At 40.6% G+C, this 72,089-nt stretch overlaps 1 protein-coding gene across 1 annotated transcript; it reads left to right on the plus strand.

Annotated features, from left to right (window-relative positions):
* Positions 36,706–45,436, plus strand: LOC102164431 (nuclear RNA export factor 3-like). Its single transcript, XM_021079855.1, has 19 exons — positions 36,706–36,882; positions 39,132–39,288; positions 39,509–39,662; positions 40,281–40,364; positions 40,472–40,576; positions 40,701–40,781; positions 40,888–40,957; positions 41,113–41,201; positions 41,321–41,449; positions 41,576–41,685; positions 42,583–42,619; positions 42,981–43,049; positions 43,133–43,188; positions 43,328–43,435; positions 43,565–43,623; positions 43,736–43,851; positions 43,941–43,983; positions 44,523–44,595; positions 45,130–45,436. Exons 1-19 carry the CDS (start codon positions 36,879–36,881, stop codon positions 45,305–45,307), a joined length of 1,722 nt encoding a protein of 573 aa, XP_020935514.1. The 5' UTR covers positions 36,706–36,878; the 3' UTR covers positions 45,308–45,436.

The raw sequence follows: 72,089 nt of genomic DNA on the forward strand, positions 1-72,089 counted from the left end.
CCTTCACCCCAATATCACACTGTCTTGATTGTTATAGAGTTACAATGAGTCTTGAAATCAGGTAGTGTTTATCTTCCAATGCTGTTATTGTCAAAATTGTTTTTTCATAGTTTAAGTCCTTTCTATTTCCATATGAAATTAGGGATCATCCTGTCAAGTTCTTTTTAAAAGTCTCTGCTGGGATTTTTACTGTGATTTCATTGAATCTATAGGTTAGTTTGGGAATAGACATCTTAACAATACTGAGTATTTCAAACTGTGAAGGTGGCATGTCTCTCTGTTTATTTAGGTCTTCTTTAGTTTCTCTGAGCAATGTATTGCAGTGTTCAATGTATAGGCATTGCACATCCATGGACAGGTATTCCTAAGTATCTCATACTTATTGTTGCTCTTACATATGGCTGTATTTTTAATTAAAGTAGTTAAATTTTCATGTATTTTATTTTCACTGAACTGTCAGCAGCCAAATATTCAACAGAAGCTGTTGAGGAAACTTTTTGGTTAAAAGCACAGACTACTCTAGGATAAAAAGGGTATTTGATGCACAACATGCATTTCCTGTGTTTCCACATCAACTTTTATCTGTTATTAGCCATATACTGAAATCATGGAGAAAAATGTCTGAGGGATAATTCTACAAGTCATCGCCAGAAAAATCCATCACTAAAATAGTCCAGTAGTTTTGAAATCTATGTGTGTGATCATAAATGAATCTGTTGATGTAATAGTTTACATCTACCAACCCCCAATTCCCTGTCCATCCCTCTTTCTCCTCCTCCCCCTTGGCAACCACAAGTCTATTTTCCATGTCCGTGAGTCTTTTTGTTTTGTAGATAGGATCATTTGTGCCATATTTTAGATTCCACATATAAGTGATATCATATGATATTTGTCTTTCTCTTTCTGACTACATTTAGAATGGATAAGCAATGAGGTCCTATCATATAGCACCGGAAACTACATCCAATCTCCTGGGGTAGAACATGATGGAAGATAGTATGAAAAAAAGAATATATATGTATGAGTGATTGGGTCACTATGGTATACAGCAGAATTGACACAACACTGTAAATCTATGAAGTCTAATAAAAATTTTTAAAAAGAGAAGAATCTGTTGAATTGCGGGGATTTTATTATTTATACTCCAGTAAATCCACCTTAATGAATTCCTGGGACACTGGGTAGTGAGGGAGAGTGGAGGTGGGAGGTGGGGGAGGAGAGGGAAGGAGAGAGCATGTGTGGATGTGTGTATGTATGTCGTATACACATATGTGTATATTGCTGAAGCTTCCAAGAACATTTATTGTGCAGAATATTTGAGGTTAATTACTGTGTGTTTATGTCAGTCCTGTTTAATTCCTATCACATATTGGAATATAATCAGGATGGATAGTGTTTATTTTTTTCCAGTTTTACTTGGCCAGTGTGGTTACCATGGTGACTCTGACTGCAGTGAGATTTGACGCAGTCTGAGCATCTATTTATGATTTTTACCTGAATCACTTGTTACTATGGTTTCTGTCAAGTATTGCTTTTCCAATTTTGTTATTCCTTCTAGAATTATTAGCATTTGAGTGTAGAGTTGAACTTTTCCCTTTCCTCATCATCAATTAATTATATTATTAAATAAGTGTTTTCATTTGTATAAGTATGACCCCTAAAGTCCTATTTTTTTGCTCAAAGTGTTCATTATCGTTGAGCATTTTGATGCTCAAATTGTCCCTGAATTGGCCAGCATTAGTCTTTCAAGTTGACCTCTGTGTCCATTTGAATTCATTGTGCATGTATGTTTTTCCCTGTGCCTATGTCCCATCTCCTGAAAGGAAATATTGATGCCCACAGAGCATCATTAAAAAATAACCTGTAGCATGTGACATCTAGTAGGTTAGTTCCCTTTCTAAATTTGCAACCTTCAATCTGTCAGTGTGATGCCTCTGATTTTAACAAATAGCACGACCTCTAGGGAGAAGACCTGGGCGTGTAACACAAGCAGGGATAAGCACATGTCCATGATGCTTGATCTTCAGTGTCACAGCTGCATGTGGAGAGAGCTGTGCGATGGAGCTGGGGAAAAGGCAAAGCGTCATTGCACAGCTTCCAGTGAACTGAGAGGGGACAGGCAGAGCCTCCTCACCCCTTCCCCTGTGTGTCATGTGCTTTCCCTTCCTCTCACGTTACTCTCTATTCCATGTGCTGTCTTATCCCCTTCCCTTCTAGTGGAGCATCAGAGGAGGGTGTTGACTCTGAGCCCCAGGGGCAGGAGCCGATAGAGAAGAACCAAGTGTGATGTTGAGTCTACTAGACAGGTTCCTAGAGCAGGAGTGAGGAAATCGGGCCCCAACACTGGGACATTTTAGGTAAGTCACCACCCTTCCCTCCATTGCCTTCTATACAACAGGATAACAGTACTCAGTGCTCCCGACCACCCAGGAATATTGTGGAGTTTGTGTGGTCCCATGTGGGAAAGCCATCTGTGCACATAGGTGAGAGGGGAGGGCCAGTGCCCTTTCCAGTAATTACATTGACAGACACACCCCCAGAGAGCAGAGAACTCTTCATGATAGGCATTAATGCTACATGAATGTCATCTGTTTGGGTCAGGATCTTTCCAAGTGTGGTCCATGGACCACCTCATCAAAATTGTCAGGTGGTACTTGTTAAAATTGCAGGCACCTGAGCCAATACTAGGTTTGCTGAATCAAAACCAGGGAAGTGGGGTGGGATGTATCTACTTTTGATTAATGTCTTCAGTTCATTATGGTACTCATAATACTGCTATAGATTTAGAACAATATCTTTTTAAAATATTGAATCCTGTTATGTCTAATTTTGTTGTCATTTGTTCCTGACACTCAGCTTTAAATATGTTTCTGCCCCTGTGTGTCAAATAGGTTAACAATTTCTTGATTTAAGTAATATTTATTCAGTGCTCACTTCGGCAGCACATATACTAAAATTGGAAGGATACAGAGAAGATTAGCATGGCCCCCGCACAAGGATGACATGCATATTCGTGAAGTAATATTTATTAAGTGATTTATATGTGAGACACTGAATGAAGCACTGGGGACACAGCACAGAGAACAAGACAGGCAAGATCCCTGGAACTGGCAATAGGGAGGTAAATCAATAAATAGAGGATTTGCACTTTGAAGAAAATAAACACATGAATAGTGTAGGAATGACTGGTACTGAGATTACTATAGATGGGGCTGTCAGTGAAGTTCCTTCTCAGAAGGTGACATTTGAACTGAGTCCTGAGCAACAAGAATCCAGGCCTGGGCAGGCCTTTGGCTCAGTCGCCCTGTGATGTGCATGGCACTGGTGGTTCCAGGAGCAGAGCACACGCTCCAGTGGGTAGAGCCTGGCAAACGAAGTGTAGATGGTAGGAGATGAGGTCAAGGGCAGATGGGAGTTCATGGTCTAGGCCATGTCAGGAGTTTGACATTCATCCTGAGGGTGGAGGGTCAAAGGATGGGAGTAACATGCTTTGATTCATGTGTGCACAGGCGACTCTGGACGCTGTGTGGGAAATGGACTGGACAGGGACAGCATAGCTGTGGGGACAACCATCAGGAGAGTCTTGCAGAGTTCAGGGGAGGGATGAGGGTGGACTGGCTCTGAGCTGTAGCACTCCACAGAGGACTGGGTATGTAGGAGGCAGGACTGGAGGGACCTGCAGTGGCTGTGCATGGGGGGTATGTGAGGATAAGCTAGGATCCAGGATGAGCCCTTGACTTTTTGTTTGGCCATGTGCAGAAATGGTGTGCTATTTCCTGACATCCATTTTTCTTAGTGCTTTGAGATGTTTTCATGGTAATAGTTACAGTGAAAGTGATTTAAAACTTGCATCAGCTGATAAATAAGATTTGGTTGTAAGCTTGTTAAGATTTATGAAAGATGCATGCAAATTGTAAAACTTTCCAACCTATAAAAATTTCAACATTCAACAACTTGCTTTTATTGAACTGTGACTATGTGCAAAGCACTGTTCAAAGTGTGTTCATGTATTGCTCAGTTAATTCTCAAAGTAACAATCCATGAGGCAGGGATGATTGTTTCCAGTTTTACAGAAGAGGAAACTGAGACAATGACACATTATTTATTTTCTCCCAAGGTTCCAGAGGGCCAATTATCTCAACATTTTTTGCAGCTGGATTTTTAAACCAATATGATTCTTGCTCATTTATCTTTTTAGGAACCAAAATGTGTAGCAACAGTTTTTTTTTTCATTTTTAAAAGTTTTATGGAAGTATAGTTGATTTACAATGTTGTGATAATTTCTGCTGTACAACAGAGTGATTCAGTTATACATGTACACACACCCATACTTTTTCAGATTTTTTTCCCATATAGATTATCACAGAATATTGGGTAGAGCTTCCCTGTGCTATACAGCAGGTCCTCGTGAGTTCCTTAGTCTTTACCTCCCTTCATGTCCTCGATACTTTTTATTTTTATATTTATTTTTTAATTTACTTATTTGCTTTTTAGGGCTGCACGCATGGCATATGGAGGTTCCCAGGCTAGGGGTCAAATTGGAGCCGCAGCTGCCAGCCTATGTCACAGCCACAGCAATGCGGGACCTGAGCCACATCTGAGACCTACACCACAGCTCATGGCAATGCCGGAACTTTAACCCACTGATCAAGGCCAGGAAATGAACCCGAGACCTCATGATGCCTCATTGGATTCATTTCTGCTGCGCCACGACAGTAACTCCTCCTTGATATTTTTGAGAAATGCTGGCCAGTCATTTTGCAACATTATCCTCAGTTTGGATGTGTTTTGAAGTTTTCTCATAATTCATCTGAGGCTGTGAGTTTTGAGCAAGTTCCCCGCATAAGTGATGGGATGCCCTCCCCAGTATGTTATATCAGGCGGGACATGACGTCTACTTACTGGTGACACACACTTTGATTGCTTGATTAAGATGATGTCTGCCTGGAGTTCCCATTGTGGCTCAGTGGTTAACGAACCTGACTAGGAACCATGAGGACGCAGGTTTGATCCCTGGCCTTGCTCAGTGGGTTAAGCATCTGGCATTGCCATGAGCTGTGGTGTAGGTCGCAGATGCGGCTCGGATCCCACGTTGCTGTGGCTGTAATGTAGGCTGGCAGCTGTAGCTCCCATTCGACACCTAGCCTGGGAACCTCAATGTGCTGTGGGTACAGCCCTAAAAAGACAAAATCCAAAAACAAATGATGTCTGCCAAGTTTCTCTCTGTAAATTTACTCTTTTTTCCCATAATAATGAATAAAGATGTTGTGGGGGAGGTACTTTGAAGGTATGTAAATATTCTGTTCCTCATGAGGCTTTTGATTAATTCATTTTTATTTTTACATCTATGTAGATTTGTGGGTCCCTATTTTATCCAGTGGGTTATAACCTACTACTATGATTATTGTTGTTAATGCAAAACAGTAATTTTTAAAAGTTTTTTTTTCATCTTTTTTTGCCTTTTCTAGGGCTGCTCCTGTGGCATATGGAGGTTCCTAGGCTAGGAGTCTAATTGGAGCTGTAGCTGCTGGCCTATACACAGCAATGTGAGATCCGAGCCGTGTCTGTAACCTACACCACATCTCATAGCAATGCTGGAACCTAAACCCACTGAGCAAGGCCAGGGATCGAACCCTCAACCTCATGGTTCCTAGTCAGATTCGTTAACCACTGAGCCACGACGGGAACTCCAAATGTTTTGTTTTTTTATGGTAAGTCCTGCATAATTCAAGTTTGACAGATAAGGCAATTGTGTGATGATAAGGTGAAGTAAGAGTATCTGAACTCAGTTTGTAAGTGGCAGAACTGGAGTTTGGACCTATCTGACAAAGAGCCCACACTCCTAACCAGTACACTTAAGAAGAAGATAGACATTTGCTGAGCCATATCAGCCTGTGGATGGTGATATTAGGCCACGACCATATACCTTTGGGTTGACACTATGCCTCAGTAGGCATTGCACCTTATACAGAGGGTCTTTATCTCAGAAAACCAAAAGGTAATAATTGTAAAAACAAACGACATCGTGTGGATATTTTCCAGTGTATTTATCTGTTAGAGAGTTTAGAGCACTTTCCAGTTTTTGACCTTTCATGAGTCATGGGTCTGTGACTACTTGTACATATCTTTTGGATGGACATTTATTTTCATTTCTGTTGGACATGTACATAAGAGTGGCATTTCTGTGTCATAGGGAATGTGTATGTTCAGCTCTGTAGATACTGCCATGTAGTTTGTCAGTGACTTTTTCCAGTCTGTATTCCACCAGCAGTGGGTTGGGGGCTCCTCGTGCTCCACACCCTTGCCAATATTTAGTAATTTCCATTTTCCCCCCAACTTTTGATTTGCAGTATCTCATTACGGTTTTAATTTTAATTTCTGTGAAATGTTAGGTCTCTTGTAATCTAAAGAAGTTTCATTCCTTTAAAAAATCTTCTAGTATTTGCTTGATAAACTAGATCTTTTGACTGATAGGGTTGCATTCTTGATTTTACCAATTATAATCTTCCTGTGTTGTTTAATATGTTCCCCTGGCCTATATGTTTCATTAAAAATTTTAATTAGACTTGGAGACTTGTTGAGCTGCAGGGTTTTTTGGCCAGAGTACCACATATGCGATATTGTCTGTTCCTATAACATTACACCGGGAGGAACACTGTGTCTGATTGTCTGTTCTGTGACTTTAAAGATTGATTCAGACGTTATCAGCCTGATCCTCCGAATTATAACATTTCCCATCTCTTTGCCCCTTAGGTTTTTTGCAGCCTCTGAAGATCTTTGTCTAGATCTTTCATTTCATTAAAGGGTACAGAAGGGTGATATTTTAATTTTATAATTCTTTCTGCAGACATTCATTATCTGGAATTCTTTTCTAAAAGAAATTTCTCATAAACTCCAAAGTTTGCTGAGATATCGTACAAAAGGAAGAGAAGGATGAACTTTCAATTCTTGTGACTATTTTTACTTTTAAAATGAGTTGTGGTCTTAATATTTTGCAAAGCTGAGCAGTGAGTTGGTTTGGGGTTTTTTGTTTGTTTGTTTGTTTATTTGTTTTGTTTCATTTTGATGTGGTTTAGAGTGCCCCCTATGAGTGTCTCCATGTGCTCATAGATGTTTCTATATTTGATGTGTTTTCATCCTTTGTAGTCATTTATATTTTCAACATTCAATTGTTTTTTGTGCAGTGGAAGCCCCTTCAGAGTATTTTTGATGTGCTTTCTAGTATGAGAGTTCGGTCTAGATTTATCTGGTACAATCCCTACTCAGACCTGGAATCAGCCATTTCTATAAGGAAGCCTGATTCCTTTTAGTGGGAAATGTTTTCAGAGGACTCAATCTGGGTAGTCGAGTTGTGCGTTGCTACTGGGTTGGTCATTGTTTCTTGCCATTTTCAGTGTATGGAGCTTGTAAATCTGTATTATATTCTAAGAGGAAAGAGATCATCAGCTTTCATCCTGGGCTCTTCCTCTGTGCCCTTATCGGTAGATTTTTTTCATCTTTTGTTTTAGCCTTCCAGTTCTAACCCGTCCCCCACAAATACGTATGTTAGTTTTCTCCTCCATTCACAGTTAGCAGGTGGCATATTCTACACCATCACTGTCAAATGGAAATTTCTGCCAAAAACGAAATGTGCACTGACCAACATGGTAGCCACTAGCTACCCATGCGTGTTGAGCGCCTGAAAAGTGGGGCATGCTACTGAGGAACTGAATCTTAGTAGGCGTATGTGGCTAGTGGCTACTGTTTTCAAAGATGCAGCTATACACATTTTCTGCACCTTACCTTTTTCACTGAACAGTATAGCCTGGTATTGATCCATAGCAGTACAGAGAGGGAGAAGTCACTACTTTTATAGCTGTGTAGTCCTCTAGGATGCAGGTGTACCATAGGTTATGTTAGGGGACATCTGTTTCTTATCTTCTGCTGTTATGAATTGGTCTGCCAGAAATGGCCTTGTATTTTTGACTATTTTTTTCTTTTTGAATTGCTTCTTTGGAATAGATTTTTAGAAGTGAGCTTACTAGTTCCAAGAATAGACCTATAACGTTCTACTAAATATTATCAAGTCTCGTCTACAGAGTTCTATCATTTTATATTACCCCTACCAGTGTATGAAAATGCCTGTTGATCTAAGAGGAACACCAGGGTGGGTGAACATAGGTTGCAAATCCACGAGAACCATTCCACTAAATTAGGAGGATTAGATGTTTGAACTGGGGTTCTAGTCATGTGCTTGTCTTTGTGAACTTGATCTCTTCTCCTTTCTGTCTCCTGTGGACTTGGGTTCAGGCCCCCCAGTGTGGGAGTGAAGAGGTCTTACATGAAGCAGAAACGCCATGTCACCTCAGATGGAAGCTCAGATGCCTCAATGGGAGAGGCCACCCTCCTAGGGATTAGACAGACACAAAATCAGTACCAAAATCTAGCATTTTGACCTTGCAAAGAGCTAAAGGAAAATCCAGACCAGTTCCTGCCCATGAGAACGCTGACACTGCACAAATGTTGCCCAGTCTTTTCCTATTTTTTTTTTTTTTGGTCTTTTTAGGGCCACACCTGTGGCATATGGAGGTTCCCAGGCTAGAAGTCAAATCGGAATTGTAGCTGCTGGCCTATTCTACAGCCGCAGCAACGCTGGATCTGAGCTACGTCTGCAACCTACACCACAGTTCGCGGCAATGCCAGATATTTAACCCACCGATCAAGGCCAGGGATTGAACCCACGTCCTCATGGATACTAGTCGGGCTCATTAACCACTGAGCCTAGACTTTCCCTCTTTGAATGAGGTCCTGTTAGGAGAAGACAGTATAACCCTAGTGCTATGATGGAGATATGGGTTAGTAGGTCTATCAGATTCCCAAAGTAGCACATCTCCCTGCTTATCCACATCATTTCTTTTTTAGATCCTGAGTTTTCAGGACTCAAGGGGAAGCTTGGACTAACCTTGTTAGAATGGAGCCCATTAGTTGTCGTACATCATGGGTGGGCACCAATATACATGTTGCTCCCTGTGGGCATTTCCATTTCATGCAGGTCTAGAAATCAGGATGAGGAAGGTGTGGGATGCAGATATGGAATTGGCCTGACAGTGCCTAGCACACAGTAGGTATCTAATACACATTAATATATTAATAAGATGTATTTTGTAGGATTTTTATTTTTTCTATTATAGTTGATTTACAATGTTCTGTCAATGTAAGCAGGATATAAAATTATGTATATGTCCTTTTTATTATAAACACATGAATTTTTCAAAGAGAATTGTGATTGCTCAGTACTCATTGTTTCATAATTTGCTTTGAGAAAAAAATGTTTCTGTTTATAAAGAATGCCTTTTTAATTGGGAGAAAATAACTTGTAGAAAATGGTAATGAGCCTGACTAGTATCCATGAGGATGCAGGTTTAATCCCTGGTTACCCTCAATGGGTTAAGGGTCTGGCATTGCCATGAGCTGTGGTGTAGGTGCAGACTTGGCTTGCTGTGGCTATAGCTTAGGCCAGCAGCTGTAGCTCAGATGATGGGTGTGGCCCTTAAAAAAAGGAGAAAGATGCCACCTGGTGATCTGAGTCAGGATTGCAGATGTGAATGTCTCAATTAGAGGGCTAGTTTTCATGGACATGAGGGAGGTGGATGAATTCACTGTATAGGACAAAGCTTTTAGGAATTTTCCAGACACTGATAGCAATCCTTCCATATTGATGTCCACCCTGGCATCTTCAACCCCTACAGGGGAAGTCAAGCTGCTGTGTGAATTGAATAGAATGATGGGTGAGTTAGGAGTGTGAATACTTGGTGTGAAGAATTTTGAAACATAGAAATGCATGCATATGCACACACAGAAGCATTGTCAGTTAAATTGTCTTATTACGTTTCTTTTACCCACAAAAGAGGATGCTATGAATATGTTTCCAAAACAATGATTATATGAACGTCATATTTGTAATCAGATCCAAGTATTTTAAGGTTTCAACATTTTATTCAATAAAGTTGCCATATTTAAAACAGTATGGAAATGAGAGGAGTGAAATGGCAGACTCCTGGAGGACACCAGAAGCCAGGACATGAATCTGCTTCAGATATATACTAGCATAAATTCAATGATTTAAAAATATTGAGGAGACGGGATTAAGATGGTGGAAAAAAAGGACTGGAGCTCAACTTCTCTCTTAAAAACAACAAAATTCACAACTAAAGGCTGAGCAATCTTCACCCAAATGGACCAGACAACTTAAAAAAGATATCCTACTCCAAAAGAAAAAGAGGAGGCCACATCAAGAGGTAGGAGGGGCGATTTCGTGATATAAACAACCCCATACCTCCCGGGTGGGAAGCCCCACAGACTGGAAACTAACTGGTTCCCAGAGACTCACCTACAGGAGTGAGAGTTCTGAGCCACACGTCAAACCCTCACATGTCAGGATCTGGCACTGGGAGAAAGAGCTCCTGGAGCATCTGGCATTGAAGGCCAGTGGGGCTTGTGCATAGGAGCTCCACAGGACTGGGGAAATGGAGACCCCATTCTTAAAAGGCGCACATGGACTTTCACCTGCACTGGATCCCAGGGCAAAGCAAAGTCTCCATAGGAATCTGGGTCAAACCTGACTGCAGTTCTTGGAGGACATCATGGGAAAACAGGGGTGAATGTGGCTTGTTGTGAGGGAAGGACATTGGAAGCAAAGATCTTAGGAATATTCAGCAGTGTGCCTTTCTCTGGAGGTGGCCATTTTGGGAAATCTGGCCCCACCTGTCAGTCAGAGCTGAGAAGCCCCAGGCCAAACAACAATCCAGGTGGGATCACAGCCCTGCCCCTCAGGAAACAGGCTACCTAAAGACCCTCAGGCACACAGCAGCCTCTAATCCCATCCAGAGACTAAGCCCCACCCACCAGAGGGACTAGAATCAGCTCCACCTACCAGTGGGCAGGCATCAGCCCCTCCCATTAGGAAGCTTACAGCAAGCCCCCATACCAACTTCAGCCACAAGAGGGGCAGACACCAGAAATAAGAGAGGCTACAACTCTATTATCTGCAAAAAGGTTGCCACAACAAAAACCTATAAAAATTAAAAGACAGAGAACTATAACTCATATGAGGGAGAAAGGAAAAACCCCAGAAAATCAGCTAAGTGATGAGGAGATTCTCAGCCTCCAAGAAAAAGACTTTAGATTGTTGATGCTGAAGATGAGGCAAGACATTGGAAATAAACTGGAGGCAAAAATGGATAACTTACAGGAAACACTGAGCAAAAAAATACAAGATATAAAACTGAAACAAGAAGAAATGCAAAATACAATAACTGAAATAAAAAATTCACTAGAAGCAGCTAACAGCAACATGCAGGAGGCAGAAGAACGAATAAGCGAGGAGGACAGATTAGTAGAAATTATGGATGCAGAACAGAAAAGATAAAACAGATTGAAAACAAACGAAGAGAGTCTCAGAGAACTCTGGGACAATGTCGAACACACCAAAATCCATATTATAGGGTTACCAGAAGGAGAAGAGAGAGAGAAGGGGACAGAAAAAAATATTCAAAGAGATAATAGCCAAAAACTTCCCTAATATGGGAAAGGAAACACTCACTCAAATCCAGGAAGCACAACGAGTACCATATAAAATAAACCCAAGGAGGAATACACTGAGACACATATTAATCAAACTGACCAAAATTAAAGACAAAGAGAAAATCTTGAAAGCAGCTAGGGAAAAGAAATAAATAACATACAAGGGAACACCGATAAGGTTATTGGCAGATTTCTCAGCAGAAACCTTGCAGACCAGAAGGGAGTGGCATGATATACTTAACGTGATGAAAGGAAAAAACCTCCAACAAAGATTACTTTACCCATCAAGGCTCTCATTCAGATTTGAAGGAGAAATCAAAAGCTTCACAGATAAGCAAAAGCTGAGAGAATTCAGCAACACTAAACCAGATTTACAACAAATACTAAAGGAACTTCTCTAGGCAGAAAAGAAAACACAGCAACAGGAAACAAAATTTCCACAAATGACAAGGCTCACCAGTAAAGGTATATATATGGTAAAGATATGAACTCATCCATGCACAATTATACCACCAAAATCAGGAATCGTGAGCAGAGGTGGTCACTGGAGATGCACTTGCAATTAAGAGAACAACAACTTAAAACAATCTCATATACACATAGACTCTTATATCAAGACATCAGAATAACTGCAAATCAAAAATCTACAATTGATATACGAATGAATAAGAAAAATCAACTCAAATACAACATGAAAGATAGTCATCAAATCAAAGGAGGAGAGAACAAGAGAAGAAGGGAAGAAAAAAGAGCAACAAAAACAAACCCAAAGCAATGAATAAAATGGCAATAAGAACATACATATCAATAATTACCTTAAATGTTAATGGACTAAACGCCCCAACCAAAAGACATAGACTGGCTGAATGGATACAAAAACAAGACCCATATATATGCTGTCTTCAAGAGACCCACTTCACTTCTAGGGACACATACAGATCGAAAGTGAGAGGATGGAAGGAACTATCTCATGCAAATGGGGATCAAAAGAAAGCTGGAGTAGCAATACTCATATCAGACAAAAGAGACTTTAAAATGAAGGATATTTTAAGGGACAAAGAAGGTCACTACATAATGATCAAAGGATCAATCCAAGAAGAAGGTATAACAATTTTAAATATCTATGCACCCAACCTAGGTTCACCACAATATATAAGGCAACTGCTAACAACCTTAAAAGGACAAATCAACAATAACACAATAATGGTGGGGGACTTTAACACCACACTTACAGCAATGGACAGATCATCCAGACAGAAAATCAATAAGGAAACACAGGTCCTGAATGATGCATTAGACCAGATGGACTTAAAAGATATTTATAGGACATTCCATCCAAAAGCAACAGAATACACATTCTTCTCAAGTGCATATGGAACATTCTCTAAGATTCATCACATCCTGGGCTACCAATCCAACCTTGGTAACTTTAAGAAAATTGAAATCATATCAAGCATCTTTTCTTGATATGATTTCAATTTTCTGGAAATCAACAACAAGAAAAAAATCTGCAAAAAACGCAAACACGTGGAGACTAAATAACATGCTATGAAACAACCAATGGGTCACTGAAGAAATCGAATAGGAAATTAAAAAATACCTAGAAACAAATGACAGCAAAGAGACAGCACTCCAAAACCTATGGGATGCAGCAAAAGCCATTCTAAGAGGAAAGTTTATAGCAATACAAGCCCACCTCAGGGAACAAGAAAAAGCTCAAATAAACAAGCTAACTTTACATCTAAAGCAGCTAGAGAGAGAAGAACAGACAATACCTAAAGTTCATAGAAGGAGGGAAATCATAAAGATCAGAACAGAAACCAATGAACTAGAAATGAAGAAAACCATAGAAAAGATCAATGAAAAGAAAAGCTGGTTCTTTGAAAAGATCAACAAAATTCATAAACCCTTTATCAAGAAAAAAAGAGAGAGGACTCAAATCAATAAAATTAGAAATGAAAAAGAAGAAGTAACAATGGACATCACAGAAATACGAAGGATCATAAGAGACTACTATATGCAACCATACGCCAATAAAATGGAAAACCTGGAAGAAATGGACAAATTCTTAGAAAAGTACAATCTTCCAAGACTACACCAAGATGAAATAGAAAAGATGAATGGACCCATCACAAGAACTGAAATTGAAACCATGATTAAAAAACTTCCAACAAACAAAAGTCCAGGACCAGATGGCTTCACAGGTGAATTCTATCAAACATTTAGAGAAGAGCTAACACCTCTGCTTCTGAAACTATTTCAAAAAATTGCAGAGGAAGGGATACTCCCAAACTCATTCTATGAGGCCACCATCACCCTGATACCAAAACCAGACAAAGATACCACAACAAAATAAAATTACAGGCCAATTTCACCAATGAACAACGATGCAAAAATCCTCAACAAAATATTAGCAAACCACATCCAAGAATACATTAAAAGGATTGTACATCATGATCAAGTGGGATTTATCCCAGGGATGCAAGTGTTCTTCAATATCCGCAAATCCATCAGTGGGATACACCGCATTAACAAACTGAAGAATAAAAACCATATGATCCTCTCAATAGATGCAGAAAAAGCCTTTGACAAAATCCAACACTCACTTCTGATAAAAACCCTTCAGAAAGTAGGCATAACGGGAACCTACCTCAACATCATAAAGGCCATATATGACAAACCCACAGCGAACATCATTCTCAATGGCGAAAAGCTGAAAGAATTCTTGCTGAGATCAGGAATAAGACAAGGATGTCCGCTCTCACCACTACTCTTCAACATAGTTCTGGAAGTCCTAGCCACAGCAATCAGAGAGGTAAAAGGAATAAAAGGAACCCAAATTGGAAAGGAAGAAGTAAAACTATCACTATTTGCAGATGACATGGTACCATACCTAGACCTATACCTATATCCTAAAGATTCTACCAGAAAACTGTTAGAGTTCATCAGTGAATTTGGCAAAGTTGCAGGATACAAAATCAATACACAGAAATCAATGGAATTTCTATACTCTAACAATGAAAGATCAGAAAGAGAAATTAGGGAAGCAATCCCATTTACCATCACATCCAAAAGAACATAATACCTAGGAATAAACCTACCTAAAGAGACAAAAGACCTGTACTCTGAAAACTATAAGACACTGATGAAAGAAATCAAAGGTGACACAAAGAGATGAAAAGACATACCATGCTCGTGGATTGGAAGAGTCAATATTATCAAAATGACTATACTACCTAAGGCAATCTACAGATTCAATGCAATCCCTATCAAATTACCAAGGACGTTTTTCACAGAACTCGTAACAAAATATTTTAAAGTTTTTTTGGAAGCGCAAAAGACCCAGAATAGCCAAAAACATCCTGAAAAAGAAAAATGGAGCTGGAGGAATCAGGCTCCCGGACTTCAGACTACACTACAAAGCAACGATCCTGAAAACCATATGGTACTGGCACAAAGACAGACATATAGATCAGTGGCACAGGATAGAAAGCCCAGAATTAAACCCATACACCTACAGCCAACTAATCTATGACAAAGGAGGCAAGAATATACAATGGAGAAAATACAGCCTGTTCAATGAGTGGTGCTGGGAAACCTGGACAGCCACATGGAAAAGAATGAAATTAGAACACTCCCTAACACCATACACAAAAATCAACTCAAAATGGATTCAAGACCTAGATATAAGACCAGACACTATACAACTCTTAGAGGAAAACATAGGCCAAACACTCTCTGACATAAACGACAGCAACATCTTCTCAGATCCACCTCTTAGAGTAATGACAGTAAAAACAAAAATAAACAAATGGGACCTAATCAAACATAAATGTTTCTGCACAGCAAAGGAAACCCTAAACGAAACAAAAAGACAACCCACAGAATGGGAGAACATCTTTACAAGTGAATCTACTGACAAGGGATTAATCTCCAAAATTTATAAACACCTTCTGCAGCTCCAGACCAAGAAACCAAACAACCCCATCAAAAAATGGGCAGAAGAACTAAACAGACAGTTCTCCAAAGAAGACATACGGATGGCCAAAAAACTCATGAAAAGATGTTCAACATCACTCATTAGTAGAGAAATGCAAATCAAAACCACTCTGAGGTACCACCTTACACCAGCCAGAATGGCCATCATCCAAAAGTCTACAAACAATAAGTGCTGGAGAGGGGAGAAAAAGGAACCCTAGTACACTGTTGGTGGGATTGTACATTGGTGCAACCACTGTGGAAAACAGCATGGAGATTCCTCAGAAAACTACACATAGAACTATCATTTGATCCAGCAATCCCACTACTGGGCATCTATCCAGAGAAAACCATGACTTGCAAAGACACATGTACTCCAGTGTTCATTGCAGCACTCTTTTCAATAGCCAAGACATGGAATCAACCTCAATGTCCATCGGCAGAGGAGTGGATCAAGAAGAGGTGGTACATATACACAATGGAATATGACTCACCATTAAAAGGAACGAAAGACCAGCATTTTTAGCAACATGGATGGACCTAAAAATTATCATGCTAAGTGAAGTCAGCCACTCAATGAGACACCAACATCAAATGCTTTCACTGACATGTGGAATCTGAAAAAAGAACAGACGGAACTTCTTTGCAGAACATATGCTAACTCACAGACATTGAAAAACTTATGGTCTCCGTAGGAGACAGTTTGGGAGGTGGGGGGATGTGCTTGGGCTGTGGGATGGAAATCCTGTGAAATCAGATTGTTATGATCATTATACAACTACAGATGTGATAAATCCATTTGAGTTATAAAAAAAATAAAAATAAAAATATTGAAAGGTAAAAAAATAAAAATAAATAATAAAATAGTATAGAAATGCAGATTTAAGAAAGGAAAAGACCCACTCTTTCTCACCAATGGCTACACATTGAATTATTATTATTATTTATTTTTTTGTCTTTTCTAGGGCCGCACCCATGCCATATGGAGGTTCCCAGGCTAGAGGTCTTATCAGAGCTGTAGCCGTCAACCTATGCCACAGCCACAGCAACGCGGGATCCAAGCCACATCTACGACCTACACCATAGCTCATGGCAATGTTGGATCCTTACCCCACTGAGCGAGGCCCCCGGATCGAACCCGAAACCTCATGGTTCCTAGTTGAATTTGCTAACCACTGAGCCATGATGAGAACTCCCACATTGAATTATTACCAGAGAAATGTCTTTAACGTGATACTTTTATGCAATAGGATATGAACACATTTCCCAGTCAGTAAATATATTTCTATTCTATTTTTGTGACATCTGTTTTACAAAACTTTATCTCAATGACTATTTCAGATTAGCGATTGACTTTTTGTCATCCAACAAGTATCTAACCATATAGGAATGTATGTTTAGAAGATGAAACTATTCTGTCTTTCCCTTCTGCTCCCACCTTTTGACCACCATAATACAAAGCCCATCTCTGTTAAATGTACTGGTGTTTCTTCTCCAGATTTTTCTCTATTGTGTAACACATTAACTTGTAATCACATACATCATATACATGTATACTCATGTTAGTATATTTACTTTTGCTGAAAAGTGATCATATACTTCATTATATTTTATGACTTCCCTGTTTCACTAAAATGGTTCGTTTTATTTGGTTTGGTATGTTTTCAAGTATTTATTGGGTGTATATATTGCATTGTCTCTTTTAAAATTTTTTTTTATTTTCCCACTGTACAGCAAGGGGATCAAGTTATCCTTACATGTATACATTACAATTACATTTTTTCCCCTCCCTTTGTTCTGTTGCAACATCTTCACTTTTTAAGAGTATTTTGTATAAGGAGTTCCCATCGTGGCTCAGCGGGCTAAGAGCCCTACATAGTGTCCATGAGGATGTGCATTCGATCCCTGGCCTCTCTCAGTGGGTTAAGGATCTGGTGTTGCCACAAGCTGTGTTGTAGATCACAGATGCAGCTTGGATCTGGTTTTGTAGTGGCTGTGGCGTTGGCTGGTGGCTGTAGATCGATTCATCCCCTGGCATGGGAACTTGCATATGCTGCAGGTGCTACCATAAAACGTAAAAAGAAAAAAAGAAAAAAATGTAATTAAAAAAGAGAGTATGTTGTGTAAGCATATAACTATGTCAGAATATAGAGCCTAAATAATTTCCTCAATATTTCACATGCAATTTGATTTTTTAATTTTTGGTATCAACATGGCATTTTATATTTTATAGTGATTTAATTATTTCAAAAGTACTTCACTCTATTCCTGTTAAAAAATAACTGAATAATAATGCTTTGAGGTAATCTGAATGTTAACTCACAGGACAGAGAAGGGAAAAGGTTAGTCTTTTGTGTCATTTTGGGTTTTGAGTCTTAGAGCAGTAATTTATAAGTTTGTTTTCCTAGATCAAGTTATTTAACTTTTAACTTCTTTTCCCTTTTCTGAGTAATAGGAATAATTATCAGTCTTGAATAGAGCTTAGGATTAAATGAGAATGTAAAACACCTTTCATGTAGTTAATATGTACACATGTTAATATTCTACCATTCAGGTTCCCTTTCCAAAGGGCAAGTGTTTATGATGCTTCCCGGGTCCAGTTCAGCACCTCAGGAATCAGCCAGCCATTGGGGCTCCCACACAAAGTCCTCTTAGGACATAGAACATCTTTTCATCCCCACCATAATCATCACATCCACTTGGGAGTGTGACACAGCCCAGATTCCATATCAGGAGAGTAATCCACCCTCAGTCTTTAAGCCCTGGAAACCCATCGTATACATGGGAGCTGCTGCTGGTCAGCCTGTGCAGAGGGCAAGGGGTAGACATTTGAGCCTGGAAAATTTACATATTCTGTGAGTCAGAGTTTGGCCATCTGAAAAATGGGACTCAGGGTGCCTACATCCAGACTTGCTACGAGGAGAAAAGGAAAAATCCTGAAAGAATGCCTGGCATGTAACAGGACTTTGAGATACATTACTCTTGACCCACTGTGCCTCCCATGTCTCCCAGATCTACCTTTTTCTTTTTTTTTTTTGGCCTTGCCCATGGTAAGTTCCCAGGCCAGGGATTGAACCAGTGCACCACAAATGCCAGATCCTTACCCCACTGCACCACTCTTCTGTCTCATAAGTAGAAAATTTGAAACAGCATCTGGAATTGTAGCAGCAAGAAGTGAACTTTGGTTCCACCTCATCATTTCTTTTTTCCCTCATGCTTTCCTGACTCCTCAGTGCTTGGCTAACTGGGTTGCTAAAGAGATGAGCCTAATTTAAATTCAATGGCTTTATTTGTAGAGTAAAGAAACATGTCGTGAAACTACTTTCATCTCCTAGATTTGGAGACATCTTTGGACTGGAAATATAAGGTTTATTTGAGAGATCTGCTTGCCCTTCCTCTAGGCATCTGTGATTTCTCAGCAGATGACTAGTTGAGACTGTCATGTGGTAGATTCATTAATTACTTGTGGAACCATCCTATTGCCTAATTCCCTGATTTAGGGGTGTTACCCATTCTGATATTGAGCCCATTTCCCATGGGAATCCTGGAGATAGTTATTTATTCATATTTTTTCACTTTACATACCAAGACACTTTTATTTTATTTATTTTTTAAATTTTCTATTAAAGTATAGTTGCTTTACAATGTTGTGTCAATATCTGCTGTACAGCAAATTGACCCAGTCATACATATATATACATTCTTTCATATTATCTTCCATCATGCTCTATCACAAGAGATTTTATAGTTCTCTGTGCTTATTGCTTATCCATTCTAAATAGAATAGTTTGCATCTACTAACCCCAAACTCCCAGTACAGCGCATTCCCTCTCTCCTTCCCTTTGGCACCCACAAGTCTGTTCTTCATGTCTGTGAGTTTGTTTCTGTTCTGTAGATAGGTTCATTTAAAGACACTTTTACTTTAGATAAAAATGAAATACACTGAGTAGGAAAAACCTATAAGAAACCTTAAAAGTTGGATAAGCAATGTTAACTGAAGATTAAAATTTTCATAAATTTTACTATGCAAATATATCCATGCATATTTAGAATAGCAATGAGATTATAACTACTTAAAGTTTTATAAACTGCCTTTTTTTAAAATAAACATCATATTATGAAGGTTAATATAAACCAACATAATAATAAAAATAGTTCTAGAAACACTACTGGTCCATTCTGGTATGCTAATCATGATAGAAATGGTTAATAATATTGATGACTCTGGCCCCAATTTATTGTATGTGTAGGACGTATTCTCACTCTTTTCATCCTCACTACAACCTATGAGGAAAAGCTACTGTTGTCTGACTTTAAATGTCAGCCAACTGGGCTGCAGTGAGGGCGGTGTAGGAAAGTCACAGGACTGATACTTGAACTGATTCTGTATGGCTGCTGATTCCCACATCTGTCCTGTGTACATAAGTGCTTCTCATCTGATAAGACCCCCAGCCTTACTATTTATCAGGGCACAGCAAATAACCCAAACTGTGGTACAATTGTTTCTCCCACTTAAATACATAGGATTCTAAAATATCAGTATTGACCACTATGGTTGGAAATTGGATGAAATGTATCTACTGGCCTATACCACAGCCACAGCAACACCAGATCCGAGCCACATCTGTGACCTATACCACAGTTTGTGGCAATACCAGATTAAACCTGGCCAGGGATCAAACCTGCATCCTCATGGACACTATGTCAGGTTCTTAACCTGCTGAGTCACAATGGGAACTCACAGCTGACACTTTTATTTCAGACTTCTGGTTTCCAGAACTGGGAGTGAGTACACTTCTGATGATTTAAACCACGAGGGTCATGATACTGTGTTATGTTGCCCTAGGAAACTAATACAGTCAGTAACTCAAAATTCCCCAAATGTCACTGACTGTTGAACCAGTAGCAGTCTATACCCTGTTTTTCATGCCTGTGTGGATAGTGATGCCAAGAAAGAGATAGAAGAAGAAAGAAATATGGTTAAGATTTATTACATACAAAATGCTTTTTAGGATTTCCCATCGTGGCTCAGAGGTTAACGAACCTGACCAGTAACCATGAGGTCGTGGGTTTGATCTCTGGCCTTGCTCGGTGGTTTAAGGATTCAGCATTGCCGTGAGCTGTGGTGTAGGTCTCAGATGCAGCTTGGACCCCATGCTGTTGTGCCTGTGGCGTAGGCTGGCAACTACTGCTCCAATTCAAACCCCTAGCCTGGGAACCTCCATATGCCATGAAAAAAGACAAAAAAGGCCAAAAAAAAAAAAAAGACAAAATGCATTTTATGTATCAAGTCATTCAGTGCTCCCAGAACCCCTATGAGGTAGGTACTGTTGCTATTCCCATTTTATAGATGAAAAACTGAGGGGCAGGGAGAACAAGAGCTTGGCCCAGGACTGCACAGTTAGGAGGGAAGAAAGCTTCGGCTTGGACCCAACACCCCATCCTCTAGAGCCCGGGAAACTGTCAGAGATTTGTTGTTAAGCTACAGGAGCAATTTGCACAAAGATGTGTATTGTACATGGTTATTAAAGTAACACTCAGGATGTTAATATATTTGTACAAAATACCTGGCCCTAGCAACAAAAGGGAGGCTTGTGACCTTGATGAGAGCAGGTTCATTTCAATCACAGGGACAGAAGCCACAATGCAGCGAGATAAGGAGTCAGTGGGAATGAGGAATGTTAACAGGGAATGCAGAAAACTCTTTGTGGAACTTATGTTTTGAAGGGCATGAGGGGGAGAGAGAGAGAGAGGAGGTGGGGAGGCTGTCTCATGGCAGCATGAGGATGAAGCTTCCAAGGAGGGAATTTTTAATCTTCAATACCTGCAAAGTTGAGCAAATTTAAAAGTTAAAGAGCCATTCCAAGTCATTTTAACACCTGAATTTGCCTGTACACTCATTTTCCTTCTTACCATCTTATTTCTACCATGGAGTTAATGAGACAACTCAAATGAAAGAATATAAGTTTTAAGCCCAGTGCATGTTTAGTTATTAGGGAATGAAAGAATGGACAATTGTATGTCAATGAAATGATAGTAATTTGGGGATTTTTACCCCGTAGGGAGATAGCAGATTGTTAAAATCTGGTGTGAAAAGACTGAATAATACATGATCTGAGGACCCCTGCCCTGGTGACTGTGGGGTGGGTCCCGAATTTTCCTTGAAACATATGAACACACCGAGCAGTCCAGAAGCAGCAGTTAGGTAAACTTGGCACCTTGCTGCCCTGGTGGCATCTCTCACTGAGCTCACCCGCTGAGTCAAAGCAAGCCTATCTTCCCAGTGTTGGGAACTGGATTGGGATATGCTCAGAGGCACCATGTTGGGCAGGTCTTGGGAGCTCTGAGTCAGCCCAGAAACTAGAGATCCTTCTGTCTTTAATAGTTGAACTCAAGGCATTTTAGAGAGATATTTACTTCCTTTATAATGATATCTATCTTCTCAAAGGAGCAACAATGAGAAACAACTTGTCATAGTGCCCTAAGGCTCAGTTGGCCTCTTCTGCTGTCTTAACACTTAAAGGGCCCTTGAAGTCCCACCACACACCATACTCTCTGAGCAGGTTTTCTCATTCCCCTGTCAGGACAACTCTCTAACACAGGTATCATGAATCCTGTTTCACAGATGACCAAGCAAGTCCTTGTAGATCCTGTATCACCTTTCCAGACAACTAGCATTTGGAGAATGAAGTTCTATCCCTCACCCTCTCTAGAGACCAACAGAGCAGCCTCCCTTTTAGACAATTGGCTCCCAGGTCTAGAGAAATTGTCATTTTGCTCTCCTCTGATATTTTGGTCCCATCGATACTCATTCAAAAGCCCCTCTTGATGATGAAAATCACAGTACATATACATGTGCAAATACATTTATTACCTTGGAAAAAGCATTCATTGTGTTCAATCTCATGGGGAGATGAATCAAAATAGAATTGACAGTGCATCTGTGTGTGTTTCTAAGTCTCTAGCCCAATCACTCCCCCTCACTAGTGTAGCTTTGTCTTCAGTTCAGACCCTGGCTAAATTCCAATTTCAAGATTCAATAACCCAGAAAATGATAGATACAGAGGGATAGCTGCCAGGTGGTAAAATTTTTCAGAAAACTCTGATTGAAGCTATTAAATGACAATCCCAACCTCTGTCCCTCTCTCCCTCTTTCTGAACACCCTGACCTGAGACAGAACGTCCTGAATCTGACTTCCTGGTGGTATCTATCTTTTTTTTTTTTTTTTTTTTTGTCTTTTTTCTTTTTAGGGCCGCACCGGAGGCATATGGAGGTTCCCAGGCTAGGGGTCTAATCGGAGCTGTAGCCACCGGCCTATGCCAGAGCCACAGCAACGCCAGATCCGAGCCTCATCTGTGACCTACACCACAGCTCATGGCAATGCCAGATCCTTTACCCACTGAGCGAGGCCAGGGATCGAACCTGCACCTCATGGTTCCTAGTCAGATTTGTTTCTGCTGTGCCATGACGGGAACTCCTTTTTTTTTTTTTTTTTTTTTTTTTTTTTGGTATCCATCTTCATTTTTCTTTTTAAGGAAAGGGAGTACATTTTGAGAAGAATAACAGATGTCTTGGAATGGTTTGTTTACTATGAATCCAGTTCTGTTTAGAAAATTCATCTATGTACCAAAGCAGTTCCATCTGCTATTGACTACAAATCTGCATTGACGTTGCTCTTCCCTCATCAGTGTAGGTCGACATGTCCACGCTGTAGAGGGGTCCCTCCCAGGGAGCAAGGTGTTCACCCTCTATCACCTCACCCCTGTACAGGCTGCCCAGGGCTTCTCACACACCCTAGCATCCACCCATCTATCTGTCCCTATCTGTTTGACTACTTTCCATACCTCATTTATGTGAATCATATATCATTTGTCACTTTGTGACTGGCTTATTTCACTCAATATTATGTCCTCAAGGTTTGTACATGTGGTAACATGTGACAAGATTTCCTTTACAATTGCTAAACCAGAACAAATATATTTGTAATCTTTTTGTGTCACTGCCAGAATATATTTCTATGTAGACATATTTTATATATATATATATCCTTTAGATATACTCTGTATATATAATATATATAATGCGCACACACACACACACACACACACACACACACACACAATTGTTTCTTGCTGTCTGTGGGGGATTGGTTCAAAGTCCCCTGCAAATACCAAAATCTACAGGTGCTCAAGTCCCTTTTATAAAATGATGTAGTATTTACTTACAAGTAATGCACATACTCTTGTATATTTTTTATCATCTCTAGATTACTTACAATACTAAGTACTATGGAAATAGATGCTGGCACATGGCAAAGTCAAGTTTTGGTTTTTGGGACTTTCTGGAAACTTAAAAAAATAATTTGTCCTGTGGCTAGGTGAATCCACAGATGAAGAACCCATGAATATGGAGGGAAGATTCTCTCTCTCTATGTGTGTGTGTGTGTATGATTTGTGAGTCATAGAGCAAGGGCATGTGTAATTTTGCTAGGTTTTATCAAATTACTCTCCATAGTTGTTGTATTAGTTACCTATGGCTATTGTAACAACCTGCCACAAATGTGGTATTTATAAACAACAGAAATTAATTTTCTCATTTTCTTGAAGCTAGAAATCCAAATTTAGCTTCATCAGGCCATAATTAGTGTGTTGTCAGGGCTTCAGTTATTCCAAAGGTTTAGGGAAGAATCTCTTCCTTGCCTATTTGATTTTCTGGGGACTCTTGGCATTCTTGGCTTGTGCTTGCATCATTCCAACCTCTGCATCCTTGGTCACATTGCTTTCTTCTCTTTTGTCTGTGTCAAATCCCACTCCACTTCACTCTTTAGACATTTGTGACTGCCAACCTGAATAATCCAGGATAACCTTCCCATTTTAAGACTGTTAATTTCATCACATTTACAAAGACCCTTTTTCCATATATGTTAAAACTCAAAGGTTCCAGGGATTGGGGCTGATATCTTTGGAAGCCAATATTAAGCTAACTACAGTGATCACACCATTTTGCATCCCTGTGAGCATTGTGGGAAAGTACATGGTTTTCACATCCTCACCAAATGAGTGTGTTGACTAACCTTTGGATTTGCCAATCTAATAGTTTAGAAATGGTACCTCAGTGGGGTTGTAATTGCAACCCTCCTACTTGAATCAAGTTTGAGAGTTGTTTAAAGACATTGTGCATATTTTTGTTAATTGTTTATATTTGTTACATGTCTTTGATAAGGTCTCTGTGTTTGATGACTCTATATTGATAAGCTTATTTATAAAAGGAATAGTAACACTTTGTTAGAGATATTAGTATAAACATTCTCTCCCAGGGTCTTTTTAATTGGCTGGCATGTTTTTTGACATGCAAAGTTGTTATTATCACTTTTGCCTGGTCAAATCTATCAATCTTTTCTCCCTTGATGTGCTTGGATTTTGAGTCGTAGTTAGGAAAGCTACCTCTACTTCCAGATTAGCGAGGGGGTCCACCCATGTTTTCTTCTATTACTTGCATGGATTCTTTTTTCATTTACATTTAAATCTCAACCACTTGTCAATTCTCTTGATGTAAGATGGAGAAATGATCTCTTTTTATCTTTGAAACCACATGGTATCCGAATACTAGTTCTTAAATCAACTTTAAATTAAGGTTGTTTATGTACAAACCTTAAGAACATAATATTGAGTGAAATAAGCCAGTCACAAAGTGACAAATGATATATCCCCACTCATTGAAAATGCTACCTTAATCTTGTTCAAGATCTCTGAATATAACTGGACCTATGTCAGTATTCTTTTCTCCTCTATTAGTCTTTCTGTCAATTCATGGGACAATATCTCATTCTTATATTGCATATTTTTATATGTTTTAGTATCTGGTAGGACTAGTTGCCACCCTCTCCCATCACACTTCTTTTTCAGAGTTTGCTGGGTTTTTTCTGCCAAATTAATTTGACAATCAACTATATTGTATAACATAACTGTCTAAATTCATCAAAAATGCTAATGATATTTAATTGATGATATTTAATGATATTTAATGCTAATGAACATTAAATTAATAATTAACCTGGGAAAATTTGGCATCTTTAAGCTATTGACTCCCCTTCCCCAAGAATATCATGTCTTTTTCTATGTGTGCAAATCTAGTAGTGTGTTCTAGGTATGATTAAAATATTGCTTCTTAAATTTAATATCCAGCCATTTTCTTTTCTTTCATTATATCTTCTATATTTTTTTTCTTTTTAGGGTCAAAAATCTTCTATTTTTTCTTTCTTTTTCTGTAGCAAGAAAGCTTGCAGAAATTCCCAGCCAGGGATCAAACTTGCACCACAGCAGTGGCAATGCTGAATCCTTAACCTCTAGGCCATCAGGGAACTCCTGTATCTTCTAATTTTTAAAGTAATTGTACATGAGAATGTATTGATTTTGGTTGTTAATAGTGCAAACTACTACTTTTCTAAATTCTCTTTTATTTTGTGATCATTTTTTTCATTTCTATTTCGGGTTTTCCAATGTGTAATCACATCATCAGAAACAGATTTTACCACCTCTTTTTGCTCTTAATTTCTTCCTTTTCACTTGCATTGTAAAATATCTCCCACAAAATGTTCAACATTAGAGTCAATAAGTTGGCATCTTATCTTATTCTTTTCTCTAGCAGAAGCTGAAGGGGTCCTCACTTCCTCCACTCATAGATATTGCTAAATGTCTCTACAAAGAGGCTGTACCAATTATTCCTGCTGTAGCTATGGATGAAGAACTCATGTCCCTCCCCCTGTTTTTATTTAAATAAGATATAGCATAAACAAGAACACACTAACCAGATTTTGTTTAAAACTCTAGAATCATTCCAGGACATATTCTGAGAAATAAAATGGAACAAATAGCAAACATTTAGAAATGCACATGTGAAATATGTCATTTATTAAAAAACACAATATGGAAAAATGAAAAGTGTCCTAATAACTTAATAACAGAACATCACTTTACCAAATATTAAAAATGTTGTGAAACCATTATTTCACAGATATAAAAAAACAGATGCTCTCATCTTGTAGTTGTTTGGATACACATTAGTCATGAAATTTTAAAGGTCACCTAGATGGCAAGTATTAAAAATGTTACATGCTCATGCTCTTTGACAAAGCGGTCCCACTTGTGCGACATATCCTCTTGGTGCAACAGGGGAAGACTGCCCTCATCATCACTCAACTGTCCACACTGCTCGAGGCTGAGCTGACAATTGCCCTGGTGACTCAGTGTCTTCAGGCACCCTGACCCTGTACTTTCCATCACTCAGTCCAAAGTGGAAAATTGTCTTACTACTAGATTCCCAGTCTCAATGAACCATCCGTGGAGTCACCCTAAGCATTGATATGGAGCACTGCCCAGGTCCCTACTCCCACAAGGACATATGGACCTCCCACGTCCCCCAAAAGGGAGAAATCTCCCTTCATTTCTGCATTCTGAATCCTCAGAGGCCCTCCTTACCTTACCAGGTACAAGCAGGCACAACCTTTCTATAAGTTTAGCTTTCACAAAGGACACAAGAAACACAGGCTTCAGCCAGCTTGTTCTTCCAGGCCTGCCATAAACCTCCCATGAGGCATGGGGAAGGAGCACAACCTGGTTCCCAGCTGCAGGGAGGCTTAACATAGCAACAACAGAGGTTAACCACATCAGCACTTCAGCTTTTTTTTCATTTTTACTTTGGGTTTTCCTTGGCTCTGGCATTTGCCATCTCTGTGCTCAGGAGTGTTTGCTTTGCAGTCACACCAAACCACCTCTTTCTAATTAGGCTTGAATGTTAATGTAGTAATACCCCTCAACACATTAATTTGAAAACATCTACATAAGTAGACTGCTTGCCTTCCACGTGCTATAATTTACTGGGCATCTCCTAAATGATAATAGAAATTTTAAAAACGTAATATGTTACTTTAAGAGACTCAAATCACACAATCAATTCCAGAGATATGAAAATGATACCATAAGATAAAATATAACTCCCATTTCCAGTTTACAAAACAGAAAACATAGCTTAATAGCTTCCCTCTTTAATATAACTGTAGGAATATTCCTATTGCTTGGTAGGTGCCTTTTTCTTTTCTTTTTAGGGTCACAGGTGCAGCATATGGAAGTTCCCAGGTTAGGGGTCAAATCCTAGCTACAGCTACTGGCCTACACCACAGCCACATCCATGGCAATACCAGATCCGAGCTGCGTCTGCAACCTACACACCACAGCTCATGGCAATACTGGATCCTTAACCCACTGAGCGAGGCCAGGGATCGAACCTGCATCCTCATGGATACTAGTCAGGTTTGTTACCACTGAGCCACAATGGAAAGTCCTGGTAGGTGTCTCTTAAAGAAAGAAGCACACAGTGGTACAGTGAGGACCTAGACTATCAACCCTGGATGAGTGAAGTGCTGGCCTGGGGACTCTCCAACACTTTTACATGTTTCATTAACTTGAGCTAGGACTCAGGTCTGCTCAATACCAGCTCTGTGCTCTCCTCATGTGTTACTATAAAACTGAGTTTCAAAGGACAGGCAGGTCTGGTTCTCACCATCATGGAGACACAGTTTTCTCATTTCAAAAAAAAAAAAAAAAAATGGGAGAGTAACACCTCCCTTACTGGACGGTCTTGAAAATATAACACCGTCCTGTGTATGTGTGAAAAACAAGCCCTATGCAAACATAACTTTTTCCAATTAATGAGACATTAGGAAGATTGGGAGTAGAGGGATGAGTCAATGGTGCAGTTTGCCCAGAAAACAGAGGACTTGGCACACAGAGCTAGAGATACAGGCTGGGTCCATAGGATATGGGGCCTTGGCAGGAAGAGGAGGTGAGCTGCCTTTGAGGGTAACATGGAGGTATAGTTGTCTTTATCCACTTTTTTTTTTGCCTTTTGTCCTTTTAGAGTTGCATCCACGCCATATGGGGCTTCCCAGGCTAGGGGTCGAATTGGAGCTACAGCTGCTGGCCTATACCACAGCCACAGCAATGCGGGATCTGAACTGTGTCTGTGACAGCTCATGGCAACACCAGATCCTTAACCCACTGAGTGAGGCCAGGGATCAAACCCATGTCTGCATGGATACTAGTCGGGTTCGTTAACCACTGAGCCATGATGGGAACTCCTTTATCCACTTTCTTAATAGCTTCAGCATTACATGGGAATGCTGTTCCTTCTAGGGACTGTATTTGGCTCATTGAACCTCTGCTACTTTGGAACAGTATGCTTCTGAGATCTGACAGGACTCAGGGAAAATGCTTGAGCAGCCATTTTCATAGTGTCCTGCAGAGGGGATGATGCATGAGGGGCAGGAGAAGGTCATTAGGGTGCTGGGGCCCTAGGGTCTGGAACAGCTGGCCCTCTTGGAGGGGCCCTCTCTGCAGAGTGGACATGTCAGCAGATACTGCTGAGGGAAGACAGTAAGTAAAGGACATGGATCAATGAGCAATGTATAGAAATGGGGTCAACACCAAAGGAAGAGTATGTTTAGTCTTTTTTTTTTTTTTTTTTTTTTTTTTTGTCTTTTTGCCATTTCTTGGGCCGCTCCTGCCACATATGGAGGTTCCCAGGCTAGGGGTCGAATCGGAGCTGTAGCTGCCAGCCTATGCCAGAGTCACAGTAACGCAGGATCTGAGCCACATCTGCGACCTACACCACAGCTCACAGCAACGCTGGATCCTTAACCTACTGAACAAGGGCAGGGATCGAACCCGCAACCTCATGGTTCCTAGTCGGATTTGTTAACCACTGCGCCATGATGGGAACTCCATGTTTAGTCTTTTAATATTCATAGTGCTTTTCCAAACAGAATTGGCAACATACTATTCCATGATTTATTCCAAAAAAAGAAAGTCAGCAAAATAAAATGGCAACCTATGGAATGAGAGAAAATATGTGCAAACCATATATCTAATATGGGGTTAATTTCCAAAATATGTAAGGAAATCATTCAACTCAAAAAAAAAAATCTGTGGCATAGGTTGCAACCGTGTGTTCAGTCCCTCAACTGGGAGCTTTTTTGGCAGGTGCAGCCAAAAAAAAAAAAAAATGGGCAAAGGACTTAAAGAGACATTTTTCCAAAGATAATATACAAAGTGCCAACATCTGTGTGAAAAGGTGCTCAATAGCATTACAATTGCATAAAGAATAAAATAGCCTAGGAAAACATTTTGAAAGGAGGTGAAAGACCTCTAAAGGGCAAAGACTAAGACACTGATAAAGAAAATGAAAAAGACACAAATACATGGAATGATATTCCATCTTCATGAATTAGAATAATTAATACTGTTAAAATTACCATAATACCAAAGCAATCTAAGATTCAGCTCAATCCCCATCAATATGCCAGTGACGTTTTTCGCAGAACCTAAAAATTCTAAAATTTGGATGCAACAAAAGAACTTGAATAGCCAATACAATCTTGAAAACCAGTTTCACATGGTCCACATCCATTTGGACTTTACGGTAAACTGTTCAGCACCCCTTTAATTTCAAAAGAGGAGGAAGGGCTCCCTGCAGTCATCGGAGGCTCCTCAAAGAGGAGCTGGGCCTGGGACAGTGGGCAGGACCTCTGGGGGCTGAATGGGAGGGAGGGGCCGGGGAGTCCATGCTGACTGGAGTGAAGAGTGGGGGCTCCTAGGTGAGCAAACAGGGCTCAGAGGTAACTGATGGGTCACCCCAGGGAAGTGAGGCCATCCAGGTGTAGTACTGATTAGAATTATTATTTATAATAGGACTGATTGTAGGATTATTATTTATTTGCTTCTTTGTGTTACTAGGCAGACTTCCAGGAAGTCTGGGTGAGATCAAAGCCTTGCCTTAGCTGTAAGGTACTTGCTATTCTATCATTACTTCATCACTTTTCTTTGATGTAGGTTAGGATGCTAGGAACAGCCAGACACCACTTATTTTATTTTTAAGGAATGAATGTCTAACCTTGACTGCTCTCCTTTTAGTTTTCTGCCCTTGGATATGGCCGCTGAGGGGGTTCTGCAGTGTTCACATCCAAACAGTAATATTCAGTGGTTACAGCACTGGGGATTACAGAGTGGTGGGATCACAAGGAGTGGTGAATGGAAAGGAATTCTGTGATCAATAAGGGCATGATGACACTAAAGTCTTCTAAGGAGCCACATGAGATCAATGGACTCTATATGTAGAAAGATAAGCAACACATATACAATACTGTGTCGGGCAGGTATACAGGGGTGATTCTGAGGTAAGGGTATATGATCAGAGACAAGTTCTGGGACAAAGTAATGGGAGCCAGAGGGATTCTGAGGGAAGGCACACAACTTAGTTGGAGATGAGGGATGGAAAACGGCATCATCAAGCCAGTCCCACTGAGGTTCCTGAAGCTGCTTCTTTTTTAAAAAAATGTTTTGGCCATGCTTGAGGCATGCAGAAGTTCCCAGGCCAAGGATCAAACCTGTGCCACAGCAGTGACAATGCCAGATACTTAATCCATTGAGCCACCAGGGAACTCCCTGCAGCTGCTCCTGAAACACTTTCCTCACCGTCATCATCTGTAAGAACTGAACCTCATTGGAGGTGTCCATGAGCTTGAAGCCTTTGTACTTGGTGGGCAGAGAGAGGACACATATTGGAAATAATGCCTCTTCACGGAACTAATCCCACATGAATTCCACAGCCTTCCTGCCACCCTATCCCTAAGCAGTGTGTGCCAGGGCCCAAGACAAAGAATAGAGCAGCTGCCCCTTGACCCTCCTCACCAGAGCTCCCATTCGCTGCTTTCATACTAATCAGTCTTCCCACTTCCCACTTCATAACCAAATCACAGACAATCTATACACACCTGAGTACAGATGTCTACCATGGACCCTGTCCCTTGCAAATCTTTAATCAGCATGGAGACCAGATACTGTGGAAAGAAGGAATGGTAGGACTTAAGAAAATTTGCATTGCCTCCCCTGGGGAGGGGGAGGTAACCAATTCAGAACCATTCTGCTGCCAGGGTTCTCTAGCCAAGAGACTACAAGGAATACCCCTGTAGCCAAAGTTAGGCCTTATGACATTACAGTTTGACAGAATGTACCTCATGGAGAACCATAAAGTGTTCATTAAGAGGACATTAGGGGGAGTTCCCGTCGTGGCGCAGTGGTTAACGAATCCAACTAGGAACCATGAGGTTGCGGGTTCGATCCCTGCCCTTGCTCGGTGGGTTAACGATCCGGCGTTGCTGTGAGCTGTGGTGTAGGTTGCAGACGCGGCTCGGATCCCGCGTTGCTGTGGCTCTGGCGTAGGCCGGTGGCTACAGCTCCGATTCAACCCCTAGCCTGGGAACCTCCATATGCCGCGGGAGCGGCCCAAGAAATAGCAACAATAACAACAACAACAAAAAAGACAAAAGACAAAAAAAAAAAAAAAGAGGACATTAGGAATGAAATATTATAGTATTTGGACCTATGTTAGGTGATTTTGGAGAGGGTTCGTATTGCTCCATATTGACTGTTGTCAGGAAGTAGAAGTAATTCCATGAATGGATATATTAATAAATTTTGTCTGAAATCTTAGAACAGTAGAACAATACTAAAGCTATAATCAGTAAAGAAACATCATTTACTCATATTTGTCATTAGAAGAGGGTGTTTGGTCATTTTTGTGGTTTGCTTGGAGATTGTTGTTTCCCCTACAGCATTATTGAGAAACAGTTGACATAGCATTCTGTGAGTTTAAGGTATGCAATGTGATGATTTGATATATGAACATTTTGTGAAACCAATTACCACAGTAATGTTAGTTAACATATACATCAGTCTCACACAGTTAACATTCTTGTTGTGTGTGGTGAGAATGTTTAAAATCTACTCTCTTAGCAAGTTTCAAGTATAGTGTACAGTATTTTTAACTATAGTCACCATGATGTACATCAGATCTCCATACCTTATTAATCTTGTAAAAGGAAGTTTGTAATATTTGATCAACATTTCTCCCACCTCCAGTCCCTGGCAACCACCAGTCAGTCCACTCTGTTTCTATAAATTGGACTTTTATAGATTTTACATGTAAGGAAGATCACATGGTATTTGTCTTTCTCTGACTTACTTCCCTTAGCACAATGCCCTCAAGGTTCATCTATATTGTTGCAAATGGCAGGAATTCCTTCTTTCTCTTGGCAGAAAAACATTCCACTATATAGATGTATACATAACATTTTCTATATCCATTCATCTGTTGAAAGACACTTAGCTTCTCTAAAGTACATGCTCTGTTATCTGAGGAACAACCCCGCAGTTCTGTTGCTGAACTGTCCCACCATCACCCTCAAAAGTGGAAGAGAGAATCTGATGAAGATCTTCAGACAACATATTTGAAAACTTTCATGCCTTAAGTCCACTGTGTGATGCTACAGCCCATGAAAAAATTTGAGCTCACAATCCTGGGTTCCCTTTCACAGGAAAAGTGTATCTGGAGATGGTAATGGTGGTGGAGTGACTAGACGCCTAGTGGTAAGCAAAGCAGAAGGGTATGTCTGAGGCTTCTCCCGTGAAGTGAGGTTTAAGCTGCGACCTGCAACTAAGGAGGCTTTAGCCCCTAGAAGAGGAGAGGGTGGTGACTCGCCAGATGTAACAGGAAGTGAATACCTGGTTCCCCCTTTGGAAAATCCAGAGTGGAAATCCCTTGCCCAGCGGTTTGTCGTGCTGGGAAAAACTTTGTGAAACTGAACAGGGCAATTGCAGGATGTCGCTGAATCCCTTCTGCCCTCCTTGCTCCCACCTCAGGCCTGTAATGAGCACCAGCCCTCTAAGAGGAGTTTGATGTTATGCCTATGCCTTCTATCTGTGAAGCCACAGGGAAGAAGAAAATCCTTAGGGAAAGCCCTTTGAGCATGAGTTTGTTTGACATGTTCTTTCACCACTCGCAATGCCAAGTAACTTGCAATAGATTTTGCTCTCCTTTTCACTGGAGAAAATCCGGAAACTGGAGGTCTCTGCCACCTGGCGCACATATCTGGAATGGCAGCTTGGATGTCACTTAGCAGGAAGCCTTGGAAGGATGGAGGGAGCAATGACTCATTCCGAGTGAAATTTCTGGAAGATTTTGTGACAAGTGAAGCAGTGAGGATGAGTCAGAGCCCCTGCGCATGAAATCCAGAGGCAAGAACTTTTCTTCGGCCCCTCCCTTGCAACCGTGACAGGAAACCTCTTTATGTGTGATTGAGAGACAAGGGTGATGTGAAAAATATATGGATTTACATATAAACACAGTTAAGACACATGCATAGTTATTTCTGTAGTGAAATTCCCAACCAGGTACATACTACCATGTGATAAAAATTTTGCATAAGTTATTTTTCTGATTTCAAATGAATATCTTTCAAAAACTAATAAGTATAACAATGTGTATTTATTAGGGAACATATTTTTCTATTTATCATCTTGTTACATAGCAAGATGTACAGGCTTGGTAATGTAGTTTATATTCCCCAGATACATTTCTCTGTGTACAATACTATAGAAACATGTCTACGTGAACATATATATTCTTCCAAGTTTTGCTCACATTATGTATAGATGCTATTTTCCATAAGTTACGTAAGTTTATGTATATATGTGTATGTAAATATATGCACACTCTATACACATGCATATATAATTGGTTTTGCATTTTTTAATTTTTATCTATTTGTGATTCATAGTTCTTATTTAAATTCTTTCAACAGACTTTAAATGACACACTTTTACTGGTCAGATTTACTTATGTAATATACTATTAAATATTTACCTATAAAATACTCCAGATATATTCCCAATAATTCACTTTCATTTATATGACATGTTTTGGCCCTGACCATGGCACATGGAAGTTTCCAGGCCAGGGATCAAACTCAAGCCACAGCAGTCACCCAAGCTAAAGTGGTGACAACACCAGATCCTTAAATGCTAGGCCACCAGGTAACTCCCTATATGTGATATTTTGGTTTGGAAGAGATAGGATTTTTTTTTTCTAACCTCCCTTCAATTTGTCTAAGTTTGTAACAACGTGAAAAACTCTTTTTTGGGTCACATATCTAGTTTTGGTTGTGTTAGTGTTAATGCCATGCTGACAGGGTACTCAAACAACCATCTCCCCCTTGTCTTGGTCTTGAAGTTGATGGCGTAGGTGAAATGTACTCCCTTAAGCCTGGAAGCTTGGATGTAGAGCCACAGGGATCGAACTGTCCTGGGGGATTTGTCTGGGCTCAGGTCAAAGCAGAGGAAATTAACCTCCATGGAGGGGAGGAAGTGATCATTTATGGAATTATTTTAGGCCAGAGGCATTTTACGTGGTATCTCCTCTAAGCAAACACATATTCAAATAGCTTCCCCATTATTCATGAAATGTAACATTTGTCAAAAGCTCCTTTCCATCATGTCCTGAAACCATCAAGGCTTTGAATCTGGAATTCCCATATGCAACCTTATGTATTACTTATTTTTTCTGTCATAGCTGTGTTATTTTAAAATTTAAAAATCCATGAAAATTAAAAGAATTTCTGTAGTGTCCAAAGAAAAATTAATTAAGAGATTGAAAAGCTGGGAGTCAATAATTCAAACAATATTACAGATTTGTGCTCACGTGCGAGAACAAAAAGTATTTCTGTTAATCAGTAGAGAAAGGGACAGACAACGTAACCACAAACAATTCACCTAAAAAGCAAAATGCTTCTTCAATAAAAATCTGGAAAGATGACCTGCCATGAACTGAAGAAATCAAAATATCGAGGTGAAAAAATCAGTTTGGACAAAATTACTTATGTAACTGCAAATTTTAAAAAGAACGTATCTAGAATATATAGCTACTCAAACGCCGTAAGTTAGGTACTCACATTACCTAAGGAGAAACACATCTGGAAAATGTGCACCAATCCTTTTACATTGAATATCTTGGGTGTCTGTGTGTCATGGTGATGGGCTTGTACAGATGGAAGCTGCAGAAGAATGTTATTTTCTAAGTATATGTTGTTAATGTTTACTATTTTGTGATAAGGCTAATTTGTTGAGAGGAACATTTGAAAATACCTAATAAACAACTGACAAAAATTCATATAGATTTCTGCATTATAAAAATGTTCCCATGATGTTGTTGTATAAAGTCAAAAATTTCAACTTTTGACTTGATGGTGTTATCTGTGTATTTATGTTCATTTCTCCCTTACACTTGCCTTACCTCAGATGTTCACATACTCGCATGCAGATTTTTCTGTACCTCTCTCAGGCATTAGACTTCCTCTCTCAAGGTACAGAAATCTGGGAAAGGAAGTTGAGCAAGGAGTGGAAAATTCCAGAAGGTACTGGAAAGTTCCAGCAAGATTTGGCTCATGAATTGGAGCCCAGGCTTCGTCCTCTTTACCTCTTTGCAGATCACTCTGATCTGAGACTTTCAGAGCTACAGTTCTGGCTCTAACCATTAAGGGCATACCTGCTTCCATTGACTACACATTTTTTTTAAAGGGAAAGGCTAAGATTTGTTTCTTTCTGCTGTCATTACAGTGACCCACCAAAATCTGAGTGCTATTTCCTTTATATCTTCAAGGGGTTTTTGGTTGCTTGCTTTGTTTTGGTATTACCTCTCTGGAATGGGTTGGAGTTAATTCTAGCCTTTAACTATTTTCAGAACATTCAGCAAACCTAAGAAAATCCCCAATATTGCACCAAGAATTTAGTGAAGCGATGCATAGAGAGATCATCCCCATTCCATGAAGGACAATTCTAGTCTCTGTCTATCCAGCTAGCATCTGAATGACCCTAGACAGGCTTCAGCACCTCATTAAGCCCCAGCAAACTTGAAAGGTTAGTGATACTGTTATCAGACTCGCCTTATGAGGAATACATAAAAGAACAGACACAATGTAGCAATTACAGAGCCTGACCTATGGGCTGACACTCAGAATTCCCTGGGTTTGCAGAATGAAGGAACACAATGTAATGGAGCTGATGGAGAGTCTGGCATAAAGAGTTCCTGTGTCTGTAGCCACAGGCACCAAGGTCCTCTAAGTCACCTGACTCTAGTTGGCCTCCTCTGCAGGGATAGTTTAGTTGGGAAAAGAGTTTCCTGGGTGTTAGGCTGGTAGCAAACTCAGGGGGCAGTAATTACAGGAAGTTAAGTCTCCTCTGGCCCCCAGGGCTCTCCTCTCTATGCCCTTGGGGAGGGGACTTCCTGTTAGGACGCCATCTTGTTTGTGTGGTCCTGACAGAGTTGTTTGGGGCTAGCACTCTCCTTCCTCAGCAGCCCGCCTTGATATTTTTCAAACCTCCTGCTCCAGGCCCCAAGGATTCTCTTCAGGCACAGCCTGTGAAGACAGTGGGGACAGGTCACTGCCTTCATGGGTGAGTTGGTCAGTGTGAGAGTTTGTCCTCAGAGCCCCACAGGGCAGGAGGGGTCCTGGGCTCCCTCCCCCACCCCAACCCACAGGAAACCCACCCAGCCTAACCCTCCCCTTTAGAGAAGAGATGGAGAGGGCCCAGGCTGACTATTTTACACTCGCTTGAGGAAATAGGCCAAGTGGGCTCTGATTAACCCATCCTGATTCCACAAGTAAAACCTCCCCTCCTAAGGAAGTGGTCATGGCTGAGGTGAAATTTTTCCCTGCTTAAAGAAAAAGCTTGAGTCATATAATCTTCTTAGATGTAGGGTTAGGAGAGTGGGGAGGGTCACCTAGATGGGGGGGTAGGGTTCGTATAAAGTAATGTTCTTGGGATTTATACTAGAGGTGGGGGAGGGGCAGAAAACCCACCATTACCATTGAATCTTACATTAAGGACAAACTGCATTAGTCCATAGACGCTTCCTGAGGCTTGCTTTCTTCCCTAGCATATGATCTCTTCTGGAATGTTTGAAGAGTACTTGTCACGTGCATTGTTCTATGTCAATTGAGTAAATTTGTTAATTTATTTTAGTCACATTTTAAAATCCTCTCCCTCTAGCTGAGTTTTTGTCTGCCATTTTATGTGTCAACTAGTGAGCTGTGCTAAAATTTCACGCTGTGACTGTGGGTGTGTCTATTTTCTCTTCGTCTGTCAGCCTTTCCTTTGTATATTTTGGGCCTCTTTTAAACATGCATGCCTGAAATTTAGAATTGTGCACGACTATCGTCTATTGTATTGAACCTGCTATCATAAGGGAATCTCATTCTTTCTCTAGTAATGTTGTTTTTCTTGAAAGTGTACCTTTTGTTTTAGTAATATGGCTATACCAGCTTTCTGTAGGTTAATGTGGAAAAGGTATACATTTTGCAATTTGATTGTTTTCCAGTTTTCTAGATGATTAAATTCTGTATGCGGCTCTTTGAAGGAGCATTTGATGGGCAGTTTCTCATTCGGTCTGTTCCTATCTGTTTTTCTATTAGGAATATTTAGTCTGAAACTTTTAATGTAAAAACAGATAGAATTTCCTTTATAGGCACATTCATTTCTGCCTCTTGTTAGGTTCCCTTTCCTCTCCTTTCCTTTAAAATGATTCATATTGTGCAACTATTAAATTGTTACTTCATGCATCTCTCTACTTTAACATTCCTTTGCCATTCCTGTGGTGTTGACCATTCAGCTTACAATGTCCATTTTTGCTATTTGACGGTCTAATGTTAATTAGCCCTTTAAAACTCCTCAGACAATGGATGTATTTTGGAAGAGTTTGATTCCAAATACCCCCTCCAAATTTATTGTCATGCATTTTCATTCAATATCTATTTAAATCCCCAGAACAATTACAATCCTTGTGTTATACAGTCAATATTTATTTAAAATTGCCTACGTATTCACAAATGTCATTAGTATTTCTGCACTCGACCTGGAACAATACTTCTGCCCAAAGAAGAAACTGTCATATTTCTCTTAATTGGAGTCTTCTAGACACAAATTCTCCTAGTTTTTGCTAGATGATGATGAAATGAATGCCTTTTTTTTAGGTATGTCTTTCCTTAAAGCATAGTTTTTCTCCTATTAATGTTGTTATACTGACTTGATAGTTTGTCGCTTTTGGAAGCTTCTCAACCAAGATCTTTTCAAATAGCATTTCTTCACGCTTCCCTGTGCTTTCTTGGACTCACATTAACCACGTGCTGGTATGTTCATTGCACCTCCTTTAATTCTCTTCCCCTTGCTCTTGATATTCTCCATTATATGTCTCTCCAGGCACCATTCTGGACCTTTTAATCAGACTTATCTTTAATTTCTCTAGTACTTTCATCAGACAGAGAAAGCAACTTTGACTGTTGAACAATGAGAGTAGGGTAGATTTGAGGGTAGATTTTATTGTCTCCCTAGAGCAGAGCAGAGATGTGAGAGTTAGAGATGAAAAGCCATTTATCCCAGGTCACTTAGCCTGAACAGGGCAGAGCAGGGAATAAAACCCTAGATCCAAACCCATTCCTCTGTGCTTATTTCCCTCTTGGCTGTGATGCTCCACACCTCTCATCTCCCTTGAAGCGAAACCACAGTGAAGTCTCCCAGACTTTTAAGCAATGTGATAACATTTCTATTTAGGTTATAAAAATCAGTGATAGTTCCTCATTAACCACGATGTTTACCCAGGGCTTTCTCTGATACTGGGACCATTGATGTGTTATTCTCAATTTCAGAGCACACTGACCAAATGAACCCTATACAAAGAAGAGCAAGATGCTGGGGTATCTACCAAAGGAGATACAACTATTGGTCTGAACAGGTCACTTCTCAGGAGCAGAAAGATAGAAACTCAGTAGGAAGTGATGCTCACGTGGACACTCGAGTAAGATAGTAAGTGACCAGTCGGCATGGCAGACATGTAACAACCAGCGGAAAACAAAACTTTGTAGCTCATTACGTCTCATTCTTCTCTCCATTGTGGCAGAGTGAGGAATGATAGCATCAGCTTAGTGGTTGAGCACAACTTCATTGTAGATCTGGTATCACTGAGGAAAATGTGTAGACTTTCTGAGCATATATGGACTACTTTCTTCTCTCTACTTCCCCACAGCACTCCCTATGGCATTCCACCCTATCATCGGAGAGGCAATTTTCAGATGCAAGACCTAACCCATGTTAACATGGACACAGACAAAAAGCCTCCAGAGGGAAAAGTGGAGAGAATCAGGCAGGATGAGACTTTGGGGAGCTGGTTCAAGATCACAGTGAGTCTCTTGGCCTTAGGATCTTATTTGTAGAAGAAGATGACAGAGGGACCTCTGTTGGACTCATGTAGAGATGCTACAAAGTTTTCTGGGTAGAGGAGTTGTTGATCTGTCTTGTTATTCCTAGGAGGTAACACCATAGACCATGTAAGAGCAGGTTGAGAGAAGCAGTTTAAAGGGAACAGATAGACTGCGGGTCGCATGGGAGAGGTTGTCTGAAAGCAAAGGAGGGAACTCCTGCCAAGGAGAGGGAGCGGCTTCACACCAGAAGGCTCAGTTAGGCTCAAGCTGAGAGAGGGAGGAGGAGGATGAGTCAGGGGTCCTTGTCAGAGGGGCAGGCCAGGTCTGCCTCAGGTAAGATCTCGGAGACCTTTATAAAAGGAAGTACATGGTAAACATCTTAAGTTGTTTGTTTCGAGAAAAGTCTGTGAATGGAGAGAGAGGTGATTTAGGGAATCCATGCCTGGTACAAAAGTTAGCAATGACAGACAGTGTCCTGTATTAAACAATTATCTGAAGCCTGACAAAAGGTTGTAAAGGAGGATATGGCTGGGTCTTATCTGAACCTTGGATTTCATTATGTCAATTTTCTGTCCCATTTTTTCCTTTGGCTTCTAGATTCCATTTGGCATAAAGTATGAGGAGAAGTGGCTGCTGAGTTTGATTCAGAAGCACTGCGGTGTCCCATTCACCCCAGTCGAAGTAAGAGAGGACATTGAGGCAGATGAGAGGGAACGGGGTGGAGGGAATGCCCAGATGAGAAATGGCTCTCGTCTCATATTCTGTGTCTCTCGCCCCTCTCCCTCCAGTTTCACTATGAGAAAATGCAGGCCCAGTTCTTTGTGGAGAATGCCAACATTGCCTTCGCGCTGAGGAATGTCAGTGGCAAGATTTACAATGAGGCTAAGGAAAGGGTGTGTGTCAAGGGCATGGACAGGTCCAGCTGGGGGCAAGAGGGCAGGCCAGGGGCATGGTCTTGCTTGATCCCAAGGCTCAGATTTCCTGCTGCTCACCTGGCCCCTCTTGGGATCTGTCCAGATATCGGTCTTTGTGGACCCCTGTGATGCACCCCGCTCTGTGCAGAAGGAGCTGAGGTCAGCAAAGGTGGAGCAGATGAAGGTAAGGCAGAGCCAACACAAGCTGTGCACTCAGAGCCAGACCCATCTCTTGCCCCCCTTCACCACCTCAGCCTCAGAGACACTGAACTCCATCTCTAACTGTGCAGCTGACCTTGAACAGACAAAATGAGGGCTCCCAGCAATTTCTTCACATCCAGAGACTCCGTTTTGACCCTGGTATGGCTGCAGCAGTAATTCTAGGGCAGGGGAGGGCAGAAGGTTCTGCCTGGCAAGGACACTCAGGGATGGTAACTTGGGGAGGGGTTGGTGCTGGAGCTCTACTGGCCAGGACCTTCTCAGCCTTCTGTTTCCCTCCTCTCATCTTCCTGGAGGCTTGATGACCTCTGGCATGGGAACAGTACAGAATCCTGGAAATGCCATGACCACCTGTCTGCAGCTCTATGGAGAGAATGTGCCCAAGGTGAGGAGTTAGGCTCAGTGTGGGGACTGCGGTGAGGGTGGGGAAGATTAGGCAGAAGCGGCAGATGGATGTTGGATATCCCCTGTTGGGGTCCTCACTCAACTCTTTCTTCATCACAGCTTTTGTCCTTGGACCTGAGCAACAAGAAACCCTACCAGCTGGTTGGCCTGCCCAACACTATGGAGCATGCTTCCCACATCAAGAACTTGAACCTCCCCAACACTGAGGTGAGGGGTGGTACCCAGAGCCTTCTCTGAAGGGAAGGTGGAGGGCTCATGAGGTGGGGACAAAGAAGGTAAGTGCATTTGTTGAAGGAGGGATTGGGGGTACAAGGCCTTCCTTGTGGTCCACGTGGTTCTTCCCTATAATTACAGGTGAAGTCTGCAGGGCAGATGGACAAGGTCCAGCGGCTGGAGCCCGATGAGATGTGTGCAGACAGAAACCCCGTGTGCAATACCTCCCCTGATGAGGCAACCAGCCTAAGGTCAGAGGTCCCCTCTGTTGGCCCCTGGGAGTCTGAGTTACTTGTGACAGTGGCTGTTCGCAAGAGGCACCTGACCTGGTTCTCTGGGAGGACCACAGGCCCCATGCGCTCCTCTGACAGAGGTGACAAAGGTTCAGTCAGATCCCAGTGAGGCCCCACGTCAGCATGTACATATTTTCCATTCCTACCTCAGGTGCCTGGGCCATTCCAGGGCAGGTGAAGGAGGGGGCTGCAGCAGGAGAGATTTCTTTCCTCTTTCTTCTGTCTTCTTCCCTCACCCACCCCCACCACCATGGGAGAGCTTCTTCCCCTTCTCTTTGCTTAGCTTTCTGTCCCAGGCTTGTCTCTATGCCCCTGCGTCTCTCTCATCTCTTCCCCTCCCTTCCCTCCCTTTCTGTCTTCATCCCCTCCATTTCCCTCCCTGCCTCCTGAGCCCTGGCTCACTCAGCTCCCTGCCCAAGCATCCTGGGCCATCCCTGGGGGTGTCCTGGTCCTGGCGGAACCCTGGACCCCCAGTGAGGTGGCTGAGCCCCGGGCTCCCACCCCCTTCCCTCTTCGCTCCACAGCCTTCAGTGGGGACCTGGAGGGAGGAAGGGGGGAAGGAAGGCCTGGAGCATGGGATTGACATGCTGCTTCTCGTGGCCCTGGAGAAGGGAGTCAGGGCAGTCTCGGGGGGATCCCCCAGGAGGAAGGAGAAGGAGGATGGAGGAAGGGAGGAAGGCAGGGAACTCTCCCTCCGGAGAGTCCATGGGGAGAGGTGCCCAAGGCCCTGGAAGCTGGGACCCCGGAGTGTGGGTGGGGCACACTGGGCTGTGTCTAATGTCAGTGTCATGGTCACACCAGGAAGGTGACCTGTGCAGTTTCACAGGCTTTTCTATTTTGTCTTGATGTTGGCAGCTCCATCTTGGAATTGTTCCCCAAGTTGCTGTGCTTGGTAATGTATTCCTTGACCACTGACTCCTCTGACTGACACTGGCAGTGCCCCCAAGCTGCTCTGACCCCCTTTAGGTCTTGCCCAAGTTACCTTTTTGGACCTGGCCCTTAATGGTCATGGTGGGAGGGGGATGGGACCATCTTGGAGGGAACCAGACTACAGTTCTGGATCGTCCTTGAGCACAGGCTCCACAGGCTTTGGGGGCCCACGGTGCTGATCCCAAGTGCAGTCCTGCCCATGGAATTTCCAGGGCCCTTTGGCGCCTGACCTCTGACGCCCTCCTTCTCCCGGGCCCACCTGTTCCCTGATCATCCAGCCCCACCTCCTGGTCTGCACTGCTGACTTCCTCTTCCCTCCCCAGGATGGCCAGGAGACACCCCCAGCAACTCACCGTGGTGCTGAAGCCCGCCAGTGCCTACCGACGTGCAAGGTGAGGGTGGAGGATCTCTCAGGGTTTTAGGCGGTGCATGAGGAGGGTGTTGGCCCTGGTCCTGAGGACTGTTTCCATCCCAGGGAAGCTTCTTTGGATCCAATGAGCTGAAGAGTCTAGTCCTGCAATTCCTGCAGCAGTGAGTTTCCGTGGGAATCTGAGGAAGGGGAGGGCCAGCACATGCGAGCTGCCCACGTGCAGGACTGCCCCCGGGAGGTTTCAGGTTTCCTCTGAGGTCCAGACCACATGGACACACCATCGTCCTTTCTCGTGCCCAGTTATTACTTGATCCATGACTATGGCAACCGACAGCGTCTCCTGGGTGCTTATCACGACGAGGCCTGCTTCTCTCTGACCATTCCCTTCCACCCCGAGGACCCAGACCCGTGAGTATCCCAGCTCACACTCTGCTCCCGGGCTGGCAGGCCATGGGGCTCCCCAGCAGATACATGTCTGCTCCTGCAAACCCCCACCTCGCTGGACCCCCTCACATCCTGTTCCTTTTTTTCTCCTAGAAGCAGCTTGTGTGAGTACCTCGAGGAAAACAGGAACATGAAGAAGCTCAAGGACCCTGGTGAGTGGGTGACGGGAAAACTGGGCTGGAAAGGGGACCATTAAGGGGTCAGTCCTTTGACCCAGGGCATGTGGGGCAGCCATGACCTTCGCTTGCTTCCCCTCCCCTACAGACCTGAGGGTCCTGCTGCTGAACCACACAAAGGTTGATATTGTGACCTCCTTGTGTGTGTTTCCCAAAACTGAGCATGACCTCAGCTCCTTTGTGGTGGACACATGGTTCCAGACGGTGAGCTCTTGCTTCCTCTCTCGGGCAGGACTGGGAAGCCACCGTGGGTGTTTAGGTGGTGTCTGAGCACCTGGGCTCTTCCTTTTCAGGAAACGATGCTCTGCTTCTCCGTCAACGGGGTGTTCAAGGAAGGTGGGTGTGTGTAGCCCCTTCCCCAGAGGCCCCAGTGAGCCTTCCTTCTGGTGGGGCTCCCTCTCAGAACTCCCTCCGTTCCCCGACCCCTGCCTTACCTTCCCACCCCCTTTGGGTTCTCCAGCCCTCACTCTTCCCACAGACAATGCAGGTGTGACCTGCAGTCATGCCCTCTGCTCCATACACCCTGGGTCTTGGGGACCCAGGTCATGGGGTTTGATGGCTCTCATCCCAGATCCTTGCTCTGGGAATTTGGGCCATTGCTTAACCCCCCAGTGTCCTCCTTTGCAAAGTGGGGTGATAAACCTGCCTCTTAGGCGGCTGTGGAACATGCATCCCAAGGACTTTCAGACTGGTGGTCGTGGGGCCCCGTCACTGGAGCAGTCTGCTCCTACAGTTGCCCTCCTCTTCCCAACACCCTGCCCGTTCATGAACAAGTGTCCCCTCAGCCTGAGTGTCAAGTCATACCCTGATGAGGACCCTGTGGGTGTGTGTAAAGCACGTGGGGCTCTAAGGGGTCCTGTTGTTGGTCGTTGCAGTGGAAGGTCGTTATCAGGGCTGTGTTCGTGCCTTCACCCGAACCTTCATCGCTACCCCTGCCACCTCTTCTAGGTGAGTGCCGTGTCTTGGATGGGAACACCCATCCCAGCCTGGGCTCAGGTGTGGGACTGTGGAGTTGCAGACCTTAGGTTTTCTCCATATTGTGGAAATCCCAGCCCGTAGCTTTGAGGAGCAGTCTAGCCTAGTGGTGAAGAGCCTGGGCTCTGGAATCGGAACATGGGTTCTCTCCTTGACCCAACACTCACTTGCTGTGTGACCTTGGTCAAGTCACATGCCCTCTCTGTAGCTCAGTGACTTCCTCTGAAAATGGGGATCAGACTGTCCACTCCCTGGGCTATTGTAAAGGGTAAATGCAAAATCTTTCCTGGGTTGGGGATAAACCTATAAATTTAGTGAGGTTGGTAGACAGTATCTCCAAATGTGGACCCTGTGGGAGTGCAGAAGTTTCAGTCAAGGAATCTTGAGGGCAGACACAGGAAGGCTATGGACAGAATCTGGTTCCTGAGTGGCAGTTGGTGCAAAGTCAGCATTTGGGGGGTGGGGCGTTCCATCCATGAGTTATCTAAGGATCCATGTTTTCTCCAGTCTGTGCATTGTGAATGACGAGCTGTTCGTGAGTGACTCCAGCCGGAGTGAGACCGAATCTGTGCTCTTCATCCCAATGCCTGCCTGCTCTGCCAGCTCCTTGCCTTCTCGTTCCTCAGAACAGCAGGAAATGGTGCACTCTTTCTCCGTCACATCTGGGATGAACTTCCAAAAGTGAATGGATGAACCACCATCTCAGAAGTAATGATGAAGATCATAGTTCATATACATGTGCACATACATTCTTTACATTGGAAAAGCATTCCTTGTGTTCAACTTCATGGGTAGATGAATCAAAATAGATTTGGCAATGCATCTGTGTGTATGTGTGTTTTTCTAAGTTTCCTCTAGTCCAGTCACTCCCCCTCACTAGTGTAGCTTTTTCTTCAGTTAAGACACTGGCTAAATTCCAATCTCAAGACTCAATAAACCAGAAAATGATAGTTATAGACAGTTTGTTACCAGGTGGCAGAGATTTTCCAAAAACTCTGATAGAAGCCATTAAACCCAAATCCCAACCTCTGTCCCTCCCTCCCTCTTGCTGAGTGCCCTGATCTAACACTTTCAGAGCACATCCTGTATCTGACTTCCTGGTGGTATCCATCTTCATTTTTCTTTTTAAGGAAAGGGAGTACATTTTGAGAAGAATAACAGATGTCTTGGAATGGTTTGTTTACTATGAATCCAGTTCTGTTTAGAAAATTCATCTATGTACCAAAGCAGTTCCATCTGCTATTGACTACAAATCTGCATTGACGTTGCTCTTCCCTCATCAGTGTAGGTCGACATGTCCACGCTGTAGAGGGGTCCCTCCCAGGGAGCAAGGTGTTCACCCTCTATCACCTCACCCCTGTACAGGCTGCCCAGGGCTTCTCACACACCCTAGCATCCACCCATCTATCTGTCCCTATCTGTTTGACTACTTTCCATACCTCATATAAATGGAATCACATTACTCACATAAATTGTTGTTTTGTGATTGTCTTATACCACTTAACATTTATGTCTTCAATGTTCATCTGTGTTGTAACGTGGCATGATTTCTTTCTTTTCAAAAGCTAAATAATATTCTATGTATGTATATATCATACTTTATCTGTTCATTTTTTTGATGGATAATTGGGTTGCTTCCACTTCCTGTGTATTGTAAATAACCCTCAATGAACACAGGTGTGACAATATCTCTTCAGGATCCTGATTTCATTTCGTTTGGACGTATAAACAGAAATGAGATTGATGGGTCATATGGTCATTCTATTTTTAATTTTTAGAGAATTCTCCATACTGTTTTTGAAAGCAGCTATATAGTTTTTCCATTCCCATCCACAGTGCACAAGTGTTCTAATTTCTCTCGATGTTCAACTACACATTATTTTCTATTTTTTATAGTAACCTTCATGATGGGTATGAGGTGATATCTCACTGTGATTTTAATTTGCATTTCCCTGATGATTAGTAATGTTGAACATCTTTTCATATGCTTATTGTCATTTGCAATTTTTGGAGAAATGTCTGTTCAAGTTGTTTGCACATTTTTAATTGGGTTGTTTGTTTCCTTGTTGAACTATGAGAATTCTTCATATGTTCTGGATATTAAACCCTCATCAGATAGATGATTTGCAACTATTTTCTTTCATTATGTGAATTGTTTTTTAACACTATTTTTTCCTCTTATGCTCAAAAGTTTTAAAACTTGATATAGTCCCATTCGTCTATCTTGGATTTTTTGCCTGTGCTTTTGGTGTCAGATCCAATAGATCATTGTCAAATCCAAAGTCATACAGCTTTTCCTCTATGTCATCTTCCAGGAGCTTTACAGGTTTAGGTCATATGTTTCAGTCTTTGCTGAATTTTTAGTTGTTTTTTTGAAAAAATATTTATTTAACATGAAAATTAGAAGAGTTCACATAAAAATTTCATTTTCCAGATGTTCTTTAAAATCCAACAGTTAATCTGCTTTACAACATGGTAAAAATTAGTGAGGGGGTTTAAATTTTTAAAAAAGCAGTTCATGCTATGACACAGTGGGTTAAGAGTCTGATTGCAGTGGCCTGGATCATGGCAGAGGTAGGGGTTCTATCCCTGGCCCAGCAAAGTGAGTTAAGGATCCAGCATTGCTGCAGCTATGGCATAGGTTGCCTGGGAACCTCTCCATGCCGTGGATGCAGCCATAAAATTTTTCAAAAAATTAGTGGGGTTTTAGTAGCAATTACGTCATTTGTATAGCTATCTACAAAGAAGCAGACGCAGCTTGGATCCCATGTTGCTATGGCTGTGGTGTAGGCTGACAGATACAGCTCAGATTTGACCCCTAGCCTGGGAAAGTCCATGTGCTGCAAGTGTGGCCCTCAAAAGCAAAAAGCAAAAAAAAAAAAATATTAAGCATATTGGCCTGTAGTTTTCTTTTCTTGTAGCATCTTTCTCTGGTTTTGAGAATGAGATTGGAAGTGTTTCCTCCCTTTAGTTTTTGGGAAGCGATTGAAGGGTACTGGTATGAATTCTTCTTTAAATGTTGAGTAGATTTCTCCAATAAAGCCATTCAATCCTGGGCTTTTCTTTTTGTGGAGAGATTTGCTTATTGCTTTAATCTTGTTACTATTTATAAATCTGTTCGAAGTAAAAAAAAAAATGTCTTCCTGCTTGGTAGCTTGTATGTTTCTGGGAATTTGTCCATTTTTTCTAGTTTATCCAATTTTTTGGCATATAATTGTTAGTTGTATTCTCTTATAATCCCTTCCATTTCTGTGGCATCGGTTGTAAAGTCCATCCTTTATTTCTTATTTGAGTCTTCTCTGTTTCTTTTTTCTTTTTTTTTTTTTTTTTTTTTTGCTTTTTAGGGCTGAACCTGCAGCATATGGATGTTCCCAGGCTAGGGGTCAAATTGGAGCTCTAGCTGCTGGCCTACGCCACAGCCAAAGCAACGCCAGATCCGAGTCGCCTCTGCAACCTACAACACAGCTCATGGCAATGCTGGATCCTTAACCCACTGAGTGAAGCCAGAGACTGAACCTGCAACCTCATGGTTCCTAGTAGGATTTGTTTCCGCTGAGCCACCACAGGAACTCCTCTCTCTATTTCTCAGTTTTTTTTTTTTCACACTATGATAGTTAATTTTATTTGTTCAAGGACTCTTTTTTAAAAAATTAAAAAAATTTTATTTCCCCAATATGATTTTTTTTCTACTGCACAGCATGGTGACCCAGTTACACATACATGTATACATTCTTTTTTCTCCCATTATCATGCTCTGTCATAAGTGACTAGACGTGGTTCCCAGTGCTACACAGTAGGATCTCATTGCTAATCCATTCCAATAGCAATTGTTTGCATCTATTAACCCCAAGCTCCCAATCCAACCCACTCCCTCCCTCTCCCCCTTGGCAAACACAAGTCTATTCTCCAAGTCCATGTTTTTCTTTTTTGTGGAAAGGTTCATTTGTGCCCTATATTAGATTCCAGATATAAGTGATATCATATAGTATTTGTCTTTCTCTTTTTGACTTACTTCACTCAGGATGAGAGTCTACTTCCATCCATGTTGCTGCAAATGGCATCATTTTGTTCTTTTATATGGCTGAGTAGTATTCCATTGTATATATATATATCACATCTTTCTAATCTAATCATCTGTCAATGGACATTTGGATTGTTTCCATGTCTTGGCTATTGTGAATAGTGCTGCTATGAACATGCGGGTGCATGTGTATTTTTAAAGGAAAGTTTTGTCTGGATGTATGCCCAAGAGTGGGATTGCTGGGTCGTATGGTAGTTCTATGTACAGATTTCTAAGGTATCTCCATAGTCGTTGTACCAGTTTACATTCCCACCAACAGTGCAGGAGGGTTTCCTTTTCTCCACACCCCCTCCAGCGTTTGTTATTTGTGGGCTTATTAATGATGGCCATTGTGACTGGTGTGAGGTAGTATCTCATGGTAGTTTTGATTTGCATTTCTCTAATAATCAGGGATGTTGAGCATTTTTTTATGTGCTTGTTGGCCATCTGTATATCCTTAGTTAATCTACATAAGCATTTGTCAGTTTTGTGGGTCTTTTCAAAACACCAACTCTTAATTTCATTTTTTTCCTATAGTGTTTCTATTCTCTCCACTTTCGTTTACATATTTCTTTTATCCAGTTATCATTTCTTCAAATTTAAGATCTGAGCTCCCGTCCAAAAGGGAACCATGTATGTTGCCCAAACACTCAGAAATGGTTGGGCAACTCTGTACTATTGCAGACATATGGGCTCAACATACTTTGCTTAAATGTGTATTTAGTTATCATCCACACTGCCTGACTGGTTCAACTGTCTTCTGTGGACTATCAGCATAGGATTTCCCCTAGCATGCGATAGTTTTTTCAACTATGTTACATGGAGATATTCCTTCATACACAGTTGGTTCTATGACTTTGGATCCTTATTGAAGAGCATCAGTGACTTACCATGTGAGCCCACAATGCCCCTTTCTTTTGTCTTTAGATTGATCTGTCTGCCAACCTAATAAAGGTAGAGATTAGCAAAGATGCAGGGAATGAGTCCCGCACTGAGCTGAGTCCTTTGACTTTGGAGTAGAATTATTTCATGCCCAGGGATTGGTTATGACAAAATAAAATTGGTAGTGCTATAACAATTTATAACGTCTGGAAAGTGTGGCCTTTCAAAAGAGATATTTTATGGGAAAATAGAGAATTTAACTCAAAGTACCAATGTGTCCAAGGAAGTGATGTTTGGATCCTATTTAGAACATAAGGAAACTGTGTGCCCTTATCTTTAGATATATATCATTAATTTAATTGTTCATACGTGCGTGGGTAATATGTGCCCCAAACATTGGTAACTTCCTGTATACCTAATTCTTTTCATTGGCATAAAGTCAAAAAAGTCCCTCTACCATACACCATTTATAGTAGTATTGTATTGGTCAGGGTTCTCCAGAGAAACAGAATCAGTAGAATGAAGATATAGGAGTTCCTGTTGTGGCTCAGTGGTAACAAACCCGACTAGAATCCATGAGGATTCGGGTTCTATCCCTGGCCTTGCTCAGTGGGTTAAAGATTCACAGCGTGAGCTGTGGTATAGGTCACAGATGTGGCTTGGATCCTACGTTGCTGTGGCTGTAGCATAGGCCGGCGGTTACAGCTCCAATTGGACCTCTAGCCTGGGAACCTCCATATGCCTCAGGTGTGGCCCTAAAATGACCAAAAAAAAAAAAAAGAGATAGATATATAGATAGATATGTGGGTAGATAGAATACAGATACAGATATAGATATATAGATATGTATTTCTTACTATCCCAAACCGTGTAAATACACACGCACACGCGCGCGCGCGACACATTAAGTTAACCCTCACACTTCATTATTTCTTCTTAAGAAAATAATTGAGAATCACATCAGGTAGTGTTACATTTTGTTTTAACCATCAAACAAAATTTAGAGATCTCAAGAGAAGGAAAAACTATTGTATTTACCTATATATTTATTTTTATTTTTTATTTTTATGTATTTGTATTACTCCATGAATTTATTACATTTATAGTTGTATAATGATATAGCATTTCCATCCCAAACCCCCAACATCCCCCCCACCCCCAACCTCTCTCCTTTGGAAACCGTAAATTTTTCAAAGTCTGTGAGTCAGTATCTCTTCTGTAAAGAGGTTCATTGTGTCCTTTTTTCAGATTCCACATGTAAGTGATAGCATTTGATGTTGGTATCTCATTGTCTGACTTCACCTAGCATGATAATTATTTAGTATTTACCTATATTTATAGTCTTTCCATTTTTCTTTCTTCCTTACTAATGTTTTGAGCATCCTTCTCTTACCAATTCTTCTTTGAGAACGTCTTTTAACTATTCTTTTAGGGTGTATATGCTGATGACAAATAATTTTAGTTTTCCTTCATCATAGAATGTCTTTATAACTCCCTTCATTCCCAAAGGACAATCTAGCCAGATATAACATTGGAGGTTGACACTTCTTTTCTTTCAGCACTTGAAAAAATATGCCATTTTCTTCTGTATCCCATGGATCCTTATGAGAAATTTTATGTCACTTGTGTTGCTTTTGAGATGTCATTTCTCCATCCCCGCATTGGAGACTTTGTGTGTGTGTTTGATTGTATGAAGTTTGATCATAACATGTTTTCATGGATTTCTTTGGGATTATCCTTTTGAGGTCTTACCAGACATTTGTACTTGTAGGTTTATGTCTTGACAAAAGTGAAGTCAACAATATTTCGTTCAAATACTTTTTATTGCTTGTACTCTTTCTCTTCCATTCCTAGATACCAATGACATGAATGTTACATCTATTGCTATGGTATCACTGCTTTCTGATGCTTTGTTCTTTTTTTTTTTTCAGTCTATTTTCTCTGTTGTTGCAGCTGACTAATTTTTCTGTTCTATCTTCATGTTTGCTGATTATTTTTCTCCCTGTACTTCATTCTGCTGTTGCAGTCATCTATTGAGGGTTTACCTCACTTATTGCATATATCAACTCTAAAATGTCTGTGTGTTCTTCTGTATATCTTCTATTTACTTGTTGAAACTTTCTATTTTTTCATTGTTTTCAAATATTTGTATTTACTCATTGGGATATTTCTATGATTTAAAATCTATGACAGGGATTTCTTGTGGTGGCTCAGCAGGTTATGAACCTGACTAGTATCCATGAAGATGCAGGTTCAATCCCTAGCCTCATTCAGTGGGTTAAGGATCTGGCGTTGCTGTGATCTGGTGTAGGTCACGGACATGGCTTGGATCCCACATTCCTGTGACTGTGGTGTAGGCCTACAGCTGCAGCTCTGACTTGACCCCAAGCCTGGAAACTTCCGTATGCCATGGGTGAGGCTCTAAAAAGAAATAAAATAAAACCTATGTCAGATAATTCCAATATCTGTGTCATCCTGATGTTGTCATCTATTGATTATATTTTCTCAGTCAAGATTTTGGATAGAAGAGTTTTTAGATACAAAAGAGATTTTTGTCTGCATCTGGGATATTTTGGATATTATGTTATCAACTCTGAATCTTAATTAAATCATCTATTTTGCATGTATGTGTAACTGGGTCCCCATGCTGTACAGTGGGAAAAAAATTGTGTTGTGGAAATAACAATAAAAAAATCATCCATTTTAGCAAGGCTTCAGTGACACCATGCCAGTAAGGGATGAAACTCAGACATAGTGTAGTAGCAAGGTGGAGATTAAAGTCGGGGGTTCACCACTCAGGAGGTGTGGAGTGGGAAGGGAGGGGGTGCCTCATAAGTGCTCGGTAGGGGTGGTATTTCAGGCTCCCCACCAGTCTTCTGCCTACACTACCCAAGCTGGGAGAGGGTTCAGACCTCCTTGCTGTTCCTCTGTGGCCTCAACTGATACTATGCCAGGGGGAGGAAGGCGTGCTCATTAGTGCCAGGCGGGGATAAAAGTCCATGTTCCCCACTCAACCTCTAACCTGGGGGATGGGGTAGGCATGGGGGGGAGGGATATGATTCCCTGTTACTACTGCTTGGTGGAAGGAGGACTTCACTCCCCACCAGGCCTCCACAGACACCACCCAGGTAGGAGTGGGAAGGCATTTCCTTACTGCCCTCCTTGTGGCTTCTGTTAACACCATGGAGGGGAGGAGGCCTCTTTCTCATTGGCTCATCATAAAAATTCCACTGCCCCACTTGGCTTCTGGTGACCCCAGCCCAGAGAGGGGCTGTTCTACCAGAGAGGAGGTGAAGGGAGCCTCATTATGACTGGGATTGGGTGGAAGTCAGACTCCCTGCAGGGTCTTCCCTGACACTACATTGTGTGTATGGGCAGGGGTGTCCTCATTTCCACCGGCTGGGGATAATAAAATTCCCTTTCCCCAGGTGGTCTGCTCTGATACTGTTGAGAGGGTTGGAAGGAAGGGTGCTTGCTTACAATCAAGCGAGAATGGAATCACCCTCCCCACTCAGCCTTTGCTGCCATGGAGAGGGTACAACTGCGTTTCATTGCATGGTGCTTGTCTGAGGTAGGACAGTTGTTGTCTAAAAGGTTTCTGTTTGTGTTAACTCTCCCCCTGCCTCTATACTGATAAACGTATTTATAAAAGGAATAGCAACACTTTGTTAGAGACATTAGTTGTAAACATTCTTTCCCAGTGTCTTTTCAATTGGCTGCCATGTGTTTTGATGTGCAAAGTTGTTATTATTAACTTTACCTGGTCAAGTCTATCGATCTTTTCTTCCTTGATGTCTTGGATTTTGAATTATAGTTAGGAAAGTTACCTCTACTTCCAGATTATAAGAGGGGCTCACCGATGTTTTCTTCTAATACTTGTGTGGATTCTTTTTTCTTTTACATTTAAATCTCAACCACATGTCAATTCTCCTGATGTAAGATGGATAAATGGATCTCTTTATCTTTGAAACCACATGGTATCCAAATACTAGTTCTTAAATCATCTATCATATCCCTACTCGTTGAAAATGCTACCTTAATCTTGTTCGAGCTCTATGAATAAACTGGACCTGTATCAGTATTCTTTTCTCTTCTATTAGTCTTTCTGTTGATTCATGGGACAATACCACACTATTATATTGTACATTTTTATAAGTTTTAGTATCTGGTAGGACTAGCTGCTACCCTCTCCCATCACACTTTTTTCAGAGTTTGTTAGACTACTGTTGCTGTTTTTTTCTGCCAAATAAATCTGATAATCAATTATATTATCTAATACAACTGTCTAAATTCATCATAAATGCTTATGATATTTAATTAGATGAACATTAAAGTAATAATTAACCTGGGAAAATTTGGCATCTTTATGCTGTTGACTCTCCTTCCCTGAGAATATCATGTCTTTTTCTATGTGTGCAAATCTAGTGGTGTGTTCTAGGTATGTTTTAAACATTGTTTAGGTTTAATTACTATCCAGTCATTTTGTTTTCTTTTATTATGTCTTGTAATTTTAAAGTAATCGTACATGAGAATGTATTGATTTTGGATGTTAATAGTGTAACCTGTTACTTTTCTAAATTCTCTTTTACTTTGTGATTTTTTTTCCATTTTTATTTTGGGGTTTCCAATGTGTAACCACATTATCTTTAAACATATTTTACCACCTCCCTTTGCTTTGAATTTCTTGCTTTTTAACTTGCTTTCTCAACTATCCCCCACAAAATGTCAAACATGAGAGAAGATAAGTTGGCATCTTGTCTTGTCCTTGTCTCTAGCGGGAGGGCCAACAGTATTTCCTCATTAAGTAGGATGCTTTGGGGCTGGAGAGTGTGTATATATTGTCATGCTAAGAAAGTGCCAGCCAATTCCTATTTTCTTCACTTTTTGAAAACACGAATGGACATTTATTGCTATCAAATACCTTTTCTTAATCTATGAAGGTGATGATGTAATTATTTTTCTATTAATACAATAGATTATATAAATGGATTTCCTGATACTGAAGCATTGTGTGTTTGTATATCTTATAAAACATCTTATATACAGATATAAGTGAGTAGAACTTTAGTCCTCTAGCTAGATGGGTAATCCTATAGTAGTGAATTACACTTCATAAGCCTGATCTTGATCACCTATGAAGTGAGTATATTAATACTTGCCTCCTGGGGCTGTTATGAAGAAAAAATGAGTAAGCCTATAGAAAGTATCTAAGGAATGTATATATTGGCCCCCTTCCCACAAAAGACATCACTTTAGCATGAATAGGTCATAGATATCAGTTGGATTTGAAGTATCAGTAAGTGAAATGTATACATATTTATCTACTGGATAAGCTTTGGTGCAACTTCTTTATAGGATGAGACACCTGAGGATGGTGAGGAAAATGAAACAATCATATTCCCATTACTTTTTTAGAACAATAAGAGGATTTGTTATATCATTTAATAAGAAATCTTGTGAAAAGGCAGTTCCAGGATTGGTTAATCTATCTGTTTGACAGTGTTACTAAAAATTTGGTAGGGGTTTATATTTACTGCTGACAGTGTTCCACAGAGCTCAACATTGTTATGTGAGCTAAACCTACACTTTCTCATTTCATCCTCATCACAACCTATGAGGAGGAGCTATTGTCGCCCAACTTCAGCCATCTCTGGGGTGTAGAGAGGGCAGGGATAGCCAGTCACAGGACTAAGATATGATCAGAGGCTGTGTGGCAGCTGAGCCCCACACCTATCCTGTGTACACTAGTGCCTCTCATCTGATAAGACCCTCAACATCACTGTTCATCCGTGCACAACAAATAAAACAAACTGAGGTACCATGTTTCTTTTGCCAGTTTATGCAGAGATTTAAAATATTGGTAATATGCATTGTGGTCTAGAATCGGGGGGAAATACACTCTAAGCTATGGAGGGGCCTCTCCCAACATCTTTTGTCCCTTCCTGTGCCTCTGGGAGGTTCCCCCATTCTAAAGTAGGGTAGCTTTTCTGTGGGTGAGGCTGAAAGTATTCTTATTTTTCCTGCCATGTTATTTTATTCTTGTGTGTTAATAGCTATCTCAGGCAGATTAACTTATCTCCTGTTTGGGTGGGCTGTGGATGGTCTGGTAGGCTTGGCTGGCCCCTGGTCTGGTGGGTTACCAGGTCTTGCCTTGTGCAGAGGCTGCCAGTTGCTGCTTGATCAGGCCAAGTAATGAGGCAGCTGGCTGCAGAATCTTGGGGGATTCTTGGACTAGTGCTAGATCACTGACAAGCAGAGTCCAGGTCCAGGAGATCCTGTGGCTGGTGTCTGCCCACTGTTGGGTGAAGCCAGGTCCTGGGGCTAGTGCCAGCCCATTGGAGAGCAGAGATGAGTGCTGGGGTCTGGCTGCAGAGCCAGGGGTCCCAGCGCTGGTGATAGCATGCTGGTGGGTGGGCTGGATCTGCAGGTTGTGGGACTGCAGTTTTCCTGGGACTGGTGCCTGCCCACTGGTGGGTAGACCTGGGTCCTAGAGTGTCTAGCTGGAGGGCCCTGGGAGCCCCAGATCTAGGGCCTGTGCACTGTTATATGGGGCCTGATCCTGGGCCCTCTTCTGGGCTGGGATGTGTCCAGGAGTGGCTGGGGGCTCTTAATGTAGCCTCTCTGCTGGAGATGAGGCTCTGTCCCTTCCTAGTTATTTGCTTGGCCAGAGGCATCCCAGTCTTGGTGCCTGGGCTAGTTGGCATGGGTAGGGTTGGGTCCTGAGGCTAATATGCCAAAGAAAGTATTCCAAAATGGCACTTTCCAGCACCTGTGTCCACATGCTTGAATGAACTCCTAAAATGGCTGCTGCCAGTGTCTATATCCCCAAGGATGAGCTCCAATTGCCCCTTGTCTCTCTGGGAGACTCTCCAAGAAAAGCAGGTGGGTCTGGCTCAGGCTCCTTTCAAGTTATTTCTTCTACCCTGGGTTTCAGATCATGCAAGATTGTGTGTGCACCCTTTAAGAGTAGAGTCTGTTTCCCACAGCCCTTTGACTCTCCCAAAAGTAAACTCTGCTGGCCTTCAAAGGTAAATATTCTAGGGGCTTGTATTTGGAGTACAAGACTTAGTCTGGGGATCCCAATGTGAGCCTTAGACCCTTCACTCCTTGGGGAGAACCCTTTCAATTGTAATTATTATCCTGTTTGTGGGTCACACACCCATGGGTATGGGTCTTGACTGTACTGTGTCTCCACCCCTCCTACCTGTCCCGTGGTTCCTTCTTTATATCTTTAGTTGTAGAGATCATTTTTGATAGGTTCCAATCCTTTTCATCAATACATATTCTCTAAATAGTTGTACTTTTGGTGTGCCCATGAAAGGATAAGCTCAGTGTCTTTCTACTCTGCCATCTTATCTGATCTCCTGTGAGATATTTTTTATGTTGAATAGAACACCATAGTCCGGCTGTGATCACTAGAACTTTTTATGATGAAGAATCATTGAGTGGAGGGCAAGATAAACCTGAGAGACTGTATGTATTCTCAATGATACAGACAGAGTGGTGGACTAGAGAAAGACATGTGTAGATGGAACCAGTGAGGACAACCACACCAGTTAAAAAGACAAAAAGATTCTAGATAGTTTTTCTGATCTGAGTTGAATGTGTGGTGGGCAAACTTGGGCATCACTGTGCTAAAAGGTAATGGAATCAGGGCTCAAATCCAGATCTGCCTCACTTCTCTGCACACAAAGTTAACAAGAGAGATTTGGAATGATCTCTTTTACAAATGTGGCCAGAACAGGGGAAGGGATTGAACTTGTCCTAGGGGCCATATTGTGTGAGGAAGTGAGACAACAGGCTGATCCTAGACTGCTGCAATCAGTTAAGGCTGAGAACCAGGTTAGACAAAGTGAGGTGTGGCTGCTTATGCTCCTATAGGGCACTATCACAGACCTGGGATTTCTACAGGGTTCAGCTTTTCATGTGTGATGTTTCAACCATTTTCTTCTCTTGTTCAGTTTACTCAGTATACTCTATAATGTGTATATTGTACTTTCACCAGTAGAAAGTTAGTTTCCCTTCCATTGTGAATATTTGCCTCTGCCCTGTAGATTAAGATCCTGTGTGCACGTCTTCTGCCAGATCAGTTCTTTTCCAGCTCCTGAAAATGGATTGTCTTGCTTGGAGAACAAGGATCCCCAGACTCCTTATTCAAAGAATGAGGATTCACTTCTCATTGTGTTCTTGTTGGCGTTTGAAGTCACATGGCATAAAGGTCACATAAGTGCTTTGGCCTCAGACGTGTCTGGGATGTGAGGCTCAGTTTCCTCATCTGTAAAGAAGTAAACATTGCCACTGTTGTGGCACAGTGGAAATGACTAGTATCCATGAAGATTCGGGTTCAATCCCTGGCCTTGCTCAGGGAGTTAAGGATTCAGTGTTGTGGCGTAGGTCACCAGGCTTGGATCCCGCATTGCTGTGGCTGTGGTGAAGGCTGGCAGCTGCAGCTCTGATTTGACTCCTAGCCTGGGAACTTCCAATGCTGCAGGTATGGATCTAAAAAGAAAAAAAAAAAAGAAAAGGAAGGAAACACCATGTGAACCTTGCAGTTATGTCAAAGAGATTAAATATTTTTATGCAGACTAAAAGATAAGTCAGTGTCGTATTATGCACGTAGTTAAGCAGAATACAATTTTTTTATTATTTTCTAAACTCATTTAAATATTGCAAAATATAGTTGAGAGTATCTCACAAAGCAAATTGTTTTAAAACTTTCAAACCTTCAATTCCACCTTTAAAATTTCGTATGGACTTTGCCACAGAAAACCATGTCTGGTTTTGTGTCTTGTTAGCATTTTCGGCTTAAAGTCTATTTTGTCTAAGTATAGCTGCCTCTGCTTTCTTTTGGTTTCCACTGCATGGAGTGTTTTTTTTTCCCCAATCCCATCACTTTGAGCAATGTGTTTGTCCTCAAGTCTGAAGTGAGTTTCTTGTTGGCAGCATGTAGTTGGGTCTTGCTTTTTTATCCATCTAGCCGCTCTGTGCCTTTTGATTGGTAAATGCAATACATTTGTTTACATTTAGAGTAATTATTGATTTGTAAGAATTTACTAAAGCTATCTTCTTAATTGCTTTCTGGCTGTTTTGTAATTCCTTTGTTTCTTTATTCCTCTGTTTTTGCCTACCTTTTTGGTGATTTTCAGCAGTGGTATGCTCTGTTTCTTCTTTCTTTATCTTTTCTGAATCTATTCTAAGTTTTTGCTTTGTGGTTACCATAAGGCTTTCATAAAATGTCTTATAGATAAACAGTCCATTTTAAGCTGATAGCAACTAAACTTTTATTGCATACAAAAGTTCAACAATTTTATTCCCCCTTTTATATTTTTGATGTCACAGTTCAACAACAAATATGTCACCTTTTTTATTGTGTATTTGTTAATAAATTATAGTACTTAGTTATTTTTAATACTCTTTTCTTTTGCCCTTATACTATAGTTAATTCCCCAGGTTTGGGGAAGTTCTAACCTACTATTTTTTAAAATAAACTCTCTGCCCCCTCTCCCTCTCTTTTTCTTAGGGAATTCCAATTATTTTAATATTTTACATTTGATGTGGTCCCACAGATCATATAGGCTTTCTTGCTCTTTTTAATTCTTCTTTCTTTGTCCTCCTCTAATTCTGTTATTTCAAATTTCCTATCCTTCAGATCACTTATTATACCTTCCATTTGTTCTACTCTGCTGTAGATACACTCTATTGCATTTTTCATTTCATTCATTGAATTCTCCAGCTCCAGTATTTCTGTTTGTTTCTTTTTTATGATTTCTATTCCTCCGCCTTTTTTTTTTTTTTTTTGCTTTTTTTAGGGCCTCACCCGTGGCATATGGAATTTCCCAGGCTAGGGGTCAAATCAGAGCTACAGTTGCTGGCTTACATCACAGCCACAGCAATGTGGGATCTGAGCCGCATCTGTGACCTACACCACAGCTCACAGCAAAGCCTGATCCTTAACCCACTGAGTGAGGCCAGGGATTGAACTGGTATCCTCATGGATGCTAGTCTGATTCGTTTCTGCTGAGCCACAATGGGAACTCCCTCTGTTCCTTTATTAAATTTCTCATGTTGTTTATGTATTGTTTTCCAGATTTTGTTAAGTTGTCTTTCTGTGTTTTTCTTTGAGTTTCCTCAAAATTGCTGTTTTGAATTCTTGGTCAGCTAAATCACAAAATTCTGTATCATTGAGTTTGGTTGTTGGAAGATTAATTGCTATCTTTTGGTGATGATATGTTTCTTTGATTCTTCATGTTCCTTGGGGTTTTGTCTTACTGCTTTCACATTTGAAGTAGCAGTCACTTCCTACAAAATTTATTAGCTGTCTTCAAGTGGGGGATATTTTTTGTTGGGTCTGCTTATATCTAGTTTTCTCAAATATTGTTTGGATACATCTGCTCTACACTTCTTGCTCCCTCTTGTAGCAGAATTCTTAACCTATATGTCTTCTCAGGTTTTCACAACTTGCCAGGCATCTCTCTTTTGTTTTCCAGAAGGTGGCACTATAGCTTAATTATGTGTGTTTTTCCCTGCCTGAAACCTTAGTCTGTTTTTCTGAAAGCACGGTCTACTCTCACCTCTGCTCTCAGGGGTGTACACAGGGAAACATCCTCATAATGGAAGAGGTGTGAGTTTAGGGTGTTATGAGTACATTGCAGGCCCAGCAGAGAGAATACTCCAGTGAAGTTCTCTCAGAAACTTGTGGGCTCACTTCTTGCTAAAGTCCTGTGTGCAGTCAGCAAGTACAATGTCCCTTTAATGCCCTTGGTTATTCTAATCTGCCTCTTTCCCAATATACTCCCTCCCCTCCAGTCTTTGAGGTCCTGCTTCAGTACTCTGGGTGCCGCTGGAGAGAAACAAATATCTCTAGCAGCATATCACAAAGCTGGTGTAGCCAGATACCCACTCACTGCTCTCCTTATACCCTGCGAGAGAGGTCACCACCAGCTAGGTTGCCCCCATATAATTTTGCCTTAGGGGATGGGCAACACTGGTAAAGTTCCTCTTACCCTTTTGAATGCATCCAAACTCAAAGAAAAATATGACAATTTTTCAGAATTGTAAATAGCTTCTAAGCAGAGTGTTCCTTATTCAAGAAACTATTGTTCACTAGGCTAGTAAACTCTTGTGTGGTAGATAAGAATTGTTCTAAAACTGAAACTTTTATTACTGTTCTTTTCATGGTCATTAAAGTTTTTGTTGCATTTATTTCAATTTGAAATATTTTCCATATTATAACACAAGTTGCAAACAATGGTGTTTGTGAAAATCAATGTTTTAAAATATGTAACAATTTCTGTAACATATCCAGTTCAAAGCTTGGTAAGATTTTGCTGAGAAACAATTCTATTCCTCCTCTGTGAAAGCCAGTTTATCTTGATAATGTCAGGAAGAATTATTGAAAATCTTTCTTCCAACTGAGTCAGAAACAAAAGTGAGTATGATCGTTTTCCTAAATTTTAAATACAATGCAAAAGATTGTTTTATTTATATCATGCAGAATCACACATAAATTACATGCATATGTGGAAGCATTTCACTCCTTTCACTGGCTGCATAGCATTCCACTGTATTGATGTACCAAAAGTTGTTTAATGACAAGTGTGGTTGATGCCTCACAAGAAGACCCCTTCCCCCCAAATGCCAATGTCATTCCTGTTGGAAAATACTGAGAGTTTTGGATTCTTAAGAAAGTTTCACCATTATCAAATCACTCCCATGAAGCTCAATGAATGTTATTTGCCCTCCAGAGATTGTGAAATTTAGCTATTATAATACCTGTTTGCCTACACTTTCACCAACATTATTTTAAAATACAATATGACAAACATGTGCAGTAAACTGCAGAGAATTATTTTACAAACACCAAAGCACCCATTATTGCAGATCTGCCACCTACAGATATTTAGCATTCTCTTCTTATAGTCCTCACACGAACTGCATCAGAGCAACATACTAGCTAAGTGACATGCTGTGGAAGAACAGCAAATGAAGAGGTTCCTTCCAATAGTGGGACTGGGGATTGTCAGTGAAACTTCAAGAAGGAGATGCCATTTGAGCTGAGAAAGGATAATTAGTCCAGGAAAGGTCTCTGGAGGGTATTCCAGATCTGATCCATGGTACAAGAGAATGTTCAAAAGTATACTTGGGGAGTTCCCGTTGTGACACAGCAGAAACGAATCCTACTAGTATCCATGAGGATGCTGGTTCCATCCCTGGCCTCTCTCAGTGGGTCAGGGATCTGGCATTGTGGTGAGCTGTGATGTAGGTCGCAGACACGGCTCTGATCCCATGTTGGTGTGGCTGTGGTGTAGGCCAGCAGCTATAGTTCCATTTTGACCCCTAGCCTGGGAACTTCCGTATGCTGTGGGTGCAGCCCTAAAAAAAAACTTGGTAACTATGATGGACTATCCAATGTTGCCTCAGTGTAAGAATCTTGGACAGATGAGGTGAAAACTGATGAAGGGATAGGACCAGCCAAGACTGAATGCCTGGAACACTGCGACCAGGGGATCGGGGGTAGATGCCAATCCTGGAAAGCAACAGAATCTCTGTGTTTTTCTTTGCTTGTTGTTTGCTTAATTAATTTTGGTGTTGGACATAAGTGAGGGGAGCAAATGTTAAAGTCTGAGCTGGAATCCTTCAAGGTAACTTCTAAACCTATCACTAAGCCTTGACAGTCTATGTCTGTAGTTTTTATCTTGAGATGACTAAGCGTCTCTTAAAAACTCAGGATCCTAATGTGAGTGGATCTATAAGTTTTACCTAAAGTCTCCAACATATGTATCTTAAAGAAGATGCACACCATCAGCACTAAGAAATTTCCACTTTCTCTGTAAAGTACAAATCCTCAAGCAAACCCTTAATCTCTCAGAAATGTGGGGCTACCAGGGCTGCATATGGCCTGAGTTCAATGGCATTGGTTTTCATGAATACCACCATGTAACTCCTACCCCAATGCAGATATAGAACATTACCCTCCCCCAGAGAACTCCTTTGTGCCTTCCTCCCAGCCATTACTACCACTGCCCTTATGCAGAGTTCACTACTATTCAAATTGCTAAGTCATGGATTGGTTTTGCCTGGTTTTGATACTTGCAAAAAAAAATCATACAGTCTGAACTGCTTTGTGTCTGGCTTCTTGACATCTGTTAGAGTTATTCAAGTTATCACATTTTGCAATAGTTTGTTCATTTTTGTTGCTCTACAATATTCCATTCTTTGATTTTACTAAACTTAACCTATCCATTCTTGTTGACAGGCATTTGGTTGTTTTCAGCATTGGGTTATTATGAACGATGCTGCTATGAACATTTTGTATGTATGTTTTTGGTGCATATACAAATTGTTATTAAGTGTTATTTGTTTGCCTATGGGTGCAATAAAAGCTATCAGGCTAACCTGAAGGCTATTAGGTATGTGCAAGTTCAGCCTTAGTAGAGACTGCCTAACAGTTTTTCAAAGTGTCTGTACCAATTCATACCCTACCAACAGTGTAGAGAGTTCCCTAACCCTAACCCTAACTCCACATTTTTGTCAATAATATCATTAGTTAGTTTACTTTCAGCCATTCAAGAGATCTTGGCATTATATTTTAATTTGGATTTTCCCAGTGAATAATGATATTAAGCAACATTTTATATGCTAAGTAGTCATTTGGATAAAGTAATATCTTTTTCTCACAGCATATGCAATATGACTATTTGGCTAAAGCATATATATTAAATTTATGTATGCATGCATTTATATCCATTTATGTAAAGAATATGGACCTATTAATAGTAGCAATATTGAGCATTTGTTCTATGCCAGGCACACTTCTAAAGTTCCTCACTTACATGAACTCATTTAATCCTGATAAAACTTTATAGCTGACATTTTTCAAGCCAAGGAAGAATTCTAAGTGCAGTGATATTAATGTCACACTTACTTGTTATACTGGTTGTCAGTGGACAATGGGATCCCCAATTGTATGCATTTTCTTTTTTATGCTTTATTGAAATATTGAACATTACCAGCACCTCAGAGGACTTCTTCCACATATAAAGGGATGAATATGGTATCCTCCCAGTAGTCACTAAACAAATTATGTGTGTTAATCCCTTGCACTCTGAACCTTTGTATATTTCATTGGTCATAAAATTGTTATCTGATATAAGTGAAGAGACAAATGGTCCTAGGTCATTTGTTAGAGTATTTAGAAAAGAGCAAAGTTATATTATAATACCTACAGTATAATTTTATTTAATTTTTTATTGTATGTGAAATATATATATATATTTTTTTCTCAGTATCTCTGACCTTCAAAGTCTGGCTCCCTTATCATATGACAAAGTCCACTCAAAGTGCAGACATCCTTCCCATCTAAAGGTGAAGTGGATATCAAACAAGCATTATTTTGGTCTCCAGAAAAGTCTTCTGCTTCCTATAGAAGACTCTACAGGGGGAAAATATTGCACAATGTTAAAAGTGATTGCCAGCAGTTGGTGAGTCTGTGGGTTGCTTACGCTTCCACATGTCCACAACTTTAGCAAATTGTTAATGGTCAGCAAAGGAACAGAAATGAGGCAGGCTGGGAAGTGAGGTAATAATGTTAATTAGGAAATTGTTCAGATGACAGATGAGCTGGGGTAGATTGAAAATAAGCATGCCAGCAAGAATGTACCTTGTATCTATAATTATATGGTTAAGAAGATGGACTTTAGTAGAGGGAAGAATGTTCCCAGAACATTTTTTTGTGCTGCTTTAATAGATATTTGGCTTAACATCTTTACACTTCATGCTCTAGTTTTTGCTTTCTTTTTGTTAGTAGATTTCTATGGAGAGGGATAAATTTAGAGCATTGAGTGGGCATATTTGTGTGTATTCATTTTAATTAAACAAAAGAGATTGAACAATGTGCATATTGTGACATCTTTTTTAAAAGAATAATAACCACATAACATACTAAAATATGCATACACAAATACAAAAATTACATTGGAATTGTAACAATAGTTGTCATTTGAAGAGTAGGATACCTAAGAATTTCACTTTCCATCCTCTGTGTTTGTATACTTATTTTTTTAACAAATGAGCATATTCCTTTTTTCATTTTTTTATTTTGATAAAGTACATAGAATATAAAATTTACTATACTCACCATTTTAAAGTGTATCGTTCAGTTGTATTAAATACATTCATAGGCATTCCTCTTGTGGCTCAGTGGGTTGAGAACCTGGCTAATATCCATGAGGATGCAGGTTTGATCCCTGGCCTCACTCAGTGGGGTTAAGTATCTGGCGTTGCCATGAGCTGTGGTATAGGTCACAGACACGGCTTGGATCTTGGCATTGCTGTGGTTGTGGTGTAGGCTGGCAGCTACGGCTCTGATTCTACCCCTTGCCTGGGAACTTGCATATGCTTTAGGTGCGGCCCTAAAAAGAAAAAAGAAAAAGAAATACATTCATAATGTTGCACAACCATCACCACCATCCATCCACCCATCCATTTCCAAAATTCTTTTCATCTTATATAACTGAAACCCTATATCCATTAAGCAATAATTCCCCATTTCCCTTCCCCCAGCTCCCAGCAACCAGCATTCTACTTGCTGTCTACTCTAAATATCTCATAGACTTGAACTCATACATTATTTGTCTTTTTGTGACTGGCTTATTTCACGTAGCATAATGTCCTCAAGGTTCATTGATGCTGTAGCATATGACAGAATTTCAGCTCTTTTTCTGTCTGAATAATATCCCATTGTATGTATAAACCGCATTTTGTTTATTCATTCATCTGTCAATGGACACGTGGATTGCCCTCATATTTTACCTTTTGTGACTAATAATGCTCTCTATGAACATGGGTGTACAACTATTTCTTCAAGACCCTGTTTTCAATGTTTTGGGATAAATATCCAGATTTGGATTATATGATAATTCTACTTTTTAATTTTTGTGGAATCACCATACTGTTTTCTACAGTGGCAGTACCATTTTACATTCCCTTCTACAGTGCACAAGAGTTCCGATTTCTCCACATTCTTACCAACCCTTATTTTTTTCTGTTGTTTTTCTGATGTTACTATCCTAATGAGTGTGAGGCATATCTTGTAGTTTTCATTTGCATTTCCCTAAATAATTAGTGATGCTGAACATCTTTTCATGTACTTGGCCATTTGTATATTTTTTAGGGAAATGTCTATTCATGTCCTTTGCTCATTTTTTTAATCAGGTTGTTTTTTATTGTTGTTTTTAGGCTATTAATCTCTTATTATATATATGATTTGCAAATACTTTCGCTAATTCTGTGATTTGCCTCTGTGGGTTTACTCTCTGATAGTGTCTTTTGTACAAATTTCTAAATTTTTCATGAAGTCCAATTTTTCTATTTTTTCCTTTGGTTATCTGTGTTTTTGGTGTCATAGATAAGAAACCATTGCCAAATCCAATGCTCTGAAGTTTTGTTTTCTTTTAAGTGTTTTATTGTTTTAGATCTTACATTTAGGTCTTTGATCCATTTTGAGTTAATCTTTGCATATGTTTTTAGATAAGGATCCAACTTCATTCTCTTACATGTGGATATCTAGTTTTCCTAGCACTATGTGTTGAAGAGACTTTTCTTTTTCTATTGAATGGTCTTAGCATGCTTATCAAAAATCATTTGACTAGATATATTAGAGTTTCCTTCTGGGACCTCTATTCTTTTCCTTTTGTCTATATGTCTGTCTTTATGCCAGTAACACAGTGTTTTATTACTGTAGCTTTGTAGTAAATTTTGAAATCAAGAAGGCTGAGTCATCCAAATTTATTCTTTTATTTCAAGGTTGTTTGGGCTATGTATGGTCCCTTGAGATTCTATATAAATTTAAAGACAGATTTTTCTATACTTGTGAAAAAATCATTGGGATTTTCGATAGGAGTTGCATTCAATATATAGATGATTTTGGATAGTATTGAACAATATTATGTCTTTTAATCCATAAACATGGTGTGTTTTCACTTGTTTATGTCTTTCATTTCTTTCAGCAATGTTTTGTAGTTTTTATTGTTCAGGTCTTTAGCATCCTTGGTTAATTCCTAATTATCTCATTCTTTTGATACTATAATAAATGAAATCATTCTCATAATTTCCTTTTCAGATTCTTCATTGTTCAAGTGTAGAAATACAATTGATTTTTACATATTTATTTTGTATTCTGATAATTTACTGGATTCATTTATTAGTTCTAACTTTTTTTGTAGAATAATTAAGGTTTCTACATATAAGAGCATATCATCTACAAACAGAAATAATTTCTTCCTTTAGAATATGGATGCCTTTATTCTGGTCTAATTGATTTAGCTAGGAATTCCAGTGCAATGTTAAATAGATATGGTGAAAATAGACATCCTTGCTTTGTTCCTTATCTTAGAGGGAAGCTTTCAGTCTTTCAGCACTGAGTGTGATACTTACCATAAGTTTTTCATATATGGCTTTTATTATGTTGAGGTTGTTTCCTTCTATTCCTAGTTTATTGGGTGTTTTTATCATGAAAGAGTGTTGAATTTTATCAAATGCCTTTTCTGCATCAGTTGAAATGGTTGATTTTTTCTTTCATTGTGTTAATTAGGTATATTACATCGATCAATTTTTGAACAGTACTTGAATTCCTGGATCTATATGACCTGGATCGAACTCCCTCAATTTGTGTTTTTCTGAGAAAGTCTTCATCTCTTCCTCACTTTTGAAAGATAATTGTATTGGATACAGAATTCTAGACTAGCACATTTTTATTTTCAACACTTTTAAATAATTTGCTTCACTGTCTTCTTGCCTGCATGGTTTTTGGAGAGAAGTATAATGTAATTCTTATCCTTGCACCTCTATAGAGTTTTTCTTCCATTCTTTGATTTCTTTCAATATTTTCCCTTTGTCTTTGGTATCCTTAAATGTATCTTTATGTACATTTTTGGTATTTATACTGCTTGGTGTTCCTTGGCTTTCTTGATCTGTGGTTTAGTGTCTGTCATTAATTTTGGAAAATTCTCATCCATTATTACTTCAACTATTTCTTCCATTCCTTTCCTTCTTTTAATTCTGGTATTCCTATTACATATATGTTGCATATTTTGGTGATTGTCCCATAGTTCTTGGATATTCTATTTTCTTCTTTTCTTTTTCATTTCAGTTTGGGAAGTTTTTTATTGACATATATTTAATCTCATTGTTTCTTTAGCCATGCCCAGTTTACTGATGAGCCTATGAAAGACATTCTTCATTTCTCATACAATGGGGTTTTTTTTAGCATTTACTTTTGAGTTGTTCCATCTCCATGCTTACATCAACTACTCATTCTTGCATGTTGTTTACTTTTTTGGTTAGAGCCCTCACCATAAATTCTTGGTCTGATAATTCCAAAATCTCTATCATATCTGAGTCTGGTTTTAATACTTGTTCTCTCTCTCTCTGGATTATATTTTTGTTTATTTGTCTTTGACCATGCTCATGGCATGCTGAAGTTCCTGGGCCAGGGATGGAACCTATGCTACAGCTGTAACCAGAGCCACAGCAGTGACAATGCCAGATCCTTAAACCACTGAGCCACAAGGGAACTCCCAAACTATGTTTTTATATCTTTTGATATACCTTATAATTTTTTGTTACAAGCCAAAAGTAATGTACTTGGGAAAAAGAATTGAGGTACATAGGCTTTTAGACTGAAGATTGTTTATCTGACTAGAAGTTACACTGTATTCACTGTTTGTTATTGCTATAGGTGTCAGAGGCTAAAATTTCCTCTGGTGTTCTTGTTTTTGTCTTCTCTGTTGACTTTGGATTTTCCTAGAGACTTCCTTTTAAGTAAGTTCTGATATGTGCAATGTGCAGTTTTCTCCATTGTATTACTATTACTATATAGGAGCCTTATTGATGTGATGGTAAAATGTGGGAGGGAAGGGAAGTGTTCTACTATCCTGATTAAGTTTTAGTCTTTTAGTGTGCTTGAACCATGGACTGTGACCTTCAAAGAGCTTCTCAGCTCTCCATCCACAATTAGCTGAGTTGGGAAGGCTAGAGGAGGATATTTCCCTTCCCCCACATGAAAAACTAGAGAGAACTAGAGTTGGATATTTTCCTTCCCCCAGTTTGATCTGTTTCTTTTGAGGGCAGATCTTTTAAAGAAAAACAAATGTTTTGGGCATATTTCAAAATGGCTACTTTTTCCCTTCTCTTGCTGGAAGCATTTTACCCTGATCTTCACTGTGAGGAACTGGTAGGGCTCTTTGAGGTGAAACTCAAGAAAATGAGGAGGTCCCCATAGACTGGGTCCACCTAGAGTTTTTAACTCTTTTTTCTTCTTTTTAGGGCTGCACCCACAGCATTTGGAAGTTCCCAGGCTAAGGATTGAAATCGGGGCTACAGCTGCTGGCCTATACCATGGCCACAGCCATACCAGATCCTTAACCTACTGAGGGAGACCAGGGATCAAACCCACATCCTCATGGGTACTAGTCAGGTTCTTAACTCGCTGAGACACAACAGGAACTCCTAGAGTTTCTAATTCTTAAGCTTGTCCAAAATGAGCCCCTAGCAATTAATCAATTAGTTTGTTTTCCTATCATGGTGTTAGCTCCAGCAGTGGTCTGCTCCCAAATTTCTACTCCATGTAATTCTTTATATACACTTATTTATCACTCCAATTTGTGTGAACAGTAGTTTGACCTGTGCCCTCAGTTCTCTGATGGTCTAAGAATTGTTGGTTTTAAATTTGTCAGCTTTTTATTGTTTTGAGAATGGATGTGATGATTTCCAAGCTCCTAATATGCTAAACTGGAAACAAAAATTGAAAAGTATAATATTAATAAGGAAAGACAAAAACAAGACTGACAATCTGCTTTTTTTTGTTACGTAAGATTTTGACACAGCATACATCAAATGAACCTACTTATGTTAGAAATATATACAGAGATGAAAAAAGACTGTGGGAGGTTAGACTTTAAGAGTTTTCATTGGCAGATATTTCCTAAAACAACTCATTCATTCATTTATTCACTGTATATTTATGCAGCATCTACTGTGGATCAAATACTGGTGGCCCAAATCAATACATTAGATCTTCCTGCACCTATGTTCCATCTTTTTGAGACACCCAGGAAATACTTGATTTTTGTTCCAATACCTGGTTTTTGTTTTGTTCTAAACAGTAATTTTCAAACTTTATTCTGAACTCTGGGAGATTCTGCGACCCTCCTTTTCTCTCAATTGCCCTGCTGATGTGTTAAGGGTCACACCACTGCTGTGGTTGTCGTCTCCACAGGAAAGGAAAAGTGGTATTATGAAGTGGAGGCAACCCTGAAATTTCTTTTAGGTTCTTTCTGCCTCTAATGTCTCACAGATATTCCTTTCCAATGCTATAATTCACCCAGGGTAAGTTGTTTCTTCCTTCATCATTCAGTACAGCCACTGATTCTTCTTTTAGTCTCTCAACTGGATAAAGCAAGTACTATTATGACCTATGAAAGAACATTTGGGAATTTACCAGAAAAGGGGAGTAAAGATACATCATATAGAAGTCTTTATACCCTTGATGGGCTAGTTGCCAAAAATAGTTGTGAAAGGAGAGGAAAACATGAAAGAGCATGGGAGGAGATAGAGCTTAAAGAGGAACACAAAAGCCTACGGGTGTGAAGCATGGACTCTGAAGAATTCACTGGGGAGAGACACTCATGACAAAAATCAGTAGTCCTTCCTTTAGGGGGAAGGTCTTACAGTCAGCAACTCAGTCAGATTCCTGAGAGTAAGACATATTCCTCAGGCTACTTTCTCATTCTCTTTTCTTAACTATTCACCTGCCTTGCCTTTCGTTAGTTCAAACAGTATGTTGTACCTTATGAGGCTGCTGATATATACCTGGATTTGACCTTAAAAAATAGCAATTTAATAAGGTTTAACATACTATCTCCTGAGACTTACCATGTGTTGAGCACTGGGCTAGATTCTGGATATGCCTTGATGAGTAATATAGACCTGGTCTCTCTGAGCATTAAATGTACACTCTAGTGGGGGAGAGAAGCATTAAGCAAACATGTAATCCCAAATATGATAAAGAAAGAGAACAAGATTTTGCAAGGTGTGACACGAAGGGCTGGATCAGGGAATGAGAGTAGGCAAGATATTTGAGTCCTAAATGGGAAATGAGTTATCTGGGTCTGCGTAGGGATGGTGGTGGAGGGGCTGGGTGTGGTTAACTTTTCATGAGTCATAGCATGTGCACAGGCTCTAGGGCAGAAAAGTCCTTGGCCCAGTTAGAATCAAAGGAAGCCAGTGTAGCTGGAGCTTATCAATGGAGGGGGAGAGTGGCCCAGCTGAGTTGGGGAGGTGGCCAGGAACCAAGTCTTGTAGGTCCTGAAGGCCATGGTGAAGATTTGTTTTGTTTCATTTTGTTTTAAAGTATTTAAATGCAATGGGGGCATTTAAGGGATACAATTGAGGAGTTGTGCATGTTCTAATTCATCTTTAACATACTCCTTGGATTGCAATGTACAGGCTGGATTGGAGAAAGGCAAGAGGAGAAACATACCTGTTCACTGATCATTTAGGGGTCTAAGGTCTGTGAAAGACACAAAAAGTTATAAAACACAATCCAAGATATTATAGGGGAATCAGAACGAGAGGTGCCTGGGCAGGTCCACTATTGCATGTAATAACAACTGGTGAAAAAGAAACTAAAAATATATGGGGTTCTGTCGACTTAATAGGAGTAAAAGAAGGGAATTACTCCTAGAGCCAGGGAAGCTGTCATGAGGAAGAGGGATCTAGGTTGAGCCTTGAAATGTGGGTATGTTTGGAACATTTTTCCAGGAGAGGAAATTTTTCATGGCAGAGGTCATGCATGAGCCTGCCAAGTGAGCAAGCAATGCCCAGTGGAAGTTCCTGCAAACCCCAATAAGATTAAAAGCTGAGGAAACCAAAGCACTTGCTTTTCACAGATGTTGTTAAACAACTGTCAAGGCCAACTTTCTACTTCTGGAGGAAGAAATATGCCCAACACATCTGGCACTAGTCCACAGAGCACAGCAAGATTCTGAGAAGGGTCTTATGTATGGGACAAAGCAGAAACTCAGAGAAGAATTTATCTTCTTGGAATTCTCTCCACTGGCTTCTGTTTCTCACTGACTGGTATCTTGAGTAACTGTGGGCACAAACCCACATGCCTTCTACCTAGCCCTTGCGAATGGTTTTACTGGACCTGATACCTTGGAGAAATTGCCTTGTTTTGGTTTTTAATCCCAGAACTCCAAGGATCCCTCAGATTTCTTCTTTTTTTTTTTTTTCTGTCATTTTGCTATTTCTTGGGCCGCTCCCGCAGCATATGGAGGTTCCCAGGCTAGGGGTCGAATCGGAGCTGTAGCCACCGGCCTATGCCAGAGCCACAGCAACGCGGGATCCGAGCCGCGTCTGCAACCTACACCACAGCTCACGGCAACGCCGGATCGTTAACCCACTGAGCAAGGCCAGGGATTGAACCTGCATCCTCATGGTTCCTAGTCGGATTCGTTAACCACCG

This window comes from Sus scrofa, chromosome X (assembly GCF_000003025.6).
Source record: "Sus scrofa isolate TJ Tabasco breed Duroc chromosome X, Sscrofa11.1, whole genome shotgun sequence".
Classification (NCBI taxonomy): domain Eukaryota; kingdom Metazoa; phylum Chordata; class Mammalia; order Artiodactyla; family Suidae; genus Sus; species Sus scrofa.

Coding starts and splice junctions, on each gene's coding strand:
- LOC102164431 (XM_021079855.1), top strand. Junction 40,577..40,700: donor ACAATGAGGCTAAGGAAAGG/GTGTGTGTCAAG, acceptor GGATCTGTCCAG/ATATCGGTCTTTGTGGACCC. Junction 41,686..42,582: donor GATGAGGCAACCAGCCTAAG/GTCAGAGGTCCC, acceptor TGATGTTGGCAG/CTCCATCTTGGAATTGTTCC.